This window comes from Dromaius novaehollandiae, chromosome 1 (genome assembly GCF_036370855.1).
Source record: "Dromaius novaehollandiae isolate bDroNov1 chromosome 1, bDroNov1.hap1, whole genome shotgun sequence".
Taxonomy (NCBI): Eukaryota; Metazoa; Chordata; class Aves; order Casuariiformes; family Dromaiidae; genus Dromaius; species Dromaius novaehollandiae.
In genome coordinates this window covers 144,535,716-144,607,804 of record NC_088098.1, presented here as the reverse complement: position 1 = coordinate 144,607,804, position 72,089 = coordinate 144,535,716, and the positions used below count along the sequence as shown (strand labels likewise).

General features: G+C 38.6%; 2 protein-coding genes across 2 annotated transcripts in view; one reads left to right on the top strand and one right to left on the bottom strand.

Annotated features, from left to right (window-relative positions):
* Positions 1 to 13,443: 13,443 nt before the first annotated feature.
* On the bottom strand, positions 13,444 to 41,952 carry LOC112992415 (interleukin-5 receptor subunit alpha-like). Its single transcript, XM_064501324.1, has 11 exons — positions 41,813 to 41,952; positions 38,344 to 38,540; positions 37,829 to 37,983; positions 37,547 to 37,694; positions 36,838 to 36,946; positions 36,563 to 36,750; positions 30,833 to 30,969; positions 25,560 to 25,704; positions 21,542 to 21,629; positions 19,626 to 19,716; positions 13,444 to 17,240 (listed from the first exon to the last, which is right to left on the bottom strand). The coding sequence occupies exons 2-11, from the start codon at positions 38,441 to 38,443 to the stop codon at positions 17,118 to 17,120; spliced, it is 1,284 nt and encodes a 427-aa protein (XP_064357394.1). The 5' UTR covers positions 38,444 to 38,540; positions 41,813 to 41,952; the 3' UTR covers positions 13,444 to 17,117.
* A 23,014-nt stretch (positions 41,953 to 64,966) lies between these two features.
* LOC112992413 (granulocyte-macrophage colony-stimulating factor receptor subunit alpha-like) overlaps positions 64,967 to 72,089 on the top strand; it is a 17,888-nt gene continuing 10,765 nt past the window's right edge. The window contains exons 1-3 of the mRNA XM_026115459.2: positions 64,967 to 65,094; positions 65,178 to 65,353; positions 66,089 to 66,228. Of these exons, the coding sequence (XP_025971244.1) occupies positions 64,967 to 65,094; positions 65,178 to 65,353; positions 66,089 to 66,228 (444 nt within the window). The remainder of the gene's footprint in view (positions 65,095 to 65,177; positions 65,354 to 66,088; positions 66,229 to 72,089) is intronic.

Sequence of the window (72,089 nt, the reverse complement as noted above, 5' to 3'; positions counted from 1 at the left end):
TGCAGCCACATCCCTTCTACTTCCACACTGTTTTCCTTGTAGCATGTCAGAGGTTGGAGTGATATGACCACTGGCTCATTTGGGTGGTCTTATCAGTGATTTCTAAGTCTCAAAATGGTGTGGGTATGTAAAACCTCAACACTGTTTATAGCCCTTGCTGTAAAAGAAGCCGTAGTACATTACAAGTGTTTGCTTGAAGAGCAAAAAGCATGTATATCATTCTTACTGATAGTAGCTTTATCTGTAGTCCGCACTGCTAGCTACATACCTGCAAGTCTTAAACAGAGATGTCAATATCAAGAGAAGATCCAGCTAGATTTATTTTATAAGTATTTCAGCTGATAAAATTGAGAATTTAGCATTGTTTATATATTACTCAAATGAAGGCCACAGAACTGGCATGATATCTCTTCCAGACTTCATCCCACAAATTTGTTTTTTCCCACTGAGGAAGCATCACTCATTTTAATGGAACTATGTGCATGTGTAAGGTTATTTGTGCAAGTCAAGAGGATAAGTGATGTATTTAGGAAACTGCCTGGAGGTACTGATTGCAACTGAAGTATTTGGGCTATTAAAAGTTTATATTTTTCAGGTTTGTAAAACCAAGAAAATATGTTGGTAAGACCTAACTCCCTGGAATATCTTGCAATAAAGGATTAGACTTGAGACTGACAAGATAGAAGGAGTTTGGTTCTCAATTCTTCAGCTCCCACGCAGAGCTCAGCAGAGAAGTATTAAAGTATATTGCTTAAGCTGTCTTCCATTCTGCCCCAGATGTTGATAGCATATGCTCAAACATTTCACCACTTGGGAGATGAAAGCTGAAACATTGTTTTCATATTTTGTAATTGTATTTGGAACATTGGTGGGCTCCCAAAGATGTGGAAACAATCTAGTTCTCTCTTGAAAAGTACAAAACAAAACAAATCCAAAAAACCTCTCAACCTTCCCCTGCTCTTTGCTCCCCACTCTCCTTCCCGCTCCCCTAAGAAAAACACATTGGGTCTGATTATCTCAAATCCTAACTTCATCTGTATGTAAATTAATGGAAACAATGAGTCACCCTTGCTTACCATGGTTTCAGAGAAAAGAGTATTCACCTTATTTTGAATTTCTTCAGTGGTCAATCTGTTTTATTCATTGAACTTCATATTTTACACCAATTGTCTTTCCCTCTGTTTATGACAAAGCTAAACACCTTATCACTTCTTTCTGTGATACATGTCCCTCCAATTTCCATATACCAAACAATCTTTCACTACAACTTTCTGGCGAATGTACTTACGTTAAACCTGTATCAATTGTGTATAACCTCTGTGTAGCCTTAGGATTGCTGCATCCACCTCAGACCTGCAAAGATTTTGCATACTTTAAAGATTGTCTGTGTTTCTCCAGATCTATGAGTTTGTTTCATAAAAGACAATGTCCTTCCTGACAAACCTTGTGTCACTATATATTACTACATAGACCTAACCAAGCCTTTGTAATATTAAAGTGTTACTGTTAAAAATGGGAGTATGACAGAAATGATTTTTTCCATGAGTAACTGCCATTTTTTTGCCTTTGTTCTAGAAAAATGACAAATTAAATCTAAAAGTGGTTGTTTAAAATAACACACTGAAGCCAAAAAAAGAATTGTTTTAAATGCTGAGGATCTGATTTCAGATAAACGTTCTGAACACTTCTAAAGTTCCATTGTAGTAAGTCATTATAAACTTTTTATTTGGGGCATTTGTCAGCTTTTTTTAGACTGGGCTTTGGTTGGAGAAGTCCAGGCATCTATGTTCACCCAGCAGTGCTACCTATCTGAAAACATGCAAGGATTATGTGTAAACAGCTGTCTGCTACTTCATGAAGAGTTCTGGTTAGTGCATTGCTTTTATTTATAGTCATATATTTTAATTAGTTCTAAATTGTTAAAAATTAATATTTCAAGTAATAGAGAAAGTAAGAAAAACTGAAATGCTTAGTGAAACTTTTTTCAATGCTTTGAGGTTTTGCAAACCCCAGGCTTCTCTTTTACATGCTATCAATTCACGCAGAATTATGTTGATTCATGTCTGACTTGTGGTGTTTTACCACTTCTTTCATTTGTTCAGAAGTGAACCGATATATCTAAAAGTTTATAAAAATAACATTGCAAGGAAAAATTTAACTACACTGATTCATTTTTTGAATTGAATCAGGTTTTTTCTGGTTTGAGTTTTGCATGAAGAACCCAACTGGCTGTAACTTGAACCTGTCTGACTATTTGTTTCGATCCATAACAGCAAAAATTGGCTTCTTCAGATGAAGAAAAATATGATGAAAATTAAACATCAGAATATAGCCTGTTTTTCTTATACATGTTTTTTTCTTTCTATTTCAATAAAAATTATAGTAATACTACATAGTTTTTTCAAATCTATAGAATTTATAAAATTATAGAATTCATTATTTTTATTTTATGCTTAGCATTTTAATTATTCCAAAATAGGTTTTTTTATAATGTTTTGTTTAATAAGATATTATAAATCCTTTGATTTATTTTCTGTGTGGAATAGAGTGGAATTTCTAGTATAGCAGAAATTCTTGATATCTACCAGCCATGCTTGACTAAGAAATCATGAATGTGACTTAAGACTGTAATGACAGCATAGTGAATTCTCATTCTTTTTTATCTAACCCTTTAAACTTACAAAAGGTAGCTTTAAAATGTCAGCTTTAAAGCACAGCTTTAAGCTCTGGGTGGGAATCCTTTCAACATATCATATTTATCCATCTGAAAGCTTTGGGTCTCTCTGAGAGCAATGATCTCTCAGTATACAACAGATATTTTGAGAGAGCTGGTGATCCTGCCTACTTCAGGCAAGTGTCCCATGGGTTTTTTGAGAGCTTAGGCTCTTTGTACCTGTGGAGGACTCCATAATTGCAAAGAAAGAAGGGTTAGATGGGCATTTAATGTCAGTCTCTCACATTGACCGAATGGCTGCCCACCATACAACTGGCTAAAGATGCTTCTACTCCCTCGGGCCCAATTTACCAACACTTCTGGAAGATTGTATAAGAAAGAATATCAAAATTTGTAAAGCAGTGGCATTGCTTCTGTTCTGTTCTTTGTGCCCCAAGTTATACTGAAGCTGTAAAACAGTTCTTGAGGATTGGAAAGTTGTTTATGTATGGAGAGAAGAGTTAAGAGACTTTGTTTACTCCATGTACAACATACCTATACTAAAGAGGTTAGAGATGCAGTTCTGGACTCCAGTGTTGTGGTAATTCTCTCCCCTTAGGAACAAGGATTCTGCATCAGAGAATGTTGTTCTTGTAGTTCATCTTTTGTTATCTGAGATTTTAATAACAAAATGTTCCTGCACCTTTCAATGACTTTAACTACACTGAAGATTCCCTGTATCTAAAATGGTAATTATGTGAACATATGCTGAGAGGACTGTACTGTCAAAGCAGCATTATATCTTAGTCTTGTCAAGACTTAGTTTTATCTAAGTATAGTTTGAATTTTTGTCTTTTTTTTTTCACACATCTCAGTTCATTATGGGTGGGGGTGGAAGGGAATGACATTGAATCTAAGGGAACTTCTTGAGTATTTGGCTACCTTGGCTGCTCCATTTCTTATCCTTGGCTCTTCAACCAGGGGATCTTCTTCCCTTGTTACTATACAATTCAACAGCAGGCATTACCTAGTGCTGAGATGACCCATCAGTAACGAAATAAAGCTTGTGCATCCAGGTAACAAGAGGATGACAAAAAGGTAGCCCAGATAGACTTGCTGGAATGGATAAAGAAGCTGGAAGTATTCAGGTGTCTAGGCTTTTCTCTTACCTTCACTGTCAGCCTTTCCTGAACTAGGCCTGGGACCCTCCAACTTGGGACTTCTGTGAGCCTGCCCCAGCAGGCTCCCTTGCAGGGGGAATATTGCCAGACAGAGAAAACAAGGCACGGAAGGGGAATCTGGCCTAACATTTACACTGGGCTGGTTGTTATAAAGATCTTTTTTTTTCCTGAAAGGTGCAGCATGGTTTTGCACTCGTACAAGACTAATTCAAAGTGAGGTATGCACGAGATAATTCTATACTTAAATAGGAAAATCTGCTTAAAGGAAGGAGGGGGAAAAATCCAGCCTCTAGAGAAAGTCTCTTGCACCAGCAAGTCCCCATTTTGTTTTTTTTTTGTGAATTGTTTTAAAAAGGAAGTGGGGGCCCTTCTCAGAATTGCAATAAATGTAATTGAATTTCAAATGTTGTTTCCAAACAAACAAACCATAGAAAAGTTGAGATTGGGGAAATATAAGCAATGTTTTCTAAAATGCCATTGTACAGGCAAACACATGTTTTGAGTTGAGTTTAGCTCATTTCTGGTAACTATATTAACTTTGTGATGGCCATGACCAGCAGGCATATGAGGAATGGAGGGTGGCAGCTTTTATCAAATTAGATCTAAATGGGAAAGAACATTTATTTAAGGCCTTTTTTTCCTTACTGATTTTTAGAAAGCAATCTGGAAAGGGCAAGTAAAGGCTGGGAGGTCTCATGGAAAGATCATATTGCTTTTGGGCTGGAAAAGAGGTCTCTGCTTTTGTTAGAGGAACATCTTTTCAAGATGGCCTTTTATTTCAGTTCAAAATCAGTGGTACTGATATGGAAAACCATGCTGAAAAATTGTATCTTCTCTACCTGAAAATTTTTTCCTCTGTCTTGGTGTTTGGGTATGACAGAGCCCTGGTACATATAAAGGTAAGCAAAGTAGGCTATCTTGACATCTCAAACAAAGTTAGATAGCTAAATTTCATGCCTTTTTCTGAAATCCTTTCAGCTACAGAGGAGTATTCCAGCATCCTATGGATAACTACAGCAAAATAATATTTGGCCCATCCCTTGCCTGGTCCCAATTATGTACCTACACTAGAAGGCTCTTCAGGTGATACACAGTAATCAGAAAAACTAGTCTTTTAGAGGCAGAGTGAAAAAGGCTTGCTGGGATCACACACACACACAAAAGGTTGCCATATCATGTCTCAATCAATTTATATTGCAGGTAAATAGAAAAATCACTGTTTCGCTTTTAAAGTTAGCAACTTCTATCCTTAAGCAATTTAGAAGAAATAAATACAAGCTTCATGACTTTGCTGTTTTCCCTTTGTGCTCCCCTCTCACCCAAATAAACACATTTATGTCATTTTTACTAAGTAGCTTTCATAATAGAAGCTTGCTTGGTTCACCTGTTTGATAACAGAATCAAACTTGGGCAGCATCACTCACAGCTAAGGAAGGGGCAGCCTGAGTGCTCCATGCCTTGCTATGTTTGCGTTGATATACAGCTGTTCTGCAAGAATGCAAAACAAGGCTACATTAGAATGCCTTAATTTTATCCCATTTTCCCCAAGATGTAAATGGCTACCTTGAGTGTAAGTCTGTGAAGTGGAAGTTTTCAGTTTTTCTTCCCCATTAGCAGTTATCAGCTGTGAAACCGTGAAAGGCAAGTTTTTCCTCACTCCATCGCTGCAAGGAGAGGCACGCATTACATTGTAAGAAAAGCTGCAGTCTGGCAGCTGCTGCAGTCGAGACCATTCAGACTGTGGCCCTTCTCCATTGCTCTGTGCAGTCCCTCTCTCCATGAGAAGGAAAATTCAGTGCCAATCAGGCTCGCACTCTGTCTCTGCTCTGTGTTGACATACAAACTTCAACTAGGAATGAATATATGCAGTCTAGTAGATTCACTCCACACATAGGGAAACATGCACAGTAACAAACGACAAAAGGGATCAGCAATTTCTAATGAATTTCTAATCCTAATGAATTTCTAATGAATTTCTAATGTCACATTAAGCAAGAGAAACAAAGTTTGGTGACACCTAACACACAGTACTTACAGGGAGAAACAAACACATCAAGATAGGCCTTTTTTTCCTTTTTCTCTTATCTCCAATTTCATTATCTCCTTCATCAAGTAACAAAGTAGAGATAGCAGAACACATTGAGCAAGTTTAAAGTTTTGTTTTCAACAAAACAGATTCTCTCAGCCCCACATCAATGTTCAAACTGCATCTCTGGGCAAGCATTTTGCTTTGCAGTGGTGGAGAAGGGAGATAGGGATTCAAAACATTAAATGTGCCCGCCAGTTGTAGATGAGGCACTTCTGAATGTCATATGCCCTTATGCAGAGATGGCAGCAGACATAGGCAGTGCCATGGCCTGCACCCCCCCACCAGCAGTAACAGCCCAGCCAGCACAGCCATTACAAAGGGCCCCCAGAAGGTCATGGAGTCCTGCTCGAAAGCATGCATGGCTATTCAAAATGACATCATTACTGTGCCAGGTTACATTCTGACCTTATTCACCATTTTTAGGAACTTTCTATAGCCTTTCACTAAACAGATTCCAGGAAAAAGATACAGGCCACACCTGCTTGTGCCACTCTCTATGAAAGGTGATGAACTATACCTAGATTTCAAAGACATCATATTTTGTTCCCATTGCTGAGAGTTAGGTAAGAAAGGAAAGACAGGAGCTCAATTATAGAGTTTCTTCCCTATTCCCTCCTGGCAATGGCATGACTTGGCCTCCCCAAGCTCTCTCCTCCCCATGTAGGCCCCCAGGGCATCCAGCCTCCAGGATTCTCTACCAAGGAGAAGGTCTCAGGGAAGGTGAGGAGGAGACATGGCCCCACTAGTCCAAACAGAGCTCTAGCTGGAGCCCCCCAAGACATGAAGGGAAGCATATAAGAACAGTACAAGAATTGCATGCAACCTCCTGTTATCTGGTTATCTGTAGCTCAGGGGCTTCCTTAGTCATGGATGTATGTTTACTAGTTCTTGACGAATCAATGTTTATTGTTCGAGTTTTTTAATCACCTTTTGAACCCATGTTGACATGCGGCAACATTCTTTGCAAAAGATTTCCACAATTTAGCTATGCTTGTTGTGGGAAGAGGTTTAACTGATTTTTTTAGATTATAGCCTACTATCATCATTTCCCTTTAGCTGTCCCTGTTCCAGGTTGAAGAATCCTAGTCTACTTAGTCATTTCTCACATGTCAGTCATTTCATACCTTTGACCACTGGTATCTTTCTTTGTTTAGATTTATTATATCCTTTTGAGGTGGGAAGACCAGAACCATATGCAACTTTTGAGCCACAGATACGCCCTGAATTTTTGTAATGTCATTAAGATATTTTCTGGTGCAGTCTTTATTACTTTCCTATCAATTCCAACCAATCTTGAAACAAATAAGTGAATAAAAAGCACACCCACACACTACACAGGAAAAAAATAGACCATCAGTCTGTTTGACAGGATGTTTGTGATATGATCCAACAGATCAAGTTGCTGTTTTGTATCAAGTATCATCTAGCTTTGGCAGAAAAAAAAGAAATAAAACAGAAACAAAAAAAAAGCCCAGCAAACCAAATCCAACCAGCCAACCAAAACTAATATCTTTTAATCTTGTCTCCTATGTGATGTTTATAATATTGAAATAACATTTGTTTCAGGAGCTTCAGGTTTCTTATAAGACAGTTTATGCTTGCACAATTATACTGGCTCTTTTAGCCTAGGAAAATATATCTTCATCCTGAGCTGAAACATAGGTGGTGTCTACATCCCCTTTCCATGGATCAAGTTGGACTCTGTAATCAAACTCTGCTTTTCTGTGCTGAGCAGCCAGGCTTCATGCAATGATGTCACATGTTCTTCAGGGTTTCAATGGAATTTAAAAATTCCATATATTCAGTGAAAGCTTTTCTATTTAATCTCAACGGGAGCAAGAGCGGTGTGCCTTTATAAAATTTACACGATAGTTTCACTTGCGTACACCACAAGTGCAAACGCTACATTTTAGTGACAGAGAGAGCTGAACACATCTTTAGCATGTGTGTAACCACAATAATGTTATATGCTTTGAAATCAGACATTTAAGAAACCCACATTATTTCCAAACAGCTTGGTATTTTTCTCACTTTGTTTCTTTGACAAATAATTTTATGCTTTTACATGCATTGTAAAACAATTTTTTTTCATGGCACCCTTTATCTCAACTTTGCTTAAGAAAAATATTCTTTTATAGTCACCAGAAAAGCTTCAGTATTTTGAGTCTCTGAATTCTTTTAGTCCTTATTGATTAAAAAATTAGAATTCACTCTTCAAAATTATTATTAAGCATGAACCATACCAATCAGCTCATTTGCTGAAGTTTTCTAACTGTGTGTGACACTGTTGTAAGGAAGTAACGACTTAGATTTATCTAACCTCAGTAGAGTCATATCTTATGTATAATATATTAGTAATCTGATAATTTCAAAATAATTGTTCAGTGTCATAGTGTGTCTTCAACAAATTTTTAGTCTAATTTATTAGGGAAAAGAGGTCTGGCTGATTACATGGTATGTTTTCATGGAGGTACATCTGCCATTGGCCTTTTCTTTCTTAATTTAATCCTGCTAGCCTATTTCAGCCAGACTTTGATAGAAGGTAAATACTGAGAAATATTCAGGGCTGACAAATGTTAAAGAAGTGGTCATCAAGGAGAAGGGCAGTCTGCATCAGTCCAATGCGTTCAACCTTCATAGCTGTCAAAAAATCCCTATAGGCAAAAAACATAGAAAATCAGAATTCTTTTGTTATAGTTCTCGTTTGTTTTACTTCAGCAGTAAAATACTAAATTCAGCCTCTCAGTTTTGAACAAAAGACCAATATGATAATGTTGAAGGATATAATTTTTTGCTTCTCGCTGTATCTCATAGATTATATCAGCTTGGTATCACATGCTTCATTTTCTGAGTTCCAGTTCTGAATGAAGCAAAAACAGTATCTATGACACCATGTCAATTTTAGACTCCAAGCAGATGATGAATGTAAAATTCATCTCACTTTTCTGAATCAGATGAAGTCACAAATGGGTATTTTAAGCCAGTAGGAGGACATTTTCAGTAAAGGTTATCGATGTGTTGCATCTGCTGAAAAGAAGTAAAGAATTATGAAAATGACATAGACATTTCAAAATAGCAAGTATGACCAGAACGGAGTACCTTCTGGTGACAGGTGTGAGGAGACCAGAGACCTGAGAGCCATTTTCTGATTCACCACTGCACTATTTTCCCTAACTTTCTGTTTTCCACCTTCTAACTATGGTTTCTATTTGCCCTGTTACATCTTTAATATAGCTAATGTCTTTCCCCTGTTTGTTCTCAGCAAACTTGATGTGCTGTGCTGAACTGGGGCTCTTGTGTTAACATCATTTTCCTTCTATAATCAAGGGAAAAGTAGAGGGAAACAAGCATCCTCAGGTGGAATGAACCAGACTTTGGAGGTGTCTGTCTTTCTCCACTGACTGCAGAGGGGTCCTGGATTTCTAACAGAGGCACCTCGCTTAAGTGGGATGAATTTGGATACAGGTGTTTGCATCTTGCCCCACACAAGGCAGCCTTTGTCTTGGTAGAAGGCTTGCCATACAAATGTGGCTAAGTTTTATTGCAATGAAGGGACTGTCATTACCATCATGATGATGTGCAGGTGCAAAACTACCCTGAAATAAGGGGAACAAGAAAGGATGGTCAAATGATCACAGCAGGAAGAGAGGTACAAAGATGAGGAACTAATTTGCTGCTGTTTTTTCCCATCACCAGCCCTGATGTGAGATCAAATGAACTAAATAACATAAAAAAGACCCAAATGCAGTGATATTCTGGAGATCAAATGAAATGGTTCTCCAGTCCCCTTGCCTTGTGCAGTGATGTGTGCTCAGGCAAGATGAGTGCAGAGTGGGTGGAAATGCAGCTACTCTCATGGGGCAGCACAGCACATAGCTGTGTTCTGCCTCACAAAGTACAGAGTAATGAAAAATCCAGCTCTGTTTTCTAGCCTGAAAGCTGTTATCTGCCTCCTCTGAGGACCTGTCCTAGATGGACCTTCATCTTATGGACTGACACGTGGAGAGAGCTGAAGCAGTCATTAGTCCCCAGGATCAGATAGTCACAAGCAGCATAAGCCCAGCATTCCAGGATCTCACAGATGGGCTGAAAAAATTGTATATTGTGGGATCAACATGTCATAAAAGACATTTCTGCCAGAGTCTCACAGCAGAGATGCATTAATTTTAAATATATGTGTAAAAAAAGAGACCAGAATTGTAATATACATTATTTCGTATACTCTGGAGTAAATTAGCACTGGAAATACACAGTGACATTGTCTTAAAATTAGCTGAGTAGTTGAAATGATACATATGTACATGTATTCTTCCAGGAAAGAAAGGCAATCCAAACATATTTCAAGAATATGCTACAGATTCTTGAAGGCTTATTGGGATTTCTGAATCAAAATGTAGCTGAAGAAAATAATAAAAACTCCATAGCAACAAAGCCAAGTTTTAGACAATGGCTACATGCCCAGGCAGGATGTATATGCCCTGGCATTTAGTGGAGCTGTGAGCATTTAAGTCAGGTCTGTGACACAACAACATGTAGAGAAAGCTGGGTGCCCAAAACTGGTGCATGTCACGTAGTAGAGAGGCAGCATGATCCCACCCTATATATCCACACTGGGAGCTCAATGAAGACATATTAGTGTGGTCCTGAGGCAGTATACCCATAGTCATGCAGTGGGGCTTGAGAAAACAGCTCCTCTTGTATATCATTATTCTGTGGAGCCAGCTTGCCTATCTCTGCATCTACTGTGGTGGAAGAGTACTAAAAGTCAGATCCATAAAAATGAAGACCCTGAGTGCAGAGCTGCCTGAAGGGCCTCAGTCATGAAGTCCAGCAACTCTCGATGCAATAGTTCACCACCAGGCAACTGCGCTGCCTCACCACTCGAGCTATTAGGAAATGCAGAAGAGTAGAGAACTGCTTGAGCTCCAGTTTTTCCACTTAGCTATGAGGTGTCTTTCTTTTGAAAACTAAGTTTCTACAAACACTCCAGAAACTTGAATACCATGGGTGGTTTATCAGGAGAACTTACCAGTCATCTGTAGCATTAGGAAGCAGCTTAAGACGGATTTTACAGAGATAGTGTGAATACTCACCACAGTGTGTGCAAGCATCTTTGCAGGAAAGTGGGTTCTCCACATTCCCCAGCTCTTGGGATGTCTGTGGCTGTTAAACAGCTCTGTGGAGTTGGTGCTGGAATAATTGCTGGAACTTTGGCATTACTTCAGTTATCATTTGATGTGTACATTATTGTACACATTCCCTTTAAAATTTTTTGCTACCAAAGACAAATATGCTATTGCTTGAGAATCTGCTCTTGTGAGGTGACTGACTGACACCTAGTGTTTAAAATCTACTCATAGGAATGGAAAAAAAAAAAGTGTTTATACAAAACAACCAAAAGGATTTTTTTAAAGGAGAAGAAAGAGCTCCCAGTTGTCAGAAAATAGCACCATGTTGGCAGTGCTCCAAGTGGAGTGCTGAGGTGCCCTAGAAAACAGATCATGGAATATCCTCAGTTACTAAATCAAGACCAGATGACCACTGTGTTTTGGCTAACTGAATCTTCTGAGGTGTGCTGCCTGTACCCCAAACCTTCCTATGCCCTAAGACTAACTCATGGCTCTAGAGCGGGGAAAAAAGTTACCTGTCACTCACCCGTGGGGTGGCCCTGGCACCTGTCTGCCCTGATAAGCCCCGAAGCACTCACTGCTCCCGTGAAGCCCAGCAGTTCCTCACTTCCCACTGCTGAAGGAACGGTTCCTCATCACATGTAATATGAGTCTGTGTGCTAGGAATTATGGCAGGTGATACACGGCATAAATTCCCCAAACAGGTATCTGGAAGTTTGAACATGATGAGGACTAACAACTGTTAAACAGGCATGCAGAAGTCATTCTCTGAGCATATACTGTCTTCAGTCTAAAGAAATCCAAAATATATGCTACATATGGGATAGGTATTCTGTTATTTTATTTTTATTGGTTTTGATGAAGAAATAAATTGAGAAATGTAGGGATGCAAATAATTTACAGTCTTTATATATCCCTGAATACCTCATACTTCAGACTCTCCAGTGTGCAATGTTACAGTGCATTAAAGCTGACTACATTCACAATACAGGGAATATAAGTTATTGCAAATTTTGTTCAATCATCTCTTGAAAGTGAGCACAGTTTTGCTTGTGTCCATTTCTTTCCATTGCTGCCAGATGTTGGAACTTCAGTCCATGGTTTATGCATGGCAGTTCCTCTTTATTTAACCTCCAAAAGGGATCAAGGATAAAGCTTATGCATTCTGTATATTTTAAATAAAATACATTGTTATATAAATAACACCAAGTGATCCAAGAAAGCTACTGAAATTCTGTAAATAGATAAATCCCTTCTCCATATTGTCACAGGAATTCCCTATGTTAACATAGTGACTGTGAACTCTGTGACTTTATGAAGCATTTTCAAAGTTCCCTGTGGTAATCTGAGGGTATCTGGGTTTAGATGTCAGCTTAGTAGCATGCTTTGTCATTCTTCTGAATACAGAGGTCATAGATTTGGTTTCAACATTAGTAATAAAAGCATTAGTCACTGAATAATTGGTAAACACACATGAAGCCTCAGCAGCTCCTCCAACTGCTCTAAGTATATAAACATTTTTATAGTGGATCAGTCCAAAGGCTGATCTAGATCAGTGGGCCGCTAAGGCTCTAACAGTGCCAGTAGTGGACGGCTAGGGAAGAAAATGAGAGGAAGGCACATTTATTCTGCCAGTGTCCTGTGGTTTATGACTGAAGGACTACATAAGACAAAGGAATTGTCTTTGTATCTAGCAGGTCTTTGATAGATTTTTTTTCCATGGATTTGTCCAGTTTTCTTTGAACCTGTGTGCATTTTCAACATCCTGTGGCAAGCAGTCCTATAGCTTAAAATGCAGAAAGAGATTTCCTCACATAGTATGCTTTTGCATGAAGCCAACGATGAAATTAATATCTCTCAGCTAGGATGCTCTAGAACTTTCACTTAATCACCACAAAAGGCATCTTACTTTCCTCCATTGGACAAAAGCACAAATGACAGCTGAAAGCCATAACAAGCTGTAAAATACAGTAATTTTTCATCTATATGGATGTAAAGTGTCAGCTTGCCAGATCCAAACTAATCTTTGTGAGATAATGAAAGCATAATGGCATTGTTGTATGATCTGGAATACAAACTCTGTCTTCTCTCCACTCCCCCCTCTTCTTCCCTCCTTTGTTAATGTTTTGCTTTTCCTATGAATTTTACAAGCTTTTTGATGTTTACATGTTTTGGATTTACTGGAGCTACATAAATCTGATTGTGTTTTTCAGAAGCTGTTATGAGATTGGAGGGTGATAGTAGGAGAGCTCAGTAAAGCTAGGGTATATTTTACTCCTAGGTGTTCACTGCTTCTCGGGGTCTATGTCACTCCAAATGATCTCCTGAACTAAAGACCAAATGTAGTCAAAATCATATTCTCTAATTATTTATCCAATAGTTGGAGTGTATCACTGATCATCTGCCAGGTTTTATGAGAACTAGAGGTGTGGCCATAGGCTTTATAAGCAAATTGTATTGAAAGATGTGGCCTATATTTTTCTGAGGCAATTATTATGAGTGCTGACATGACTGTATTCTATCGAGATGCAGTGATGCATCTTATAGCTCAGTCCAATGCTGCATCAGTTTTCCACAAGAAGGACTTTAATCTTCTTAATGTCATCTTTATCCATAAGGTTACTTATTTTGTAGGAGCCATCTAGTTCCTTTTGATATAAGTAGATCAAGCTGTACCAGTCATCTAGCATTGGCTAGTCAAATGCCAACAGACATTATATACAACCATAATGGAGAAACAGAGGTGGTCTGCTAATGGAGAAATAGAGGTGGTTTGCTAAGAACGCAGTGTGTACACTTAGTCCTGATGAATATTGTCACCTTTTTCAATACAACGAGCATTTCTTTCATCATGTTACTTCCATATTCATACACACCTCACACTCACAGACCTTTATCTACTTGATACGTTTCACTTCAGTGAAACTGAAAATGGAGTGGGATGGAGCCTTAATACTTGACGGTGAGAAGAATAAAAATGCGGAGTCAGACTTTGACCAAAATACTGTGGCTGAATATTCTCGGCCCTTGGTCTCAATCAGACCTGTTTCTGATCAAACTTACTGTTGCTGGCATAATAATGTTGGTCTAAAATATGATGAGTTGTGAACTTTGAGTGCTATAACTTTGTTGGAAAAACTCCCAAAGGTAAAGCAACACCTGCCAACCTATAATAAATTAGGTCAAGAAAGGATATTTTGCCAATATAGACATGTACTCTGAGTCTGATCATTTAGGATTTAAAGTGAAGGAGAACTCATCCTGTCTTAGACACGTATTTCAGGATGGAACAAAGTGCTCTCTGAAAGTGACAGTCTTTCTTCTTACAGTATCCCAGGCCCTGGACCCTAATGTTTGATTAAATAGCTAACTCTGAGGAAGCTAAATTTTTGAGATAGATCCTGTCCCTAATATAGGCCAGGACTTGAAGAAAGAGTTGAGGGAGTGGAGTATTTTAATTATATCAGGGCAGTTAAAGCAGCATATCAGCAGAACTATCTTGAGCAAAGCCGGATTGAAAGCTTCAAGAATATTTCTCATTAAAAGCAGGTTGTGTGTACGGTAGGTGGCAGCAATGGACAACCTGACCAGGCTTCATGCACAGGCAATCCCACTCTTCTGTCCTAAATGAGATGGTTGCTTTACTGATTCCCTTCTCCTCTTGCAATTACTTTCCTTCCAAAGCAAAAGAAAGGGACCATTGTGCCCTCAGAAGCAACAAGATAAGCCCAATATCTACATAGTCACTGATGATCAGGAGGAAATGAAAGTATAGGATAATACTCCCAGCCCTAAGTCTCCCTATGCTATACATACCTGGCTGAAGTGGGGACTGAGACCTGCAAGCATAAAAATAGCTAGTCACAATATATCACAGGGCTTTATAGTCCAGTCAGAAGGATTTTGACTCCAGTGTCCACTGAAACAAATGAGACTTCTATGTATGCATAAGTGGAGGGGAACAGCAATCTGTATGTGTGCTGCACTATAAAGAGTCTCATCAAGTTGTGCCACTTGAATACTAGAAGATGAAGTCTTCTGAAGGTAAGCACTTCATTCACAGGAACAATTCAGCTGAGCTAAGTGAGATTTTATATATACTTAAGTGCTCACTACCACACACAGGACAGTACAATTTTGCTTTCAGATAATAATCTTTCATCATGTACCTATCGCACATTAATCCATTACTGGAGTATAGGTTTAGAATAGCTAAAATAATATTCTTATTTTAAGAAAAAATATACCATTTTCTAAAAAAATTGTTCAAGTGTTTTTCAAAAAGGTCTAGTTATTGATTTTTTATTACAAAGTTTGTACTTTAGAATTAACTTTTTGTACAACTGGTATTACAATTTTTCTTTTTTTATGGTATGCCTTTGCAGGCTACAATGTGTGCGTGGGTGAACTGTGTGTATGGATGTAAACCAAGGCCTCTTGTAGGCAGAACAATTTTGATTTAAAAGAATTATTCTATTTTCAGGTAAAATGGTAAAATTACTTTAATCTACAGGCTCTATGTCTTATTTTGAATCCTGGCACTGGTTGTGGGCCTCAAGTGCTTCAAGCCAAAACTATATAAAATGTATGTATATAAAATATATTTTAAGGAACAATATAATATTCACTGTGGCCTGTATTTAAAATCTGGATTCCAGATGTGCTTGGCTAATGCATGGTATTTATCCACCTCACTTAGCTCACATGTGTTCAAATTCTTTCATTATATCAGTTTTATATCCTTACCTGCAAAGGAATCTCTAAGTTCATGGCATTTTTTTCCTAAATGCCTCCTGTGACAATTTTTGGCTGAAGTAGCAATTCTTCCTGTCCTGCTGAAAACTGGCAGGTACCATGGGTAGGGGGTGAACTACCTAGCCTACCCACAGAGACACTGTCTGCCTATACAGGCGAGAAATGAATATGCTGGTAACTGTGTTTTTCATCTACACTCAAGATAGAAAAGGAGTTGTCATTACAGACTGAAACCTGACTCAATACATGATATCTACCATTTATATTCTCCCTGCTGACTTGTGTAGGCATCCGGCTGATTGATACAAGGGGAATAACACTGATGTTCTTAAGCAAGGCCACCCTCACCTTCTATAAAAAATAAAATTGAGAGGAAATATAACACTACTTAGTAAAGCTGATTTCTTTTGCTGAGGTCATGAACCTGACCATATGGCAAATGAAGTCAATGACAGTCCTTCCGTTGTCCAAGCAGTTCCAGACTGGGATCTAAGAACTTATCAGCCATTCTTGGTATGGAAGAAGGAACAGTGCAGTCTTCTTCACTGAGATGAAGGAGATATTTTGCCAAAAAGCCCCCATATTCAGGTGGATCAAACCTGTGCACAGATGCATATCTTATTTACTGACTGTTTCAAAAAGTATTAGGGTACAACAGAAAATGTTCTCTGTTTTCTTCACCCTGTCTAAAGCTGTCTCCTTTTGCTAACTGCACAGGAATATGGTGATCACATTAAAGGACCCTGTGTCTTTACACAAGACTTTTCTTTCTGGTTGTTGTCTTCAGACACATTGCAGTATCTCGGAAGATGATTTTTGCAGAGCTCTAGAAAATCCTTGTGAGCTTATTCTGCTGTTTCCATAAACACCAGTTGCTCCCATCATTTCTCCTGACCACTTAAATCAGATATTGAGTAGTTATTATGAGATTTGTAAGACCAGCCAGTTTTCAAAGGCATTGATCTAGAGGACATTATTTGGAAGCAACTGCAGTATTATGAAACAGTATTATGAACACTAATTCTATATTGACCCAAGTAGGACCCAATAACCTATCATATGCTTTGAGTTGCTGCAATTTTACTAGACTGAAGAGCAGTAGTAGTTAAAGACAACCTGTAAAGTGCTGCTTTTTCCTTTGTGTTCCAAAGCACATTCTAAGAGTTGCAAAATGTCAGAGCTCAAAAATTTTCCATAATATCAGATTGTTGGGCTCAGGCAAACTCCAGTATCAGTCTTGCTTAGAATATTACAATTCCCATGCAATATTACAATTACAATTTCCATGCAGAAAAGAAATCATATTGGTGTTACAGGTCTTCTGATCCAGATCTCATCAAGTGTCTTTGTTGTTGAACGTTCATGTCACAGTTTTCCTCTGTAATTTCCAGCCCAGTCTCTGAGTGCATTTCCACTTGCATTGAAATATGTTTCTGTTGGATAAAAATCACATTATGCACAAACACCTGAATTCAATGATACTACAAATTCTGAATTTTGTTACAAGCATGCTGTTTATTTTGCATATCTGAGATTAGCATGGATTACTTCCTCTGTCATTCTAAATGGCATGCAGATATTAGATTAGTTAGACTCTCAATCTACAAGCTGCTCGTAAGCTTACTTGCTTAGTTGATTTGAGCCCTAAATTTGGTCACTAGTCAAGCTCTGGGATGACATGACTGTGTGTCTAGCATTTATGTGAAAATCATACTTTAACTCCAAACGGCTAAAGTTTTAGGGGTTGTATTCATTTGTTGGATAAACAGGTAATATCGGCAGCATTCTCCACAGTTATCTTAACTCTTACAGTATGTCCAAAGTCAATGTCTCTGCTATTTCAGTTTTCAGCAGTATTTGAGATATGATATGTTCCATATGTTTTATTCAATTTATCTTTCCAAAACTGCCATCAACAGTCATTTCAGCCACTTCTTGTAATCATCTGGACAGTAATTACATAGCTATGCTGAGGTCTTTCTATCAAAGATGTGTTCAGTGTTTGCAATAGTTTGAAGTCAGACCTGTCTTCCTTATCTGTTAGTGATATCAAATATCTTTATTGCTATGATTTTTGATTTATATAATGAACAAACAAGACCCCTGTATAATAGTGTATACAGTTCTAGGGTGGGGGCAGATACAGAATAAATGTTTGGCAGTCATGATTCTATCTTTACATTCTGATAGTCCAAATGTGAAGTCTCCAGTGGGTATTATTAGTTAATTTGCACACCATTACTGATGACAAGGGTAACAAAGGATTTAGCACAGAGAAGGTGGCAAATATGGCACCTTTTGATCAAATTTGGTCAAATAATTTTGGCCAGAGGTGTCACAGAAGTGACATTGAATCTTGGGAATAAGAGGCTTGGCTTCAATCCAGTTCTGAAGACCTGTTGGACTTTTCTTTTCTGAAAAAATGACTAAAGATGACGAGGAGCACAGATCTTTCTCGGGAGACATCCCAGAGCTTGTGGAATGAACTCCAAGTACAAGTTCAAAACACATGCCATCAATCTTGCCTTTGTAATATAATCATGTGGCATATGAACATCAGTTTTTCCATAAATTTATCTTTGAGATGATAAAGTAAAACAAACAAAACAACCTACCCCTCCCTTGTCTCACAATTATAATTGTGATTCATGAATTGAGATGGTCCATGGTTTCTGTCAGAGTTTGTGATTATGAGTGTATATTTTCATGAAAAAGAAAACACAACATTACAAAGAACACATTTTTTCTCCTGGGAAAGAAGATGGCATAACTGCTAACATTAGCATATGTTAGTTAGTTATATTGCTGAATGCATGACTAGAAGATATTTAGATACTATAAAGTAGAGAAATAGAGTTGAGTAGGACAGAGCAGAATTCATGAAAATCTTGAAGAAGTTCTTAAACAAATGTTTTGAATAGATAGGATGGAGAAAATCCTCATAACAGTTTGTTATTTCAGTAATGTCTCCAAAACAAAACCAACAGTTTGGACACACCTGCACCTTTTCATCACATGCTACAGGAGAATATGGTAAGAAACAATCTTTCTATGCCTTCTGGAGCACGGTTCACTGCATAGCTTCACTAGAGCAAGGAATTTGGATAACTGCCTGACTGGTGAATTTTTTTCTTTTAACGCATGCGATCACAGACAATGGCACTGAAAGCACAAGCCTGTTCATCCACACAGATAATGCAAGTATTTATTTTCTCTTTTGTCCAGCTGACTAAAGGACCAATAAGTTACAATAGCATCTGTACTTACAACACATCAGCTCTTCCAAAGTAAAAACCCCTCTGCATGGTTTTATACTGCAGCAGGTGCAATGCTGGGGTAACTTATACTTTGTGCATTGTGGAGCTTCCTCTTATTTGCCATAAAAATGTGCACACAGACTTTTATTCCAAAATAGCTAATGCCTTGCATGGCTCTGCACAGACTTTACCTTTCATAACTTGCTCACATGCCTATACCTGTAGTGCCCCAGAACTGACTTTTCTGCAGGGAGTCATGGTGATTGCTCCTTGAAATGTGGGCCCACTGAGTATGAATATGCTGAAAAACTTTCTCTTTGAGACACTCTTGAAATAAAACTCTCCTGAGGATTTTCTCCCTCCTGTCTGCCAAGATCATTGTCCTGTAATCTCCACAAGCCTTCTGTTCTCTTTTGGCTTCAGTAGAAATACTTTGCCTGCTATTTTTCCATTTTTTTCTTGAAACTGGCTTGCTGCTCCAATCTAAAGTTGTACCATTCTGATCCCAAATAATATCACATATGCTAATGCTGTGAGAGAAAAAAACCAGACATACTCTACCTGGTGGTGAGTCTCTTCTGTAGCTAACCAAGTTTTGATACTGTCTGAAGCCTGTGGGATAGGCATGGTCATAGCTTCAAGGAATCTGTGCCTGCAAGAGAGAAATACAGAAACACAACTCTTAAATGTCTGCAGGAACAGATCATTCAATAATGCGTTGTAATAGATACTGGGCAGCATTTTAACTAAGTCAGAAACCTACATAAGAAGAGGACATACCAGAGCAGGCTCAGCATGCTCTGTGACCTGAGGGAAGAACAGCATCCATACAAATCCAAAGAAAGTGACTAAATAGAAATGGACGGGAGCCACCTAACAGGCTTTGGAGACGCTGACCTCTTTCTGCTGACTAGAAAGGGAACTTGGACACTTTGGGGAAATATCTCGATAGGTACCAAAAAATAATGCATGAGTTAGATGTCTAAATTAGTCAGACATCTATAATTTCTAAAAGTATTCTACCCTTTCTGGTTTCATTGCAGACTTTTTGATCAGAGTTTTCTCCAAATCTTCGTCAGCCTGACTGTTTCTTAGCCTGCTAGAGATTTAAAGGAATGGTATGCATATGCACACACCCTTAACTTCTTAGGAAAGTGTGAGTTTGCAGCATGCTATCACGCCTATTGCTGTAAAATTACTCCTATATGTGCTTTTCATAATTAAAAATATCATCCATAAAGCATGATAATCAAAGAAAGAAAGAAATGTCCGAGGACAGGGGCAGATATAGTATCAGAAACATCATTTAACTCATTTGCTGAAATCTAGTAGAACTCAAGTTGAGAGCAAGTGAGTGGTGTCTGCACAGACCTATGAAAACATTTTGTACCATCACAAAGGATTATATGTTGATTTTGAATACTATGGTTTTCCCACAGAAGAGCTCTACCAGCTGAATTGTTCTGCTGAGACCAGAGGCACTCCTCGTTATTTGATGAGAGCATTATTTTACGTTTGGATGCAGATGGCTTTCCATCACATGTTTTGTTTACCCCAGGGAAAACTTTTTATTCTATATTTTTTATATTAACTCTTTCATCTTTACAGTTACTTAGTTCTTTGTTTACTGAAGGAAGATAGACTTTATGGCAACTGCTTTTATCCTAACCAGGAATAATATTTAGTAGTTAATTAATTAATTAATTGACTTTTGAGAGCAAAAGCTTTTGAATTTACATGCTGCACCTTCCAAATATTAAGGCATCTTGAGTGACCATCCTATCCTGAACATAATGTTGTTCAGTACAAAAAAGGCTTTTCCACCAGCTGAATGGGAAAATTATGCAGCCAAGCAGAAGAACGCTGGCATGGACCAGTCACTCAGTAGGTTGCATTAAATGGTAGCAGTTGTAGGGCCACTGATGATATAGCAGAACAAATTCCTTCTGCCAGCCTGTCTTTTCTTTTTTAACTTACTTTGTGTAAGCTGTGCAACTTACGGGAAAAGAATGTTGTAGATATCCATGAATTATGAAAAGGAATTGGGCAAAATGGCCAACAAAATTCATCTTTAGTGTTATTGACACTGGTGTCACTGAACAGAACCTACAAAAGCATGGGGCAAAGTCACACTGAGAGTGAAAAGGAGATAGCCACACTGGGGTACAAAATGCCATTTCTGGTGGGAGAGAGAGAGCAGAGAGTCAAGTGCAAGACCAGAGCTCCTGGAACTGGGATGGAAGCTGTGAGATGACAGTGACAGTGCTCAGCAGTAGCTTTGTCTTGACTATCCATCACACCTTTGTTGGAACAATAGCCAGTAATGCACAATTAGGTGCTTCTTGCAAACAGGATTTATCTGAGAAGATCTATGTTTGACTTATTCCATGGTTTGCTTGCCCTCACAGAGGCCATTCTTTCCTCCCCCACCTCTCTTCCACCAGAAATTTACGTTACCTTCTGGAAATGTATATTACCTTCGACATGCATATGTCAGCAAACATACAAGGAAAATCAGGAGGCAAAACAAGGTGAGGATAAGCAATGTGATGTCCACTGTCTTTTCTTAAAAAGAAGAAGCAAGGACAATGTTAATAATGTGGGAAAGGGTTGTGGGAAAGGGTAGTTCATAAATGGATGAGGTGTATATTAATGACTTGTATAAATATTGTACCATTCCTGACCTACTTCAGATTTAAAGAAACATTTCCCTGGGCTTTTTAGGAGAAATAGGGATTTCTGACTTCAGTACTGTTCTTTTCTCCTCTGCCCCAGTGGATTTCTGCTCTTGCATGCTGGGCATTTCCTGTCCTTTTACTGGATACTTCCATCCACCCTTGATTCCTCTAGATATATGACTTCTCCGTCTGCCTGCTGTTGACACTCCTTTTCCTGCCCAAGCTGCTTCTGGATTCCTGCTGTTACCACTTCCCATCTCCACACACCGTGAGCCCCCTGCAGCTGCCTCCTCACCACTTCACAGCTGGAACTAGTTTAAGGCAAAATGAAAATAAAAGGTTTCTGTCAAACAAAATATTCTCTTTGACCAAAGAAGCAATGTTTGGTTTTCATTATATTTCATTTATCTTTTTAACTCTGTTAGGCAAAGTCCTAAAAAAGTGCAAACAAAACATTCTAAAAATACATATTTTTTGCTGTTCAACAAATATTACCACTCTATGCCTTCCATTCCTTCCCCCAAACCAAAAATAACAAAGTCTTTGGTTGATTCAAAATGGTATTAATTTTTTGTTTAATATCTAGCTTTAGAATCAAGAGTAGGGTTTGGATTCCTTTGAACTAAGCACTTTTTGAAGAAAAACAGGCAGGAACAGCTCTTAAAATGTTGACAGTCCTAGGTCAGTTAAACTATGGTTTTAGGATCAATCTAGATCAAATTCAAAGAACAAAAGGGTTGAATAACAGTTTCTAGTCTTAACCCATCTGTAGTTGGAACCAAGGATATTATGAATTTGCACAAAGCTGATATGAAACCAGGAGAAACTTACAAACTTCTGGACAAAACTATATATAAGAATAACTTTAATGTTTTACTAAAATACAAAACTATTCTTTATTTGCTTAGAGATGAGGAAAGACTTTTTTCCTTGTTGTCTTTTGAGATGAGTGCTCAGAATATACATGCTGAACGACCTCTGGACTGTGTTTGAGGTAATTGTTCTGCATTGTTCTGCTAGCCTTGTGTCACGTACACAGCCAAGAAAAGAGGAAACAGCAGCCCTTAAGCCAGCCAAACCACGGAGGCATTTGGTTCTCTCTCTTTCTTACCTCATGCATTTTGGAAAGGAGGAGGAAAAAGAATGACCTGTATTCCTTTAGGCAGACCATTTATGATCTTTTTTTTTTTCTTTCAGATGCAAATGTTTAAATTTAGTCACAAAAAAACAATGTATTTGGAAACCAAAATAAGTGGCTTGGTTTCAAAAATGCAGAGCACCTCTAAATTTCTATTAACTTCAAAGTGGTCTATGAATGCTCAGCACCTCTAAGAATTAGACCAATTATTTTAAGTTTCTATATATAAATAAAGCTTATTAAACATTTCTTTTTTAATAGAAAGTTTCCATACTGAAAAACTGAATTCAGTTTAATTTGAGTGTTTTGAAGGGCATATGTTAATTCCAATGGAAAATGAATCTGTTTCCCATAAGAAAATTAACAAATTCTTTTCATGTCAAAGAAACATTTCAGAACAAATATTTTAGTTATTTCATTTTGATGTTTCAGCTTTCTTAAATGGAAGCTGAAACGCCTCTTAAAAATGCATTCTTAAAGAAATGTAACATCTTTTCCAGATGAAACATTGGAATGTCCTATAGGAGCAAACAAACAACAGGTCATTTCATGCTGTTTTAGAACTTCCAGCAGAAAAATTGACACATTCCAAAATAAAAATACTGAATGGATATTTTCTATTTCAGGTTACTCCAGGAAAAGATTAAATTTTTTCAATCCACTGTGTCTATAAAATTAGGTATGTGATTAGCATTAGTTACCATGAATGATACTACTGATAACAGCTTCTTAAAAATCTAGGCAGTATTAAAATGCACTTTATCATGTCCAATTATTATACAGGTTCCCAATTAGAAGCAGCCAAAATCATTTCAACAGAATTCAAAATCAAATGGGCACAGAACTTTCTCTTGGCATCAAAGGAGATGTTTAAAGAGGATTGTCTTAGCATGTGAGCCTTCAGTGTAATATACTCCATAGATTCATATTACAAAAGCCACTGATCCTCTCTGAGTACAGGAAGGAAGAAGGGAAATTGCTTGTATTACATGAACTTGTGTATATGTGCAGTATGCTCCAGAAGTAAATCAACATACTACACTGAACATATGGAGCTATTATAGTTTATATGCAATGGCAGTCTAGTCTGTTATAAACTTTTGTGAAGCGGAGGAAACAAGCTGTGATTGTTAAGCCTCAACAGCAGCTGTAGAGGAAGTTGGGAAAGCAGCAGTGCTGAAAACAGTTGGAGGACAGCTGCAGCTGCTGAAAGCAGGTTTGGTAGGCTAAATCAGGATGGGTGACCACTCAGCTCCATTTCCTTCTTCTTTTTCTTGTGAGATGTTGGCAGGCAGTGAGTAAATCTACATTTTCCTGCTATAAAAAGTACTAATTCTCTGTCCTTCTCTTCCTACACAGTGGTCAGATGCATCTAACCTACCACTAGGCACCAGGAAGACCTCTCTGCTGGCCATGCCACCCTACTAGGCTCCCTCTGTCTCCAGGGGGAAGAAAGAGGCATCTCCAAAGGGAAATTTAAAGCTCTGAAGGACTAAAATGTGCTTTCTACTTCACCACAGAGAGCACATGGAACAACTAGGCTCCTCTGTCCTGAGCCTAATGAAATGCTTCCAGTTAGGTTGAATGAATCTGGACCAAGAGAGGTAGTAGGTGGGAAGTGCCAACAGAATAGTGAGAGGTGGTGAGTCATCTGAGAGGGTGAGTGACTCCTATAAACCCTGTAACTGAACTTAAAATCAATCCATTGTAAAAATAGCAATGTCTGGCCTTGTATTTCTCATCTCTTCAGATAAACATGTTTGAAGCTGAATGGGTCCGAAAGATATATTCAAAATACCTAGTCTGTTGCATTAGATGAAAATTTACCTTGTTTTGTTGTATTAACAACAGTATTGTACAGTTTTGTGTGTTGACATGCAGAGACAAGTCTATGCACCAGTTTTTCTACGTAAGTATGTGGTGTTACTCATTCTAATACTCTGCTTCCCCTTTACCCAACCTGATATCATGAGTTTGCATGTGGAGGTGTTTTTCTCATCAGGGAAAACACAAAAGCTCTCCTTGTTAGCATACAAATATTAAAATTTAGTTATAAGATGTGAAGAAAAAGTATTACAGTGCTTCTGTTTAGTTTGTGCTAAAATAGACCATGGGGGCCAGAGCAGGTATGTATAAATGACAGCTAAAGCACTTCCTACTTCTATGAGATAAGAGATTGTTTTGCTGATACAGTAACAGGGCTAAATATGTCAGACTTAGTCCTTAAAGACTATGTGATGCATATTGTGTCATTCATGGTTTTTGAGGGTTAGTAACTCCAATTCAAAGGAATCGTAAACTGACTCTTGGGCTGCCATTGCAGAGCAGGCAGGAGGGAATTGTGTCTCATGCATGCTATTAAGCTGCTGACAATTTTTGTTTTCTGAAGGCTATCAAGAGTCAGGTGTAATTGTGTATCTCAGGGGCACAGCCCTGTGCAAAACTGCCCCTTTGCAAAATTGCCTGAGGACCAAGGAAACATAACTCATTAAATCAAGGACAGCCTTTCCCTACAGCACCTAGAACTGTTAGGGCATGGTACATCACATGGACAGAGGTACTGCCATGGTAAAATATACAGCAAGGAGAAGAACAGACATAGTAATAAAGTAAATATGCTAAATGATAATAAAATATATAGTGCTAAGAGTTACAAATAGTAAATACATGATAACTTACCAGCATCAATAAACACTGGTTCACTCCATTCACTCCAAATCTTGTTTCTTATGCATTTCTCTTTCTTTGCCCTCACTTGTGCCGCACATTTGTATGGTGGCTTATGGAATGGGTACTCATATTTCTCTTCAGATACAACTACAGGCTAACAAGATATGTTTAGGTGATTTCACATTGCAATTCAGACAGATATAAATCTACTGATTTCACATACCATTATTTGTATCTGAAATCCACTAAAAAGATTTTCAGAATGAGCGTTTATGCCCAGATACAATTTGATTTTTACCTGGCATGTATTAAAAGTCTGATTTGAAAATGAAGAATAGTCCAGAATTGATAAGATGGAGGAAGGTATCAGCTGTAATAGAACACCAAGAACCTGAAAGCACTGATTCCCCTTTCATTTTGTATCACATTGAGTGTATAGGGAATACAGTAATTATGAAATCAAGTTTCAAGGGTTTTGGTTTAGGTGGTGTGTTGTACCTGGCTTTCTGGCAGAATAAAAGTTTACTTTTTTCAGCTGCTAATGGTGAGGAATGTCTATTATTTTAGTCACTATCTTGCAATATCTTAAATTGTGCTTATAAATTAAAGCATAGCACTTCAAAAAAAAACAAGCCCAGACAAGGAGTGTCACAGTTAATAACAGGGATCTTTAAATCATTGGTCACTTTGGAAAACTGAAGCCAACTGTTGTAAAGAAACCGTGCTGAGAGTTTAAGAAGGACCAAAAAAAAAAAAAAAAAAAAAAAAAAAAAAAAAAGGAAAGTAGGAGAGGAGACTGCTGCTCATAAAAATTAGCAATAATGTTAAGAAGTTGCAAGGAAGTAGATTTATGCATCTCAGACACAGAGGGGCCCAAAATTTTTGCATCTTGCATCTGTGCATCTTTGATGATAGGGAAGCATGATGAAATACTACTACACAGGCACCTTTAGGAAGAGGTCACCTCCTGTTCCCCTAGCACTGACTGGTGCACAGTGTAGATTTGACTCCGCTTACTGTGCTATTTGTCTCTCCTCCTTTAAAACCTTCGAGAACTTTCTTCCATACTTGGTGCCAGAAACAGGTCCAAAAGTTCGTATGCCAAGTTTTTCAAAAGTAAGTAAAAATGTGGGAGGTGAGGACTTTGAAAAGCAAATTGCAAGTGACTAAGAGGGTTAAGTGCTAACTAAACTCTGTGCCTGAAAATTTCTCCCTAAGGAACAAACAATCAGCTTAAATCATCATAAGAAATAACCAAAATGCAGGACAGAGAGAGGTCTTAACAAATTATGTAGGCCATCTTCTGGCAATGAGGATGTGCAGCAACCTTCAATGATATCTCCCTAGACCATTCTTGCAGGATGTTTGTTTATTTTGTCCTCAGATACTTTATACACAGCCATCCCAAGTATCCTAAGGAGCCCGTTCCTGTGTTAGACTTTCCCTGGAATTAGAACACTTTTCACAATTTGTAGACTACATTTTCCTTGCTTCAAACTCAGCCAGTCACTTTTTATCCTACTCAGAAGTTGACATGGACAAATATGATGCCCATGCTCTTCTTAATAACCTTTCATATATCAGAAGATGGTTATTACAAGTTACTTACACTCCCTTTCTGTAGACCATTTCCTTCAGTCTTCCTTTCTTAGACCAGGTTTTCATGTTTCTGGTCATTTTGATAACTCTTACTGATGTTCTCTGAACTTTTTTGCAATATGTTTATATTTTCTAAAGGGTGGTGCACAAAGCAGAATTTGGAACTTCGGGTGAAGCTCAGTACCAAGAAGGGTAAATTAGTCACAACCTACATCTTAAATGTGACATGCGTGTTGTATGCCCTTGAATCACATTTGACCTTTGTGTGATAGCATGGAATTACTGACTTAGTTTGTGGTTCAGTATAATCCACAGATCTTTTTTCCTTCTGCATTGCTGACTACATGTTAATTCCTTATTTTGTGTTTGCACATATGACCTCTACTTCCTAATTGTAGGATTTTGCTTATTATTGAATTTTGTCTTGTTGATTTCAGGCTTGTCCAACATTCTGAATTTTAATCTTGTTTCCCACTTTACTTGCCAACCCCTCCTAGCCTCCTATCACCTATAGACTTTTCTGTCTATCTCTTATACCTGATCAATTTGTATCACAGTATTATTATTTGTACACACAAATATTCAGCAGGTCATCTCTTCTGGCTTTCAGAATAAATAAATATAGACTTGTATATTTTAATCATTCTTTTTTTACCTGTTCTTCAACGAATATCTACAAGCCTGCATATGGATACTCTAATCATCAGTTTGACTCATGAAGTCTCTGTGACAACAAAGCCAGTAAAACCTGGCTTTGATTATGAACCAGAATCTCACATTTGCGCCGTTCTTCTCCTTCCTGTGTCTCCTATAGCACTGCTGCAGTTTTCTTCCTTACCTTTGTAGCCTCATTTTATGCTATTTGAGTAGATAACTACCCTTTTAATTATTAACAGCTTTGGCATTGATCCATCTTAAAGCCCTCCTCCCTCAGCTGGTGCCCTCATATGCATTTTTTGTTGTTGTTGCCATTAGGCTCTTTCCTATCTTCCCAGCCATCCCGTCTGTGAACAAACATGATTTTCCGCTGCTGTAGGTATTACTTCACTTCCATGCCCTGGTTATTTTCCTTTGCTATGCTATGTTTATGTCCTGCAAATGTGTACAAAACAGAGGAGCAGCTATCTAAGACAAGAAAAAAGAAACAGGCTTATTCCATATAGGTAAGGGTGTATATGTAATATACTTGACATTTCCTTCCAGGAGGAAGGGAAGGCAATAGGAAGCTGGAAACATGGGCTGTGATGGCTGCATAAACACTGTAGGCTGAAGTGTGACCCGCTTGCTCATTTGCTCATGGATGCTGGTGATTAGAAACTTTGTGGAACGGACTGGGACAAGCCCCAAAATGCCTCAGGCAAAGGGTTTGAATTATTAGACTTTGGAATAGTTAAGGGCATTATAACTGGTTGAAGAGATGATCTAGAAGAAGGCTACCTGTCTTCCTTCTGGGAAAGCCCAAAGAGGGCTGGGAAGCTTTAGCACATCCACGCACAGACCCAAGCTCCTTTTCCACATGCAGAAATGCAGGGGAAGTGTGAGCCAACGCTCTTCTGGAAGCTGCCTGTCAGTATTAGTGCAGCACTGTGTCTGAATTAATAAACCCTGCTGTAGTTTATGAAGATAAAACTATGTGACCAGTAATGTGTCTACCTCATTGCATTTCTGCTTTCTACTGTGTCTGAGAAAGAGTGGATACATATCAATTTAGTCATACATTCTCTCAGACTTTAATTGCCTCTTAAATGTTTGCAGTCAGCTTAGCTAAGCCTCTTATTGTTAGAGTGTTATACACTGAAAACAGTGTTAGCTAAGATTTAGTTTCTCAAAAAAAAAAAAAAAAAAAAAAAGGAGAGAAAACAGTTAAAAGAGACTTGAATGGAAACACCAGCAGTCCAGAAAATTCCTATTCATATAAACATCTTAGCTATCATATTCTGAACTAAGTGTCTTCCTATTCTGAATGTCGGGGAGTTCAAATAACAATCTGCATGAAAACTTTTCAACTGTTACTGCCAGGAAACTTAAAAGGAAAGGAAGTGAATGCCACTTTTCTGTATAACACAAAGTACAACACTCTTCTATTTTTACTGTTAAAACTGAAAGAAACTTCTGTTACCACATGAAAAAATTTCAAATATATACAAGATATGCAAACAACATGATGGATTTTTTCAGTGAAAATATTTAGAAAAAAACACATTGATATGTAAATTGTGAGCACAATCCTGCAAGGATTCATACGTACATTTCACATGAATTATTCACTGAATACAACATGAATTAAATACGAGAGGAAAACTTGACAAGGCTGAAGCCTAATTAAAAATTTCAGGAACGAATTAAAACTGCAACTTAATTTGTCAAGTATGTTTTAGTTTTGAGGAGTACATTGAAAGCCAGCATAATTCTACTCTGATGGAATGAAATTTTTTTTAATTGATAGCGAATATTTAAGATTAATTAATTTCCTGTGAAATGCAGCATTATGCAACAAGACTTCAGATCAAGGGATCACCTAAGCACATGTTTAAGTTTCTCTCTAGAAGGTGGAGTGCTTTAAAATATCTATGAGCATTTTTCTAGCAAGGATAATTTTACACGTTATCTGAAGATTCAAGGGCAACATCAAGAAGGCAGAGATGTTATCCAGACAGAAACAGAATTCAAAATTCTCAGTGTGTGATAGAATCTTATTTACCCTCCCCTTAAAAAAATGTATTTTGTAAAAGCATTCTCTGCTTTTACCTGTAGTGTCTTTTCTTTTGAAGCAGCCCATGCCTTTGATTCAAAATTTTCAATTGACTCTCTAAGAACATCTTAGCAAAAACTCTTAACAAGAGAAATAAATAAAGTCATGTATTTAGGGTAACACTTCATAATATCAGATGAACACTACAGCTATGATAATGCTCAAAAGCATTTAACATCCTTCAGATAAACTCTGAAAGTATGTCTACATATTGTTACAAGGAAGAGAGCTAGTGATGGAGAGTAAAACTATGAACTATTTTTTTAGAAAACAAGACTGTAGATTAAACTGTATTACAATAGCTAAGCTGGTGTCTGACCAATCCATATTAGCCATCACCCATCTTCCAGCAAAGCCTGTGGTCTTTAAAATGTAACTGTAGCTGTGCTGCTTTTCCTTGTATGAAAGACTATCAGACTTGGCAGTCCTATTCTTGAATAGAAATGAATTAGTAGTAGTGGTGGTTAACATTTTTCAATAATATATTTTTCTGGCTGAAAATAACCATTCTGAATAAAAGCTTCTCACTATTTCTTCTCTTTCTCAGTTTTCACAAATTGATGCCCTTTTTATTTTTTTCTTAAAAATAATATTATTACAGTGGCTGCTGAGCTTTTCTTTCTATCGATACTCATTTTTCAATAAACAAAAATATCAATAACCTATATGAAATTAAAGTACAACTCAAATACAACAAGAAAAGAGAAAACAACCAGTCCACTTGAATGCAAACATGAATCTGAAAAACTTCATAAAATGACTTGGCTTTCATTTTTTGACCAGAAAGACAAAACATCCTGCATTCTTCATGAAAGACTTTTAGATTTCTTAGAAGTTTAATTCAATTTTAATTCTGTTGAATTCAAGGGGTGGCTGGTTGTTATGGAAGTTATGTTACGCAAATTAATTGTATTACTGCAGAATGGTTTACCTTATGATCTGTAATTTTCACTTGATACACAAAGCACTTGCTACTTGCAGAACCAATAGTAGGTGGGGGTTTCCAGTGAATTTTAATACTTCTGTTTTCAAGGGAAATTGAGACGTTGACTGGAGGATTTAGTTTCTCTGAAAATGAGCACAGAGAGGTCTTATGTACCTCGTGTTGTTTCGCGGGTTTGTGCTCACACAGGCCAAACAGTGTTTCAATCCTTAAAATACACAGCTGACTATTCTGGAGTTTATCATACCACAAAAAGACATACTGTGAACTCAGATGTTCTCTTTAAAAGTGCTGCTTACAAAGCGGCATTTCTGTCTCAAAACAAAGAGATTTTTTTTTTCTTTTTTCATGGGCCTTTCCAGGGAAGGTGGTGAGGGTGGGCAGGACAAATGAGCCCTCCAAGTTCACTCTCCGCAGCCTAGGTGGGTATTGAGGAGACCTCCAAGCTGCCGCAGGCCCTACGCAATGTAAGATTATTTCCACGGTGTCTTGTGGGGTACCTGGAGGAAACCAGTCATAAATTGCTGCCCTTGTGAATGTGGGTCAAACTCTAAAACCCCACGTATCTTATTTTACCTCCTGTTAACCTCTGTTTTGGGGCAGCCTGCTCTATTTTGAAGCTGATTACATATCAGTATAGATAAAATTACAATCCATGCAGACATGAGTGCAATCTGTGTAGAGCTACTTTGCCATGCTACTGACAATACATATACCGTATTGTCAATGCTATTGTTAGATGGTGGCAGTTTTGCAGTCTGACAGATGCACACCTCCAGGAGCCTCAGCCTCTGTTGAATTCAGAGCAGTTATGGCTCTCCCTGTCTTTTGCCACCATGCTGAGAAGACTATGTTGAGGAAGAGTATAATGCCAGGGAAATTAAACGCACACCCTGTGTAGCATCATTCCCAGGCTTATCTCCCACTTGCCACTGAAAGGAGACAGGGCTGCGCAGTGGCTGCTGAACTGCAAGGCAAAGTCTTTGCTGGGGAGCCCTGCAGAAGGCTGCCCGAGGCTCACTCCTCACCAAAGACAGCAGCTTCCCATCAAAAATGCTCCCTTGTCCCTTATCCTACACAGTTTACAGCCAGTAGCTCCTCAGCTAGTTATGAGGTTACTGAATACCGAGGGGCTGCAGTGACAAAATAGGGCACTATTGTAAAAGAGGAACTGTCACAGCATGTTGCAAATGCTAGTCTGACCCTGAGGGTTTATGGGTGGATTTGCAGGTTTATGCCTCTGATTGCACTGGGATAATCAAGCAAATTCTTGTTCTTAATATTTTCCCCATACCTGGCTTTGGAATTTGTCAGGAAGAAAAGGACTTCTCTGCTGTGCTGCACAAACTAGCTGATTGCACTAGCCCTAACAGCATTAACATGAATAGGCCTGAAAAGTTTGTTCAGAATTTCCAGGAACTCTTTTCTCTTTCCTTAGGGAAAAAAAAATGGGCAGCAGCACCATCCCATGGTGCTGGTGATGGTATTCCCATCGTTCAACTAATTCTGGAAAACTTTGTCTATCCTGAACAACCAAACTGATAAAGTCTTTTATTGGATATTTGGATCATACCAAAGTTTGACTAGAGCCTTCTAGGTAGCTGTCAGATTTCTGGGACACACCCCTGCATTTTTAGCAGACTGTGTGGAAAAGTCAGGCATTAACCTCTTTCGTGTTGCTTATCACTCAGCAGGATTTGACTGAAATCTTTGGGTACCTTTGTAGATCTGTAACCCATTGCTGTGACTATAGCTTGGGTAGATAAACTACTGAGCTCTGTTATGATGAGAGAATACATAGTAGTTTAATATAGAGAGTTTTAACATAACAGTAAAAGATAGAGATAGCCTTATGGACTTCAATTCAGGTTGAAAAATCCATTCAGTATCTAAGTAAATACTTGGATTCTTGGTTTCCTGTTAGTTTTCCTGTTGCCACATGTACCCTGCTGTCAGTACGCAAGTTAGCTAGTATAAACCTAACTCCGAGTCTGTGTACATTCCTGGTAGTATGACCTTGAAAAAAGTAGAATTTCAGCTCTCACTGAGGAGCTACTGAAGGGATATCAGCTTCTGGCAGGTCTTTCCCAATCTATAAGATTTGCTACACATGCTTAAGAAATATCTCTGTTTCTTTTGTAAATGAGCAAATAAGCACTTGCTATAGAGGAATGTTTTGTTTTTGGAACAAGATGTGCTTAGGTGATGTGGAGAACAACAAAAAATCCTGTCCCCATCACTATCTTCCAGACAGGAAGTGTAAGTAGCACAGGGATAAAAAGGATACAGGGCTGGGAAAAAGGGACATTTCAGTTCCAGAGGATTTTCGTTTCTGGTTCAGATCAAGCAAGTTTCCAGTTGCTCTTTAGCATGGTTAGTGTTAGGGCACTGATGCTAGGTGAGTGCAGGCAACCTGAACCTCTCAAGCTGTTAGTGTGTTGCTGTGAAGCAAAGAACTGCAGCTGGAGTTCTCCAAGAGTCCTCCCAGCAGAGGCAGAAGTCTGTGGGGCAAAACTGCTGAAGTCTGAAACCTATATGACTGCAATGTGGTGCCAGAGAGATGAGAAAGAGAGAGAGAGAAGGAGGGAGGACAGCTGGCAGCATTGCTAGTCCACGTGGCAGTTGTGTTTGCTCTTTGTTTCTAGCAGCTGCTGCTGCAGGACCCTGTCTCTTTCTACAGGCATGTGTGACACACTGAGGTTTCCTTTTTGGCTTTTCCTTCTCTTCTTTGAAAAGTCTCCTCCCTTTTGAGTATGGATCCCCTGCTGTTTTCCACAAAGTTAGCAAAAGCATTTATCTCCGGGCTTCCTTAGGCTTGCAAAATTGTGCTCCTCCTCTGCCTCTCCCTGAAGCTCACCAAGCTTGGCAGTGATCTAGACCTGCCTTTTAGGGCGGTAGTCATGAGGAAAACAAGCAGCAGCTGTTCATTGCCCAGTTCCTGTAGCAGCAGAGACTTTTTTTTCACCCCAAACCTCTGAGATACTATTCCCAGAGCATCTCGCATTTTTGTGAGTATACCAAGGGCAGGAAGCTATTTTTTTCTCCCTTTTGTAACCTGTTGTCTGAAGCTATAAACTGGGAGACTTCTTTAGCCCACAAGGGAAGTTAGATTTGAGTTACTTTGGGGCTGTGTGTAGCACAGGACATATGAGAATCCTGTTTTGTCTGACAGTGTACCTTGTTACTGGATGAAACTCTGCATTTCAGTGGATGGTAATTCATGGCATGTCAAGGACAGTGCAAGGGGCAGGCTGGATAAAATCCAGCTAGAGACATTCCTATTTAAGGAGAGCCCAGATAAGAATGAGTCTTTCTGATGTGTATGAGGCAAAGGGAATAGCTACCTTTCCAGGAGGGAGAGGACAGCCCTGGCTTGCAATGTTAGAGGCTTCCAAGAGTACTCCGCTATTTATAACATGAAAAATGTCCCCTGTAGGCATGCCCAGATTTTTATGTACACTAACAAAGTTTGGCAATGGATTTTAGGAGTAAAACAAACTGACAGGGTTTGTGCCTGCTTAATTGAGCCATAGCATGTGTTCAGGTTTCAATTTACTAATCATTATAATGTCTGTGGGAGTTTTAAAATATCTTTTTGCTTAGTATAAGAATTATAGTGAAAATAGAGTTCTTTAACCAAAGAGCTAAAGCAGTTCACTGTTTGATCAATGCCTTGTAACAGAACTGTACAGTTTTCATCTCTCCAAGATAATATTTTATGATAATGTACAAATTTAGGATGCTGAGCACATGAATGTGTGAACCAGCACTCAAAAAGAAGGGGAAGCTGGTGGCTGAATCAACTGTGACTGGAGTGCACTGGTGCTGACAGTGAAAGAGAAAAGACAGTAAGAGAACAAGGGCTGAGAAATGCTGGCAGGCCAGCTCCTGCAGGAGATAGTAGTGGCCACTTTGAGCAGGAGGAAGGAGATCATAATTCAGTGGAGAGAGACAAGCAGAAGAAAGAGCATCTGCTCGCTCCTACCTATCCCCACTTGCTCCTACCTACACCAGCTCTGTGCTCCTGGGTGAGGAACTGCATGAGGTAAGTGCCCATGCTGAGACGATCGCCTGAGAAATAGCAGAAGGACAGGAGAAGGCATGAGACTGCAAAGGTAGGGTTGGGCAGGCCCTTAGGAGGTTGGCAGGATAATTAGAATAATTTGGCCTTCACCACGAAGTCTTACTTGAAATTCTGTGTTGCTATATGCCTCTGATCCTTCGGCTGGAGGTACTATGGCAGGTGTCTGCTGTGGGGTTTGGAGGTGGGATCAGATGTCAGGCAGCCAGTTTGGAAATGAATGTCTTCCCAGATCAGCTATGAAAACATGTTAATACAGTGTTTCTGCAGGTCAGTTTTCCTTTTTTTTTTTTCTTTTCAGAAAAAAACTGATTTTCTTGAAAATGTTTTATTTTCCTAAAACAGAAATCTTGCTTTAGCTAGCCCTATTTTTAGGGAAAATCTCTAGGTAAAGCCAAAGTATTAAAGCAGCATAAACAAGGTCTAACCTTAACTTGGGCTACTAAGATGATTAAGGGACTGAAGCATCTTTCATATGAGGAAAGGCTGAGAGAGCTGGGCCTGTTCAGCCTGGAGAAGACCGAGGGGGTTCTTGTCAATGTGTTAAGTATCCGAAGGGAGGCTGTCAAGAGGATGGGGCCAGACTCTTTTCAGTGGTGCCCAGCGATAGAACAAGAGGCAATGGGCACAAACTGAAACACAGGAAGTTCCATCTGAATATGAGGAAAAACTTCTTTACTGTGAGGGTGACTGAGCACTGGCGCAGGCTGCCCTGAGAGCTTGTAGAGTCTCCATCCTTGGAGATATTCAAAACCCACCTGGACATGATCCTGTGCAATGTGCCCTGGGTGACCCTACTTAAGCAGGGGTTTTGGACTAGATGATCTCCAGAGGTCCCTTCCAACCTCAACCATTCTGTGATTCTGTGATGCTGTGAGAATAGATCTTGCCAATTTTGGATGTGTTCTTTTATTTTCTTATATATGTTTTGCTTTCACTTGAGTTATTCCTGAGTCCTGTGTTACAAGTCCTGGAACATGATCAATATGTTTGTAATTTTGAGAGTATTTAAATCTGCAATCTGAATGAAAATTCAAGATAATTTTATACCCCTGAGGTTATTTCACAGACCACACAGAGGAGTAAGGAAAAATAAACTTATCTGCTCCTTCAAAAGAGCAATAATTAAAGTCAAAGTATTTTTTTTTATTTAAGAATGGCTTCATAAATAAATAGAAATGTTACTAATGTTTGAAAACATTTACATTTTTAAATTCAATTATGAATGCAAGCTATGTGGCTTTATATTCCTATTTCTTTATCACCTCTTTTTCAGGAAAATAGAAGGAGAAAAAAAGAAAGAAAAGAGAAACACTGGAGAAAAGAGGATTATAACACCTTTCAAATTGCATTAGAAGAATCTTTAAAATATTTTCTCAAAATCATCTATTTTTTTTAAAATGCCAGTTATACATAAATAATGATATGACATCGGGGAAAAAAATAAAAACCCTTATTTGATGAATAATCCATTTTGTTTAATCTTTGTGTAAAACTCCCAGCAACATGAATGCATAAAAGCTAGAGTTAATATTCTGACTTTGCCACACTTCCTTCTTTCCTTCCTTTGCTCCCCAGACCAATGAAAGAACCAATAAAAGGAAGTTTTGTAATAAGCAGTAATAGGCAATACTTACCTATTGTCTGAGGTATACAAGTTTTGTAATAAGACTGTCTTCTTGAATCATTTCTCAGATCTCTTACAGATATGTTTAAATTGATTTTTCTTGATGGTTGGAAATATATTTCTTTCATGTGGCATCCAATATTTTTCTTCCTAGCATTTTTTATATATTGTTGGCATTCAAAATCTTTTCTTGCGTGTCTGTGGAAAGGAAATAAGAGTCTTGTAAATCTAGGACTTAGGTACAAAATAATATGATTTCATACTTATTTTGTACAAGATCCTTACCTATACGAAAAGAAAACCTGAAGATCTTCAGGAGCTTCTGCTTTAATATGCCAGGTGCAATTGAAAAAAGAAATGTTATATATGATGCATGAAAGATTCTGAACATATACTGCAACAAAGAAAGGGGAAAAAAAGGAAAGTATGGTGTTTATTCTACATTCATTTTTATAATAACAAAGTGATAAATGCCAGCACAAATCCATCAGATATCACCATTTCTAGAAGGGCACATAAGTGATAGGTGTGAGCCTATGGGCCTTTTGGCTTTTTGGACAGTGACAACTGAGAAGCTCTTCTGCTACTATTGCCAAAAGTCTTACTGACCCACCTGAAGAAAAAACAAAGTCTAGAGTAGTAGCTGAAGAGCTCCACCGTTTTAAGATATCCTTCAGCCACATGATAGAAAAGGCAATCTTCATGAGACATGAGTTGCCAGGGAAAACAGGAAGAGCGGTTGGATAGCTCTATTATCTCAGTAGAGCCAGCGATTTCTGAATCTGAGTAAGTCTAATATGGAAAATAATTCTGTAACATGTTTCCACATCCTTCCATATTTATATTTTAAGATGCCATGTGTCATCTTTTTAGCAAATGCATACCAAAAATGGCATAAGAGAAAAATCAGCGTTTAGAAATGGTATGTCTCCAAGTAAGACAGAATATTAACATGAATGCTTGATGTCTTAACAATATGCAGAAAATAGCTGACCTGGAGGTGCCTTGTAAGTAAATTCAGTCCAGCTACTCTCCTTAATTAGGTCTTCTGTTCCCTTTTCAAAAAGTCTTGTTTTAACTTTAGCACTAAAACCGGAACGTAACTCAAGACGTATTATCTTTTTCTTCTCCTGCAGTTCTTCCTAAAAGGAGGAAGAAAGAATTGCATGAAGATAGATAGCACTAAGCATTAAAAGAGAAATGATGCAAATTTATCTGTCAAATGAAGTAATATATGATTTCATTTTAAACTATGTGTAACCACTGAACAACTTACTTTCCTTTCATGAGCAGAATTGAAGAATTTGTAACTCAAAATATACTTCACATCGTACATGTCTGTTTCTTCTTCTGTCAGGTTATTTTTCCAGAACAGAATAACGCTAGACTCATGCTTAGCAATGCGCAGATCATTGTGTAGCCCAAGAGCATCTGGAAATATAATGACATTACACAGAGGAAGACAGGACCCACACTGCATACCGAGTTGTGGAGTTGCTTGTCAGCAACGTCTGCACACCCAGGAGCTGCCTCAGGAGCTCTGTTCTTGCATGGAGCAGGTGATTGCTGAGCTCTGTTGAATATCTGCCTTTAGCAGTGAGATTCATGTTACCTATCTGTAGCTCCGCACATGTTAGGTGATTCATTTCTACTTGTCCTGGACACCTCTCCTAGCAAAAGTCTCTATGTCTCTCTATTGACTGTAAAAACAAGCTTAAAGACTTAAAAACAAGCTTTGATTACATGTGACATGGCTAGTGAGGACAAATTCTGACTTAATATTTTACTTACCCACTACACTTGGTTGTCTGCTTGCCAGGCTAGTGGAAAACAGTATCTTACACGGGAAAAGACTTAGTATCAGCATGACAGGAACTGTAACATGTGTCATAGCAAAAGCTTTAGGCTTCAGGTCTGCAGAAACTGAGACTCTTTAGTTCCAAGTTTATCTGAAAAAGCATTTAGGACATGATGTTTTCATTTTGCATCTGTGAAATAATATGAAACAGTCACTTAGCCGCTTAAGTGATGTCAAATATAAGAAGTAAATATGAAATAACATATGTTTAATAGGCCTTGCTGATCAGTGCCTTCTATCCTGGAGATGTTTGTATTTAAACCAAGTCTATGACTATGTGCTAGGGCCAAAGAGAATGTGTCTCCTGCTGAGCTGGCCTCAAATGATAGTACTCCTCAGATCACTAGGTAAGACCACAAAAATTACACTATTGGTACTGAAAGCAATTTGGATGGGAATATGTGACCTGGCTTTGGACAAGTATACAAATAGCATCTGTGTCTGTAAGAGTGGTCTGACCTGTACTGATAGACAGAGCAGCAGGTGTGAGCAGTTGTGAGCAGTTCAGATAGTTTAGATATCTGCTTTAGGAGGATATGAACTGCAAATATCTGAAGAGAGTAGAGATGAATCCTGCCACTTGCAGAAGTTGATATCAGCATCAGTGTATCAGATGTTTGCCAATCTGGGGATACACTGAGCAAACAGATTACACAGTGGCCAAAGCTGGTTTTAGAAAGACATATATGTTTGTGATCCCTTGATGGCTGAGTATTTATTCAGAGACAGATACCTTGATGTGAGACAATCTCTGACACTGTTCTCCACAGAACAAATACGCCTCTGTGGTCTGGGTCTCTTACTCACAAACTAACTAACTGATTTATCTTGGCTCTGAATTTTTTCAGTACCAGATCCCTACATGCATTCCAAGTATGTTGTTCAGGGCTCAGCAAAAGGACTGCTAGAACCATAGTCTGTCAAAATGTTCATAGTACATTAACTAACCAGAGGCATAGATCATGAAGTGGGAAAAGTGTTCAGCATATCTGGGATTTACAATGAGGTTACCTGGAAAAAAAAAATATATATATATATACATACACATATATAATTCTATTTTGGTACAATGCAGTGAACAGTAGGTCATATAACGAATTGCAGAGTTCTCGTGTTGTTCTTTAAAGTGCTATGAAAAGACATAACAAAATGCTCTCAGGCAGAGATTCACCTCTTTGGTTCACTTTTGTACTAGGCTCAGCTGCAGCAGCAGCAGTGCCTGCGGTATGTGTGGCACATCAGGTACCAGGAAGAGGCATTCAGCCCTGCAGACAGCAAAGAAAGAAGTAACTAAATTCACCTGCTTGATGTGCCAGGGAAAGAAGTAAATTCTGATTGCCAGGGAGGAAGTAGGTGAACTGCGCTTACCCTCACTTCTCACTAATGATGCTCCCAGAATGGTTCTTTTTGGCTGGAGTAAAAACCAGGGAAAACATAAAACGAAGACAAGGATCTTTTAAGGGTTTATAATTCAACATGTATTGGCTGTAGAGGTCTCATTCATTCCCATGAAATGAGGCAATCAAAAATAGCCCGAGGAACATGTAGGTACTTTATTTAAATTATGAAAAAGGGAAAAATGATGAGGGAAAAGAGTAAAACTAAGCAAGCTAAGTATAACATACTCGTGGCTGTTAGTAACATAACTACATTTATGGAAAACCCAAGTCAAAAAGGGACTTGAAACAGGAAAAGGAACAAAATAAATTTTAAAGTTGCAAACTGAGCATTTTGGTACAGGAAACAAAAATAGAAATCATCTGTGAGGCGATATAACTGACTGCATTCACATGGAGAGGAAACTCAGCTTTAAGAGATTTCATAAGGGCCACCGCCTGCAGTGGACTCAGTTACAAAGTCCAAGTCAGCCCTCTCCAAAGCTGTGCCGGTAGTGTCCTAATGATCTGTTAGGTAGTGACTGGAGACTTGTGGTCTTTGTCATTGCCTCCATTATCCTTTGTCTGTCAGGTTTGAGTCTCTGTGTGTCTTGTCTATCACCTTCCCTGTTACTTCTGACTTCCTTTGAACTGAAAAGGTCCTGATCTGCTAACCTTAATGCATCAGATGCTCTCACATTCCACTTACCCACCCTTACACTCACAATGGTAGAGAGGGAAGATTTGAAAAGTAAGTCTGTATAAACTTATGAAAGAAAAAAACAACCAACTTGAGTCAAAGAAAGGCAGTTCAGGAGGTCATTGCTGTTTCCCAGGAAAACCTTTTGTACACCAGAGAAACATGCTTTTCTGCTCCGTGAGTGATGAACTCCTGTATCTTGCTCCCACAAGCATGAAGACAGGTAATATCAGCAGGCTAAGAATGGGATTAGGCTATTGGGATTGTCCAATTCATGGACAGCAGGTCTATAAACAGGTACTAAAAGGTGTTAGAGGTGGATCTAACATCTGTAATTCAGCAACTGTGGATGCTGGGGAACATGAGGAGAATGAATTGCAGGAGGCAACCAGATTTGTGAATTTTATCTAAGTAGCACCTCCTATTGTCATTGCTGCAGATAGAATACCAGATGCACAGCTGGTCTACCCCCGGGGAATTTCTTATGTTTATACGCAATGAATTGGTCCACGGAATATAGCAAAGCAAAACCAGTGCAACATAAGAATACTCAAGGCAATCAGAAGGGAATGAAGACATATGCATAAATAAAAGGCGTTTGATCCATAACTTATCAAAGAATGTATATTTCCTTTTATGCCAATATGAACGAGCAGAAATGACAGAACATTTTTTCTCAAAGGTATGCAGACAGGACAGTATGTATCCAAATGCAGTTTTAGTTACAAAAGGTTTTGTGTTAGCATATAGTGCAGGAAGTCTATAAATGACAAAATAAAATTCATTGCCTAACAATTTTTGTGGAAAAAAAGGTCCTCTAGTCCTTCAGTCTCTGAAGAAATGCCCTCTAGACAAATGTACTTACAGACATTACAGTTTGTTTAATAGGATAGAAATGAAGTAATCTAAAAAAATAACTCAACTAGAAAAAGAAACATTTGGTTGATTTCCAAATAGTGAAATGTCAAAAAAATACTTTTATTTTCAGTATAAAAGTATTGCTAATAATAAAAATTGTGCTTTGCTTATACTTTACAATTTTCTATCTTTCATTAATCCCCTTGCTTTCATTAATGAACTTCAGCTACAGCCAATGCCTATTTGTTGCAGCCCAACAATGTCTTTGTTCTACAATAGTGGGTTGCTGGAATTACATAAGGAGAGGTAGAAATGAAGACAGTGTAGAACATAAAGGTGTTATACATTACCAGTCCTTGCTGTGGAGCTGCCAGGGCATACAGCAGAACAGCTGTAGAGATTATAAGGCTTTGTGCAAAATCCACCTTTAAATAGCAGTACTATTTACATTCATTTTTCAAAGCTTACCTTTCTTTTTAATGCATGTCAAATCCTGGATACCATGGATATCATTTGGCTTGAGAAGCAAGACGGGTCAAAACTTAAGAGTGTCTTGATTGAAGACTATTGTGAAAAATTGATTCAGGAGACTTCCCTTTTCTCAAGGCACCAACTCAGGAAAGCCTGTTGTCACTGCCACCTTCTGATATGGGACCAAAACACACCTCTTAATACATGAGCACTAACTGGAACCTCAGCTAAATTCTTTTAAATACTTTGACAGAGGCTCAGCTTTTGATGACTAACCCAGTGGTCAGAAGTGTTACCATTTTTTTTCTTTTCATACTGAGAAGAAAGATTTCAAAATCCTTTGCACATTGAGATTAGCTTTTCTAAGAAAATGTTAGATTCTGGATGAAAGCAAGTCATATAGTGAAAGCAGTGACTATGAAATTGAAGTGTGAGTCCCCCAAATCATGCCAAACTTTCTGTTGTTCTACTGGTTTTCTGGTGGCTAACATACCTCTTTTTTACTATGCACCAAACAAAAATCTAAACCAAAAATCAAAAATCACAGAACTAATAGAGGAAAAAGAACTAACAGATCTTAGGTTTTGAGCAGGTATTGCTTTCTGTTTTATTCGTCACATCAGAAGCTTTGCCAAGCTCAGCTTCTGGAATTCTCCTACTTTCATCTTTATTTTTAAACAGGGTTGTATTTATTGAATATGGAATTACAAGCCATATTGAAGTGTTATGAGTGGAAGTCTGGACTTTTCGCTACCAGGATAATAGGTGTGTTTGGTATCAACTTATCATTTTATTGATAAAAGCTGATATTTTGCATTTGAGTTTTCCACCTTAAGCTGAATTTTGAGGCAAAATTTATGGATAAAAATTGTTCTGTTGTTTCTGGGAATGTGGTTAAGAAAAGACAGATTTCTTTGTTCATGCTAAAAAGTTTATTCATTGAGAATCTGAAGCCATCCAGGTTTTGGTGCAAAGATTTGAAATGAGCCTATGGTGTGATGAGAGTGTTTTTTACTGCCTTTTAAAAATTTCCTGAATTTGGACAAGGTATCAGCCTCTAAAAGTCTCATTTCACATACGCTGGTACAAAGGGCTGAAGAGACCAAGCAATACTTTTTGTCATATGCTAGCTATACATGACTGTAACTGACTGCTGTGCTCCCCTCTGGAGTGCAGAAAATGGCCCTTCTGCTTTGCTTTTCCCCATCTTTGGGTACCGGGCACACAGCAGGGAAACTCGGACAAAGGAGAGATCCCATGTCCCTCCTCTCTCTTTTATGGCAGATTTAGAAGAATGAAAATGACTATCTCCTACTTATGGCTTATTAGCTGAAATGGTAGAAGCCTAAAAATCTTTGTCTCAGTGCCACTCAGGGGTTGCTATGGTTAAACATGGGAAGTTTTTTCTTCTTTCAGTGTGTATGTTAAAAATTACATAAGTGAAAAAAAACCACAGATGTCATACAAAACCCCAGTGGAATATTTCAGCTTCTTCCTATTACAGCCTTAATAACAAGGTTTTTCACTTCGAGTATACAGCTGGTGACACTTTTTTTCAATAATATGTTGGGTTTTGCTGTGAATACTGCAACTGTTTTATCCCCAGCTTTGCCTTACACAGATTCAATAAGTTAATCATGGTCTTATATTAGAAAAATATGTTTAGATCCATGTATTATTTTATTGTTAATGTTAAATAATGCAATTCTACAACATAAAGCTGAAATTACAGGCTTTACCTATAATGCCTTGAATCCAGTTAGTGCTCTGTTTTGAGGTTCACCAGACATGGGTGCAAAGTGGGTGTGTATAAAAAAACCCATATCTTTCTAACAGACTGGATAAATAAAGATAACTGATTCTTGAGAACTTCCACTAAATTTAGAAGTATGCTGCTGCATACATTTAACAGAGTCGGATATGGCTTAGAATCTCAAATCCAATGGTAAGAGAAGCAAACCTAACCACAGACTCAGTACTTTATTTTTTAGATGTATAAAAACATTCTGCTGTTGTGTCTTCTGCTTTTTAGCAACACATTTAAATTTTGTTGGGTTTAAATCTTGTTTATATGTTTAATTGGTGACTGCACATCAGTAATTGCAGCACTTTTCCTCCTGTTTACTTACATTAATAAAATACTACAATTGCTGACCTCAGGGAAAACCCATTCATTACCTAGTAGTATGTTTACCAGAGTTTTCATATAATTTAAAGTAGTTACAGATAAAGATGAAAAGAAAGAATTTCAGAATCAGATACTTCTAGGGAAAATTTTTTTTTAACTATTCACACAGTGATAACTTATTCAGAAAAGCAAGAATGATAGGAATTCAGCATTTTTTCCTATCTTTAATAGACTCTCACACTGAACTTAGTAATAGTTCCAGTTCATCAAAGTACTGCACTGGGACCGCATATGGATTGGGGTGATCTGTAGCCTTTCACAGAATGACATTTCATATAATTAAAAATATCCATAAAGAAATACACTAAGCAGGACACCACCCTTGTTTCAGTTGCTAATAAAAAGGAATGGCTGCTAATTATCCATAAAGCCAGCACACTGAGCAAAATTCAGTACTTAGCAATCATTTCTTTTGTAGGCATCTAAATCGTGGGTTGAGGTAGTTCCAGCAAACTCTCATGCATCTGACATTTGGCTAAAGGACACGGTTCTTCCCTTACCACAATTCCCTAGAATTTTTTGTTTACTGTCTCAGCACAATTACTGTCTGTAATCCAGTGCTGGGGCATTTTGAGTGCTCTTTAGTTCCACCTCTGTTCATGTCAGTAGAGAAAGAGGACAAAATCACATCTTTCACTTTGCACTGAAGTGAAAATGAAATTTCAAAGATTCAGATCATTGAAAATGAAATGTTTCACTGCACTGGGATAGTGAGCCAGGCTCAAAGGATATCAGTAAGGTAAAGGAAGTATCCCAAAAGTGATATGTGCTTGTTAATAGAAGTCTTCCTACTCTGAATCTCATGTCTCAAAATGTAATGCTTCTTTTGTTGTGGATTACTTTGGGAATATTTTTCAAAAGACATAGATGAACATGTACATATACTGATACAAGACTTGTCTGAGAAAGCCATTTCTTGGAGAAGATATCTCTTTGTTTTCCCAAAACTATCAGCTACAGCAAATAGCCCTTTGTTGACTTCTGTGAGAGTAGACTTCAGACTCTGAAGGCAACATCTCTGTGGCAATGCCTCTGTTCAGTTTCTCTGCTTTTCTTCATCTGTAAAGGTCAATATCAAATACAGCCAAATGCTACATGTAGAGATTTCTCAGAAAGAATGTGCTGGTTTGGGGCATACTAGGGTACGCAGATTTTGCATTGGGGTTGGGAATGTATCCTATAAAGGAGTCCAATATTATATAGATATGCTTGTGCTCAGCTCAGGATGAATCAGTGAAAGGTTTGAAATAAAAGATAGTGCCAATGGTATTGTCATTACAAATGCATTGGACTAAGTTAGAACCATTTAACATGTACTGTGGAATATGCACTGTTTTTAATGGAGAAAAGAAAGGAGAGGGAAAGATAGGAAAAAACAGACCTTAACTTTTCCTGAATGAAGAACTGAGGCACAGAGAGATTATACAAGTTTTCCAAGAAACCAGAAATAGCTGCAATAGCTAGGAATTGTAACTATTCTTAGAGTATTTCCATTTCAAACTTTGTGAACTACATATGAAAATTCAGAACAATAATCATGAGCTGATAACTCACTACACAGTTCCCTCTGGGGTGGTGATGGTCAGGTTGGTGATAAAACATAATAAATGTGATGTCAAGCAACCTAAGAAACTAAGGCTTGAAATAGATGACTGACCTGTTAGTGTAGGAAAGATAAAGTCATACATCCTGGATATTTCTAGGAAGAATAGAAAAGATATGAAGTATTAGATAAAAGGTATTAGAAAAGATAAGTTATTTTCCATAACCATTGTCTTTCTTTCAGAGAAACTGGTGAAACACAGCTTAGCACAGAGAAAATTCCTAGATGTTTAAGAGCTGATTACATATTCCATATATACTGGCATCTGACTATTAATTTATGCAAATATTCCTGATCAGAAATTCAGTCACTGACAACAGAAAATGCAATATATATACTTGTCAGCTATAAACCTGTGGAATCAAATGAGAGACTAACAAACCATATTATGTAACCCTCGATTTATGCTTAGATCTTAAAGTCAGTTTATACCATTTATGGCTGTCATGCAGCAAACACCATGCATGGTCACAGGTATTTAACATGTCTGTTACTGTGGAACTACTACAGATACATGCATATCACTTTATATCTCAACGAGGAAGAGACTTTGATGATTCCTCCTTTAATTCTGTATATTGCCTGACTTTCCCAGTTTACAAGACAAAACTGAGCTACTAAATGCACCACATAAGTCCTTCCTCCATACAATGTGTAGTGTATCTTCTTGTTAGAACGATATTCCATTCCCAAAGGACTCTGGCTATCTCAAGTGTGTAACACATGAACACATAGAACAAATGAACAGACTGTGCTGAGAGGAAGCAAGTGAAGAAGACTTTATGATACATGTTCATTTTTGCCCTATATCACAAGTCCTGGGATAGGATCAATGCTCAGTTTGGGGGTCGGACAGTCTAGGATTAAAATTCAGCTACAGATTCAGACACCTAAAAATTGACATCTACAATAAGCTACCTGTTCAGGCTGCCATTAATTATTTTGTAAAAATATATATTTATATATATATATATATATATATATAAAAATTAATTATGTAATTATTAATGGAGATGGAGCTAAAGTTGGGGGAGAGAGAGAGAGCGCGAGCGAGTGAGCCTCATCTTGTCTTAAAGTAGACACAAACAACCAGAAGAATCACACTTTCAGCTACATCAGCTAGATCTCTCTTAACTACAATTGAATCAAGAGACCCAGAGAGGCTGTAAAGTCTCCACCTATGGAGATATTCAAAACCTGGCTGGACATGGTCCTGGGCAACCTGCTCTAGCTGACCCTACTTGAGCAGGGACATTGGACCAGATGATCTCCAGAGGCCTTTCCCAACCCCAGCTATTCTGTGATTCTGTGACTAAATGTAGATGTCAACATCCATGTTTCAACCCCCTAAATTTAAGTGCTATAGATGTCATTTCTGTGCCCCCTATTTGGATAAAAGCTTTAAAAATGTGCAAATTGAAACATCAGCTAGATCTCTCTTAACTACAATTGAATCAAGAGACCCAGAGAGGCTGTAAAGTCTCCACCTATGGAGATATTCAAAACCTGGCTGGACATGGTCCTGGGCAACCTGCTCTAGCTGACCCTACTTGAGCAGGGACATTGGACCAGGTGATCTCCAGAGGCCTTTCCCAACCCCAGCTATTCTGTGATTCTGTGACTAAATGTAGATGTCAACATCCATGTTTCAACCCCCTAAATTTAAGTGCTATAGATGTCATTTCTGTGCCCCCTATTTGGATAAAAGCTTTAAAAATGTGCAAATTGAAAAAAAGCAATGGACTCTGAAAAAAAGACTATTCTTTTCATTCTGTTCCTTTAACAGAACACCATTTTTCTCCATACCTCATTTATATAGTCCATTTAAGAATGTCCTTCAGTACAGCTTCATTTTATTTTCTTTCACCACTAGTACACACAAGATGTTTTAAGTGCTCATAAAAAATCCTTCTCTTTGTAACATTATTAATTTCAAGTTTTAATTTTCATTCTTCCACCATTAAGACCTAGGACTGGCTCTGGCAATGCTTCTATTGTTTTGCAAATGGTGATTAAAAGACTGATTCCTATCTAGATTACTGCAGTTTTTGTAAACTGCCTTCTGAATCCTCCATGTGAGTCTCTCATCTTATAAATCTGTATTCGATAAGTAGTTTTCTAATATTACCATAGGGTGCTCTTTACCTAGTCAAGAAGGACAATGTGTGCAGATGACATTGCCAGTGAAGACTGGCATCCTGTTGTCCTGGTGTAAGGGACCTTACGTAGCCAGTTCTGGAAGGGAAAAATTCTATCCACTAGCTCTACCCATCATTTCTGGAAGAAGTTTCTCATCCTTCTGACATTCCCTCTCTACCAAACTCTAGTTGCCTAAGATCACAAAAATGAAGAGCAACACTTACCACTCAGTAGAAAGAAAATTGACTTGTCACCAAGCAAACTGATGACATAAAATTCACCACAGAGACAGGCAGAGGGAAAACCTCTATCTGTTCATCTGCCCAGCACAAGCAAATAAAGGATTTGTCTTTGAAACAGATAATACAATTTCCAAAACATGTCAACCTCTTTACAGTTAATCAGACAAAAATACTGGCATCGGCCTCTTCACCTAGGCAGATTTGCAAAAATTCATTCTGTATCACAGAAAGATAGCTTTCTAGACACTCTGCTCAGCACTCTAACTTGCTTGTTGATACTCTTAGCTACCTATTACTACTCTAGAGAACATCAAAAAAGAAGTCTTCCTCTAAGTTCTTATTGCCTTTCAGTCTCGTATTAGTCTATATACACTGAGCAAGAAATTGCACTGACTCACAGCGAGCTACATCTTTGAGTCATGACACTTTTGAAGCATTGCAATAGCTATGCTTGGAGGAGCTGTTCCAAGGACTCTCAGTAGCAAGTCTTCTCTTACCCAAAATACTGAGCTATCTACAGGCACTGTCATTTTTGATATGTAAAACATCAGGAAATAGTTGTGATAAAATCTTAAAATGCGAGGCAATGAACAAATTTGGATTATGAACTTTGGAATGTTTTGTAAGAAGACCCTTCTGAAATCTACACATTTGCCTTGAATGAAATTTCAAAGAAAAATTCAATATTTTTTGCAATGGCCATGTGGAAGACACTTGATTTCTCAGGCTAAACATTAAGCTTTTGGGAGGGGATTACAGGATAAAAAACAAAAGTGTGCAAGGGGGGAAGCTCAGTAAAAATCTCTCAGGTGGAGACGGACTGCTTTGGCACAGTTCTGATTTCCTTGACAGAGAAGGAGGTGAGGGTTTCTGCCTCTGGCAGGAATTTGAAATGAGTGAATGATGCCTGCCTGAACTTTAAAAAAGGAATGATGTTAGAGACCTACCTTTGGAAGATGTTCATGGCTGTTGCAATCCATGCAGAATTCACTCCATCAGTCCCACAAAAAGGTCACACATTTTTTCCTCGTGGAGAGGATGAAAGGCTGCAGCCCTTTCCTGTGCTATTTCCTACTGCTAAGCTTAAATAATTCTCCATTTGGCATGCTTGGGAGTCCCAACATGACATGCCAAATACTTCTTATTCTGCGGTGATTTCTCAGGGCTACAGCTTCCACTGCATGCCTAATGTTTCCAAATCCTCTCCTGCATTCAGTCAAATATTTTTTTTTTCCTTTTTCCCATAGATCAGCTTACTCAACTCTCTGTGTGCAATCATATCAGCTAGCTAGTAAGTCAGCTGGATCCTTTATCAGTCACAGGCACTATTTCCTTTTCCTCCTCTGCCTTGTGCCCTTGACCATATGAGTAACACCAGCTCTCTTGACACAGGAGGATTAAAACATTGCCCGGCTGAGTCAAGTTTGTAGTCATTTTGTGAAATTGTTCCCTGGGTTAGGCTGAGTCACGTTAGTTCAGCCACTTCCATTTTACTTTATCTGAACAGTGTGGCTAAATGTTTTTCTTCCTTTTACATAGTCATTCCTTAACTTAACAAAGATTTATTTATGAAGAATCACCACAAGTGTTCCAATAGCCAGAAAGACGTAAGAGGGAGGTGGAATAAACTCTGTGCAAACATGGTAGAGCTAGGTCCTATCTATAGCAGGTAACCTTACCAGAAAGAGAACACTTCCAGTCTCACGTAACTACAGAGCGAAACATGCCATCTGAAACTACGAGTACCTCCATCAGCTGAACAGATATTTGTGGCACTGTGCACTCTCTGCATCAGGAGGATGAGATTCATCTGCCCTTACTTAGATATCTGTCTAAGACTGCTAAGTCTGAGCTCATCTCCCTGGCTTCCTCTCATAGGGAATGAAGAGACATTAATATGTCATGAACTAGATGCTTATTCTAGGGCTTATAAGGCAGACCAAATTAATTATCCTCTGGAGATGCTTCTTTGGCCTAAAAGGCCACTTGGCTGAGACTCTGTTTCACACTTGGATATAATTTTTAGATGGGTAACATTAGAACAATTGCACCTATTCCTATGGGATTTGGAATGACTTTTCCAGAAATAAGTGGCCTCTTGATAAGCTTTGGGAAGGTAGCCCCATACATAAACCAAAGCCGCTTTTGGGTGCATTACGTAAAGGCTATGCAACACTCCAGCTTCTCCTGAACTTGCTAGTAACCTGTCTCAACTGAGTTATTATTTATGATAAACTTAGTACTTAAATTAAGGAGCAAGAAAGATCCCTGAATACACTGACATGTAACTTTTACGCTGGTGAGGAAGGACATCCACACATGAAGCCTCTGAGAAGAACTTGTTTCAGAAGAATTTTTCTCAGAACACTTGCTGTATAGATGAGCTCTAAATTAATTTTAATTCACTCTTATGCTAATTTCAATATGAAAAAGCAAAGCACTGGAAACTTATTTTAATATGTGTTGCACCAAAATGTGAATTTTAACGCATTTAGGCCATTTAGTGCTACAGAAGCAGGTGGCATTCAAGGCTGGCATCCATATCTTACCTTGTTACACCTAGAGTTACCAACAGCTGCAGGCAACCCTGGCAGGAGAAATTGCTGTATAGTTCTTTGCTTTCCAGATAAAGGTCAGCCACTTTACTGGGTGGAAAATTAATGTTTATCGTATCCTGTTAGATCAGCCCTATGATGATCTGGCTGGGTTTTTTATATTTCCAATACGAACAGAAAAGAAGATAAATCAGGAGAAAAAAATGACTGACACATCAGTAGCAGAGACTGGTGAATGTGAGAAAGATGTGCCAGTGTGACAAGGATGGACTACAAACAGGCCTTTAATCTGGTCTTTTCAAAAGCAGTCTGAGAATATATAACAATATAAATAATATTGCAGGATTTATGGCAAGATAATGCAGAAAACATTACTGTTGTAAGGTTGTAACCTAACCTGCAGAGATTTGTTGTCATCGTTTGTCATTTGACTTTTATCCACTTTTTCAGTTTTGTTATACAAAAGTGTTACATTCACACACGTCTATAGTGACGAAGTCCAGCAGAATTCAGGGTGGCTGGGTTTGACAAAGACCATCACGACATTCTCAGGTAATTTTTGCATGTGATTTGGACTAAATAAGCATTGTCACTACAACAAAAGCTATATTGTAGGGAGTAATTGTCAAAATTGAAAATACAGGAGAGAGTCACTGCCCAATTATATCCTGCAGAAAACTACAAGTCTCCAGGCACTGCAGAGTGCAGCACCATCACCATGTGTCATATTAGAGATATTGGAAGAGTTTCCATCAGCTCCCCAAACTGAAGTTCCATAGAAACAAACAAAATCTCCTTCCAGAACTTATCACCTACACTGTAGCCGTTTGTGTCTTGTTGAAATAGTATCCCATTGCTGACACAGAAAAATCCATATTAGAGGAACTGAGGCAGTCTAACAGGATGAACGTCTTACAGTGTGTGGTGCCTTATGGCTAAAAGCAGTTGCTGAGAGACCACCTCCATACAGGTGGAAAGGAGGTTGTTTGGGAAAGTGTGGAAGAATGTCGAGGAGATAGGCAATGGAAGCTAGCCAGACCATTCCATGGGAAAAGGAGCATCAACAGGGCGTGTTGACCCACAGTCACGGAGTTGAGCCTGTGCCAGGGTGGCGCTACACCTGGGCTTTGAATCGAGAATAACAATGAGCTCAACATGCTTACTGTGCATGTATATAGTACATAAAAACTTCAGCTAGTGCCCCCCCCCCCCCCGCCCCGGTGTTCCTCACCCTGGACCGATGCTCAGTGGTGCCAGGGATCCCCCATTCCATTATTGTCTCGATCGGGAAAATGCCGGGGAACCTCCGCTCAGACGCAGAGGTAATAAATGCTCCATATTGACCATCATATGCCTTGTGTTTGTGCATCCATCCCTGCTGGGAGTCTAGGCAGTGCCCCCACCTCACCCTTACAGAGATGTTCAGTGTTCAGAGTTTAAACGTACTTATGTTTTCAGAAAGGAAAAAGTACACCAGCTTGAAAACTAGAGGGTAAATAATGGTGAAAAAGAACTGGAAAAAAAAAAATACAGAACTGGCATGGATAACATATCAGATCAATCAATGAAGTACTTCTGAGAATATCTCTGCTCTAATGAAAAGGCTTACTAGACAATAAGCATTAAAACATGATAAGCCTGAATTAACTAAGAAATCCAGAAAAATGGAGGAAGAACGTCATCAATTAACTTCCTTGATATTTTTTCACATGGTAATACTCCTCAGCATAGCCAAAACCAGAAATGACTGTAGAGCATGACTAAAGTGCAGAATTCTCTGTGAGTCAGAGTAAAGTATTGAGTACAAGGGAAAGTCCTTACGTTATCTCTGTATCACTGCCGTTTCAGACTGATGCATATTGACTTTCTAATGATCATAGGATTGTCATTGTGATGTAAGATGCAAAGAAATTTTGAAATTTTTTAAAATGTCTTTTTGATATAGATATTTGTGTCTGTACTAGTCACATTCAGCTACCCTTATCATCAGTGTAAAGACATACACTCTGGCAAGACAATGTTCCCCTCACCCCATTCATTTTTACCCAGAAAGCATCCATTCACTTCACTGAGTCTGAAGTGGGCCTAGAGTGACTAACTGAAGTTTAGATGTCTACAATGTGCAGTTATAATTTACACTTCAGAGATGAATTCAGTCCATCATGTCTTCTTTAACCTTCACTGTTTGCAACCTATGATGTATAAAACAGACTGTAAACAAAGGAATGGTTTAGTCTGGTGAATAAGCTTGCAGCATTGATCTGCTTCTTTGATGGTATATAAGCTATGCTAACAAAATGGAGTTTTATTTTAAAAAAATCAGAAATAAGAGTTAACAATGTTTGTAGCTAAAAATATTCAAAATATATTCAGTTTTCTGCATTTTAAATAAATTGGTATATACAGGGTGGGTGGAAGGTGAAGTGACTTGTTGACATCACATTTAACAGGCAATTTGGCTGCATGAAGACTGGATTTAGATTTCAGGTTTTGACAGACTCCAACATAGGATATTGCTTGAAGAAGTGGAGCAAAATCAGTCCTGTAATTAATATATTAAGGATGTAGTTTCTTTTTTTTATATTATTTGTATTGCTACATAAATAAAAATTAGCCCAGCACAAGACTAGTTAATACAAAGTTTTGCTCCACTATTGACTTGTGTTTCACCTGGAGATCTCTGTACCCAGTACAAATAAACTTGTGTGTTGCAGTTAAATGACTGGAGTGGCCCAAAGCCACTAGTTTCAGAAAATTTTTCACCTTTTCCTCCTGAAAGGAAGGCATGTTTTGTCAGTATCTGGGAGAAGAATTAAAGCAGAACAGACACAAACCAAAGGGCAGAGTGTCTGACTAAGGAACAATTTATTGCAATTAAGAAGCAAAATTAGCACTCTGAAAGCCACATATGGACCTTATCCTGTAAGCATGCAGTACATTGCTGCATTCCTGGCTCAGAATAATCTGCCTTAAAGTTTCTATTACTTGGGAAGATCCTCAAAGTGGCCACATGATGGTAGCCTAGGATCAAAGACAAGAAAGCATCAACTTCTAAATCACAAAAGTAAAAGAAATAAGATGAAAAAAATGTTTTTTTTTCTGGTAAACGGAAGTCCAAACAGATCCCATAACCAGTCATGATAACCATACGATTTCAGCTTCCAAGTAGTCTGATACCCAAGACAGGACTATTCAACATACCTATTAGACCCCACACCTAGATACATAAGTTGTCTGGAGCTCAGTGCTGTTATGGTTAAATTTATACCTGACCAAGTTATCCTTACACTCCCTTAGCCATGTGAGGTGGGCATATCATCAGCTGCAGTCCCCTGCAATTTCCCCCCCTTTTTTTTAAAAGGACAAAACATAAGGAGTAAGAATGTAAACATATCTTGCTACACTTTTAGAGTATCTTTATTCATTATAGAAACAAATAGCTCTAACTGCATGCCACAAATTGAAGCAAAAAGAGGTTTTTGGACAAAATCAGCCAACTTCATAGTTTGGGGAGACCTGGCAGTATTTCCTGAATTAAACTAATAGTTTTTTAGTCCTCCCTTTTTTTTGGAAGGATGTGAATTTTGCATTTGAGCTTAGCTGGTTCTTGTAAATAGGTGAAGACAGCAATTGTTCTGAACAGAAAACTTCACAGGATCTGAAGATGGCCTGTGGCTTGGGCAATTCTACTGCACAGACATGTATATTCATGTGAGAAATTAAAAATAAATAAATAAATAAGCAGTTAAGTTCTGACTCATACCCAAGTTTCCAAAATCACTTGATGTCTACTTCTGGTATCTCAGGTTACAAGGTGTTAAATTTAAAATACATTAACCCAAAGAAACAAAAATAAAATTGACTGAAAGTTTTTGTTTTGTTCATCAACTTCTTGAACGTAGGAGCAATATTCTTTCTTAGCAGCAGCTAGCAAGAAGACTAAGTGCAACTCTTCAGAGCATTATCTTTTAAATTAAAGGTTTCAGTGTTATTCATATACAGCCTGCACAGAAAACGAGTCTGGTTTTGAAAAGAATATACATGTATTCAAAAAGTCTGTGATAGGCAATGCTGGTCTAGTAAAGGGTGCTTTTAGAATACCCTGGCATGCAACTACCCTCCCTTTCATAAGCAAACCAAGTCATCCTTCAGACCAAGAGAGCAACTAAGGAGGAACTTCATCTTCAAGTTGCCTGGTTGGTAGTTAGATCAAACACTGATTATGAGACTGTAAATGACAAGTGACTGGGATGCAGCTGTAGTACTCCAAATCCTTTGTAAAAGTAATCTTGCGCATTTTGTGACTTTCCATCCAGTTATACATTCCTAATTGCTGGTCAAAATGCTGACATTAAAATTGATAGCACATTGTTTACTTCATACGTCTATTTATTGAAGGCTTTAAACTTTTCAATTTAAAATCTTTTTTGATAATTAAAGGAAACTCACATGGCAATAAATTAAAGCTCTTACACTGGCTCAGTTCCTTCATCCTAAATAACTGTGACGCAGCTATGTTATAGCCCAGCTTCCCCTGAGCCGGAACTTGCAGTTCCAAGAACTGTTTTGAGCATCTGCAGGCTCTGCTTCCAAGAATTGCAGAAACTGAGCAGGCACAAGAGTGACAGGACTACCTTTATCCTGTAGTAGGACTCTGTCAATTCCCTATGGATGGGAAATCAGAACAATTCAGTTCTGAGCAGCTCAGTTCTATTCATATTTTTCTTCTCTTGCATTTCCTGTTTTATGAAGACAATAGCTGTACTGAGTAAATCCATAGGCCTGAGCTTCACAAGGGCTCCTGGCCTCCCAGACTTTTCTATAATGAAATTTGTCAAAATAAGCTCTTGGCTTGCTATTTAGCAGTTATTTGTGGGCATGCTTGATGCAAGTATTCTTGTGAGAGCTGTAAGTAGCTTCGTAATTCAACTCATCTCAGACCCGTGCCACTAGCATGTGTGTGCTCAAGCCCATCACTACTTCGGGAAGGTAGTCCTCTTGCTGAAGGGACTATGGCAAGAAGCAGCATCACCTTTAGATGAATAAGCAAAACCTGTGTCTTTTTACTGACACCCCTTGGCTTCCTCAGCATGATCAGTTCAATTTGTTCATTCTACGAGCCTCAGAGACAAGTTTTTTCTTTGGAATCACATTACTTTTCTTGGAACACTTATCTTGTGAAATGTGTTACATAATCATCTTCAGTTCTAACATGAAGCCACTAATGAGGGAGTAACTAAAACTAAACCATAAACCTCCTTCCTCCCCCTATCACCATGATCACTGACAATATAGCATTTGTTTTTCAGAGGAAGCCTTCTACTTGAACGCAAATGCACACTCAAATGAAGTATCAGTTTTCTTTGGAGGTTCACACCAAGTCTCACAGAAATTAGCCTGATGAATGCTCTGTAATTCTTCACGCTTCTGAAAGCAAAAGGGAGCACTTATCTTTCATCTTTGGATTCTTTGTATTTCTACATTTTCACAGTAATTCTGCATATGTTTTTTCATCTTTTCCCAGAAGTCTTCAGTAAAAAGTCCCTCGCACAATCTTTTTGCAAACTGGTACACTTTAGAAGGGAGGTGATAAACATAGCAAAATAGTTTATTTTAGATGAGAGGGAACTAGTCACTGCCCTCCCACACAGTTTTACTTCATCTGCTGTTAACCAATACAAACACCATCCCTCTGTCTGTATTTTCTGTTTGATCTACAGACAGCTAATCAGAAAAAAAGGAGAACTATGACAGTTTAGGTCAATTATCTCATTCCTTTGTGACTGCATTATAGTAGCTAGTTATTCTACAGTTTTCTCTGTTTCCTTTATTTCCCTTAGTTCATATTTTAAAACTTTTGGTTTCTGTTCCGACATCCAAGCTGCCATTTTAAAGAGCAGCTTTACAGCAAACTTTCACCTTTTCTGCCATGCATTACAACAGGGGTAGTAATCAAGCAAGGGCAACTTTATAAGTATCACGAAATGGAAGGGTGTATTTAAAAAAAAAATACCCTTGAGAGGCTGTCAAGGAGACAATTCTACCATTGCATTTGGAAACACAAGGCAATGAAAATTGAAAAAACTAAATGGAGATTGAAAAACATACTTCTATGACATAAGCAAATAGCCCGGCCTTTACGGTGGCCCTGTAACAAACAAACAGGCACAACCAGCTCAAGGTTGCAGTCACAGGTAAGCGTACTCCAAGCCTTTTCTAGACTTGTGGGACAAGCGTAACATGAAATATAGGTGTAGTAGCTGCATTATCAACAGAAAGAGTGATGTTCTGCAGACCTGTGCAGAGGTTTTGAGGGAAGTCATTTCAGGTACTTACCAGTGAATACATTCCCTTCTCACACCATGTTCAGACTGCAGGAAAGCTGATAGAAAGGAGAAACTGGTGCTTTGCCTTGCAGCAGGAGTGGATTGCCTCTCAATGCCTGGGTTTTTCCTTATCTTTCAAATTAAAAGAGTATGAACAGCTTGCATACTGGATTGCCATGAAACTGCTTGTCTTACACAGTGTTACAGCTCATCTGCTGCTGACTTAGCATCTTGCCACAGATGCTACATAGGCAGGGGTGGTTTGACTAGACTTTCTCTAGTCACTGTAAGATATCATAAGTAATGAGACCATAGGTAATGAGTGGCCTTACTGAGAAGGCGTGCTAGTCACAAGATTCCCAACTAGCTTTTGTTCTACCTGTGCCTAACAGTGTAAAAGCACACTTCATAACTTGATGGTTACCTTTCTCTAGATATTTCTTTCCCAAATGTGATCATAAAAATAAAGATATATCAATAGTTTTCTATCCTTTATGTTTGTTTCATTAACATACTATAAAACAAACAGAGAAATGGTGAAAATCTAATTTGATGTAATCTTAGTCAGAAGAAATAATTAAATAAATAAATAAATAAAAAGTCTTTGGGTTGTATTCCCATAGCCATACATCCTTTGAAATAGAGCTCCCTGAAAATGTTCATCCAGTATCAAATTCAGCATCAAATGCAATTTTGGACCTAAACTGTGCAGACCATCACACTAAACACATACATTAATTTTAGTCAAATCTGACAAATCTTTTTCAGTAAAAAATAAGAAATAAATAATTACGGAATTTAAAAATCAAAATATTTTGACATTTGTATGCATCGGACATTTTGTACATGTCACACAAATTTTAATTCTCAATGACATTTTCCTTTCAGAGCCTACCCAAAAAATATTATAAAGCCTAAACCAAACACCGCGTTCGATTTTGGTCAAATGGTGTATTCTATATTACTTCTCTGAATCCTTCTTTCCACATAATGAAAAAAATCTGTTCTCAGCTATGTCAAAAAACTAAAACAAAATTGATCATCCTATGCTAAAAAATTATTATTTGCCCAGCTTTAAAGTCTTATAAAGAATTTAAGTGTCCGGAGCCTAGCCCGCCCTGCTGCAGCCCCATCCCACCAGCGGCCATGGACAGTGAGAGGCTCCATCACGGGGCTGGGTCTGACACACACCGACGGGGCTGGGGCTGCCCCAGCTGCCCCTGGGGCCCTGCTCCCTTGGGGCGGGGGACAGGCCCTGGTGGCCAGGCCTAGCTTGGCCCCACCGGCAGCCCCCAGCCGACACCGGCCCCGGGGAGACCCCAGCCTTGCAGTGTCCTGGCAATAAGCTCTATTCCTGACTTCCCCGGTTTTCCTATTTGTTCTCTTGCAGATGCACATCATAAAGAAACTCAGGTTTGAGTTTAAGGTTTAACTCAAAATTCCCCCTGAACAAGAAGGAATAGAGATGTGAAGCAAATGCAGAACAGGTATGAAAACACTATTGACCTTTGCTGACTCATTATGAGATGGAATCTTGCGAGTTTATGAGACTTCTGCTGTAGTTTCACTTCACACTTGTGAAGAGAAGCCTACCACTTGTATTTTGCATTACAATGGAGGCAACATAGAGTTTCACAAGAGGCTTATTTTCTTCATACCTGACATGCTTTAACTGGTAAGTAGTTGAGGTGGACTAAGGCAGTCCTCATGTTCCCTGTTCTTTTCTTTTTCTTTCATGTGAGGTCAGCAGATGCTGGAAGAGCGGCTCCTACATTCACAAAGAGTTGAAATCATAGTATGAGCAGCTTTAGGTAGATGAAGTAGTGCAGTTTCACTAGATCCACTACTCAGATAAGTTGCAAATGACTAATATTTTTACAGGATCCCAATGCTAGAAACCATTAGATCACCTATCCATCTCACATTCTGCCTCACTTCTACCTAAACCCACACCTGACTTACTGCAAGGAGGTTAAAAGTGAATAAACCCCTTATTACTCTGAAAATGAAGGAAAAATACTGCTTGCAGTTTACTCAGTACATACTTTTTTGATGAAGAAAACTTAAATGTTCTTGTGTCATCCCAAACGATTTTATGAAGTAGAAGCAGCATTAAATGCACAAGCAGACATGTCCATATCACAAAGATTTTACAGATCTTCCTTTAAAAAAGCTACATGTACAGCTGTAATTGAGTTACAGTAGTTTGCCATATCCCAAAAGAAACTATCCATGTACCATGCGATTGCATGTTAGAATTGTCAATATTTTACAAATACCAATTTGAATAAAAAATAAAATTGTGGAAGTGCAAGACAATCATTCAGCCTCATTTGTATTTGCTTATACAGCCCTATTTCTTTTAGGGCTGCATACATATTCATTGTGATACAGTCTCTAATTGCATAATCACATCCTTTCCACAGAAGACCTATTTCATTCTGTGAACCTCACTGATGCATCTAAAGGTCGATTGTTTAGCTTCCAGCCTTTCACAGCATTATTGTCGTCTGGCTAGGCAGGTTTTATATACAATATTGAAAAATACGTTTCGGGTTCACTGATGTAAATCTGTCCCAAAAACATAACTCACTCTGGTTTTATGAAAGTCTCTATAATAGAAAATGAGAAAGAGAACAAAAGGTCTTGCTTCTGCAGCTCCTGAAATTATATATATCAACAAGGAGCTAGTACCCTGTTGTCTACACAATGAATAAAATTGAGGAATTGAGACCTGAAGAAGAGGAAACACCTTTTTGAGAAACCTTCAATTCCTCCTCTGCTCAGAAAAGCAACAAAAAAGAACACTCATCAGAATCAAGCTATACAAGATAAAGGCAAACAGAAGGACAGGTCTGAACGGATTTGCCGCTCTTCCACAGAGATATAACAGGTATTCATAGTTGGATAGTTGGTACACTGAGTGAACATAAGAGCTCATCAGATTTAAAGGCTGTGATTTACATTAATGACTTGATTTCCCTTTTCAAATATTTTAAAGGTGAGAAAGGCAGAGGAGCTGTAATCGGACAGTGAGCATATGCGGTATGTGAAAAAGCAGCTGCTATGTTTCATCAGTCCATGAAAGCTGCTTTGCTGAGCAAAGGACCCAGCCCCATTCTTCAGTGTATAAAGCAATTGGGATGGCACATAAGCCTTGGGCTACTCACCTCAGAGCACACTAACTTGGGCAGGAGCGGACCTCCATGCCTGGGAGTGGACAACCTGTTGTGTTAGTTCAGGATTGAGATCACATTAATGAACACATTTGGACAGAGGATGTTCAGAGTCTGCAGCCATGGGGAAAGGGGGACTGCACATCTTCCTGGGACAATGGAGGGGCTTGAAACAATGGTATCCAACATACATCTGAACCATAAATTAGGCTCATATATTCACCTACCTCTGAGATTTTGCCCTATACAGCAGCCTTTATAAAGGTGACATGTAACATGAATGAGTGAAAGTTGTGTGAATGAAGTGGTAAAGAGGATGTCACTCTATCTTTACTTATGAAAACAATGTCTGTAACTATGTTTTTCTCCATTACGTCACAGAAGTACAGGATGAGGAAATGAGTAAGACGTAGGTGGGATTTTATATCCCATTGCATGAGTGATTTAAAAGAATAATGAAAGCACATTGTCAAAGCACATAAAAATATGCCAAGGCAAATTCAAGGCTCCTGTCCTTTCTGTGCCCCATTACTGTGACCACCACAGGAAAACAGGCTTTCAGGGAGGAGGTATGTTTATTTTTGTCTTTGTTTATCGCTGTTTTACTCCAAATAAGCTATGCAAAGAAATACTGCATTTTGTTATTTCTGCTAGTTTTCATTATTAAAATAACTCTGAGATGATCAGACACTACCTACAAGTGCCTGGTTTTGTCTCTGTTTGATGAATTCTAGGCAAAATTTTGATGGCATATTAACATATTTTTTCTACAGTCTGAAAATAAGTATATAAAAATATTGAAATATGAAAAGAGCAGCTGCTTTTTCGGGTATTACTGGCCTCATCCAAGTAGTACCATTTTTCCTCTGTGTATTCATCTGCTTAAGTCAAAGCCTGCATTACAGTATTGAAGCAAAGCTTCCTTTCCATTGATTAAAAAAACATAACCAGTATCAAGAGTACTCAAAAGCTGCATGGTCATGTGCTATTTATAGTCATCAGGTTAGCAATCAGATTTTATTCTCATCTAATCAACACTGTAATCGATCTGGATGAAAATGCTCATTGCAGCATGACATTTCTAAATACCTAAGATGACCATCTCTTGTGTCACATGTGGATGTATTTCAGGATTCAGCACATTCTGAGAGGTAATTGAAGGTGGCGTGTGCTATAACATGAAGTCTAGCAGTAGCAAATTTTCATGATATGATTATAAACTATGATGCAGAATGGAAACATCTTCACATGGAAATACTTTATGTTTCCTTAAGAGTTTGATCAACAGGCTGCACAAGAAATTACTTGAGATGTGAAAGATTTTCCCACCACTGAGGTGGGAGGGAATACAGTTCTTCGATTGCATTTATTTTTCTAAAGAGGAGAAGCATATGATAGTAACACGGGTTAAAAAGAAACAGAAGGAAGAAAGGGAAGAAGAAAAAAAAGTATTTTCAAAAATAAATTTGCAATTTTCAATGAGCAAAGAATACTGGTGGCATTTCTGTTTAATATTTCATAACTCTACAAGAGATCGAACCAAGATGTCAGTGACTTACAAGTGAATTACAGATGATGTGAGAGGGGGAAGGAATGAATTCTCCTGGATTCATCTGACCAAAGTAGATAACTTTGTTGTAGATAGATGCCTCTGGGTTAGTTACCTTGAACTATCTTTCAGTGGTGCAGGAAATAAGTGTTACTATGACTTCATCCATCTCATTCTAGTGCCTGTTTCTTTCCAGTCACTATAAAAGCAGTGTTGAGTTAGTGGCTTAGTTATAGACACATTTACATAGCAGTTGTGTAAGGTTAGGTAAGAAAAACTCCACCCCACAATCTGATGGTTTCTTCAGAGTTAGGTTAAAGTAATTTGAATTTCTTCTTATTCACTTCCAATAGCAAGGATGTTATTTATAATCCTTTTCAAATTATCTGGTCCATTGTGTCCAAGAGACTAGACCTGTTTATGCATATTTTATTTAAGAGTTACTGAATAAAGAGTAAAGATTCTCTTGTGCTCAAAGCCCAGATCCAGTTCTTCCTCATTAATAATCCTGACTACCAGAAGGTTGCAGAGCCAAACTTTATTTTCTTTGATGTTTTTTCTGCAGCTATAGCTCCTACACAGTTTCTAACATTCACAAAGAGATGGAGGTAATCTAAGTTGGTTTAGGAAAAAAAAGAACCTACGTTTCCCTGTACCTGGGAAATTGCATAAAATACTGGGTTGTTATGTGGTGGTGTACAATTATAACCAAGCATCAATCTCATTCAGTTAAGTACTTCTCTCATGAAAAGATATAAAGAATGTCAAAGAAAATTTCAAATACAGCTAAAGATTAAAATATGGAAAAATAAGTTATTCATATATGAGGCAAAGGATGCTTGTGAGTATATTAGTATACTTGTATATATATTTCATTATGAAAAAATGTAGTAGGCACTTCAGAAGGAAAAGCGCACTACAGTGAAACTAAACTGTTCTTTGCACCACAGCTAAGAAAAAAAGGAACATGGCAGTATGGTCCTACCTCTTTTTTAAGGAAATAATGATAGAAAAGTGATGAAGATTGGGTTATTCAAGAGGAGTTGCTAAAACAAACTGAAAAATTAGGAGTAGGAAATCACTAGAACAATACAGCTAGTCCTCAAGCACAAACTAGAAGGAGAAAAATTTCAGTCTTTCATTGAAATAATGGGAGATTATGGGAGAATCTTCTCATGAAAATTTTATTCAGTTCCAGCTGATATTAAAAATAAAAGTAAAATTGTAGCACTAATAATGTAGGTGAATACAGTAGGCTTAGCAATAGATAGCACCTTAAAGACACAGAAGCCCTACTTACCTACTCTGCTAGATTTTCTTTGGTATATCCACAAAAAAAAGTGAATAAAGAAGAAATGAAAAATAAGTCCCCTCAAAACCTGGAATGAAAGTCCTGTCTACAAAGGGGATGCTGTGACTCACACGTACGTGGACAAGCTTCCCAGCAAGCATTTGATGTTGATATGAATGTGTCACTGAAGCCAGTAACTGGCTGTTTTGTAAGCAGAGCAAAGCTCTGGTTGCAGTACTCATGCTAGCATTTTTCAAGGTTATTTGGGTATATGTCTATATGCTTCCTTCAGACATTGATATAAAAAACAGGCCATCACTAAAGCCACCAAGGATGTAGTTTCATCTGCCTTTTCCTTGACCTGAGTGCCATTTTCAGAGTTCCTTTCATCCTGTTTCATATGTCCCCGACAACTTGACTTGTTGGGTCACACATAAACCAGGTTGTGACCTGATTAGAAATCAGAATAGCCCTTTTTTCTTTTGATTTGCATGATCTCCAAAGGCTTTAGAAAACCCATCCCTGTAAAACCCTTGTACAGCTCCTGTGATCCTAATTCAGACTTTTTGATGCATTTACCTAACAAATTCTTCATGGTGAAAGAACTTCACCATTTCCATTCTAGTTGTATTTCCCTTTTGTAAACGGGAAAGTGTAGAGATCTGGTTGACCCTGAATCATAAACTGAATCTGTGGCAGAACAGAGAACTGAGCAGAGCTCTCCAGCACCTTAGTACAGTACCATACTTTCTGGACTCTTGACAGTGGGTACCAGCTGAGTGCTTAGATGCCTCTAATGACCACACAGAGGTGAATATTTTTCGCAGCAGCAGAACTAGCCTTGACAGCTCTCCTCTGGATCTTTGTTGCTAACCCACACTATCATCTCAGATGAGCTTGCATGGTTGTTTGTGGTAAGGGGTGGTAAGCCCTCACAGCACAAAACAGAAACTGCTGAACAGCTGGTGCTGATCACTTCTTCAGTCCAGCTCACTGTGAGGACTTGCAAGGAATGGTACTAGCACAGCCAGGGAAGCAGGATGCAGTCAGGAAGGAGATGTGGAGGATGCAGGGCTAGCACTGCTGTCCAAATAAATGCTACTGAACCAAGCTCTTGAAGTAGTTTTGACCTTGCTGTTGGAAGAGAGGAAGTTTTCAGAAATCCAAGAGTACCCTGTCATCTTTGTTGTCTCTTGAATAATTCCTTTTTATTTTCAAAGGCATAAAAAAGAGATGGTTGCTACTCTTGGACTCATTTGGAAGATCTTGCCCCCAGTAACATTGCCCCAATACACGCTTACTCCATAAAATACATGTGTAAGGTTTGTTAGGTGAATCACCTCCAGTATTAGCTTGTAGAGATCCTAGGGTCATGGATTCAGGTTTAGAAGATCAATGTACACATATCCAAAATACATCTCTTTGCCAATGATTCTGCCTTTGTGCAAATCCAAAGTGTCTTGGTATTGAACAGATTAGCAACTGTCTCACCTTCAAGATCAGTCAGATCCAAAAGTCTGCCATTCTCCTGTCAAAAACATGACACTTCTGTAGGAGCTAGCTCCAGGAAGCAGTCTGAAGATTAGGCTGTAATCACCTGCATGTTACACAAAAGGAAGTGGTGGACAGCTTATTTTAAATGCCTAGTCCTTTATAAATCAACCAAAGGTCAGAGCACTTAACACAAACACAGGAGGTATAGCTTGCCTTGCTCATGATTGTAGAATTTATAATTCACTGTAGACAGGGTCTTAAGTAAAGTGGGGACCTGGACAAAGGACAAAAGACCACATCTTTGTTATTAGTCTCCACTATATCATTGTGCCTGAGCCTTAGTCTACCTGATTAAACACTAGACATATCTTCAGTGTCCGAAACAATAGCAGATATTCCTCACAGCTGAACACAGTTAAATTATTATAGTCTTAAAGTAAGTATCTAATTGCTAGACCCGAAAAATATGCAGCTGGATTAATAATCACATGCCTAAAACAACTAAATGTGCATGCGGTGATCTCCCAGCTTTGAGCAGTTGCACAGTTTTTCATAGAGTGGTCCTGTGATATTCTTTCATTTGCAGGCATGAATGGGACAGCTATTGAAAATTTCATCTGTGTTATTTATAATGTTTCCTTCATGAATTGCACTTGGCATGTAGGCAGGACTGTTCCAGCAGATACCCAATATTTTCTGTACTGGAAGAGCTCCAGGTAAGCAGCTCTGTTTGACTTCTGAATTCTGATCTGGCATGTCACGTTGTCCGTATTTAACTGAAGCACTTTGTTATATAAAGGACAGAAGATTTCAGGGGATGTCAGAATTACATCAGAGATAATTGTGGAAGGCATACAGGATGTAGATTCCAAAATGTGACAATTGAAAATAAGATAGCTCATTTCCTGGTAAATGCATCTAGAAGTGGACAAACCATTGAGTCCTATAAGAAGAAGATTGCTTTGTACAAAATTGGTAAGGATATATTTTTTTCAAATTTTATTTCCAGTTTTATACTAAGGGAATGAAGAATTCATCCCTAGAAAAAGAGCACACATTTGTAACATACTGATCCTCAGGAATTTTTTTTTTCTTTTTCCTCAGCCTTGATGTCTGAAAAGTCAAAATTATAAGAGCGAATGAAAACAACGAATGCAGGGACAATGTGAAATCATAGATTGTGAACATTTCAGTGAAATACTTGTTCTCTGAAAGAAAGATGTCAACTCTGGGGATTAATTCACTAAGGATGCCTCAGAGGGACTATCTTGATGTTGGGCTTATACCTTTATCTCATAATTCTGTTCCTGCACAGAATACAAAAGTACCAAGTGCCTTAAAACTGTAAGGAAAACTCCCCAATACTTGTCAATTAAAGCACATTGCTAGTAAGAAATATAGAAATAAATTGATTCTGTTTAATATGAACATAGTGTCAAAAACCTCTGTACATATTACATTCCCAAATTCAATAAAAGTTAAAAAAATAAAAAAAAAAATTACCTGCTGTTGCTTCAGATACTCCAGACTCCTCATTGGAGTGTTATATCAGGAAGTCCTATATCAAAATATGGGGTGAATCTGATAATTCTGGTAAAGCTGCAGCACACCCTTCTAGACCAGTTGCTTGAACATCCACCTGTATTTTACCAAGCCAAAGTGAAGAGAATTGATTTTTATCCAATTGTATGCCTGATTATATTATTGCAGAAAAGCTCACCCCTCCTTTAAATGTCACTGTGAACTGTACTGGAGTTTCTAATGGTTGTGAAATTCAGTGGCAACCACCTCGCACAAGCCATGTTAAAAGGGATGCTTGCTTCAAATATGAAATTGTCATAGAAAACACGGTAAGAAGAATTTCTTCTATGACTCTTAGTATTACTCAATATGCTTGCATTTCCACACACTTATTTACCATACAACCAATACGCTGTTCTCTCTTCCCCTTCTTAAGTGACCTCTTCTTTTTAATATGTAGTAGCCTTCTTCCATATGAGCTGAGAATTGCTGCTACCCGCAAATAGAGTCAGTCGACTGAGGGAACGCTTTCAGCCCACTCAGCAGCTGGTCTTTAAAGAAGCTTGGCAAGGGATTTCCCATGCTGAAGGTGAATAGCTAGCACAAATAAGTAGATTGATTATATCACCTGGTGACATTATGATGGACAATTATAAGATATGTCAGCAAACTCTGAAAAAAAAAAGTCTAAAAAAATCAAAGCTACAGTTAAACAAGATATGACCAGATTTTGAGTCCCTATAAGGTAGTTTGGGTTCTAGTTGTGACCAACCAATAACCCCTACGAGGGGAGAAGGCTCAGAGGGTGAGGTGTCCCATGAAGTTCAGGAACAATGTAGGATGCAGCTCCTTAATCCTTGCTGTTGCACAGAGAACTGACATTATCTCAACACAAAGGGGCCAGAGGGTGACCTTTGTTGTAGATAGGCAGTCATAGCCGTTAATTGGACCAGGCATAAATATTTCTTCCTGAGTTTATCAAAATAATGTGTATTTCTCCCTGAGTTAGCCAGGCCAGCGTAGGAGGGAAGTGTGTATGTGGCTGAGACAAACAAAGAGTATAAAACCTGAATAACTAACAAAAGAATTTTGAAGAGAGCAACGGGCTTGAGCTGGCCTCGACCCACGTATCCCCTCCTGGTGATTGGGGACACCCAGCATCATGACGGTGAGCATATTATAGAGACTATTTCTATAGTATTGCTAACATTTTAGCAATACTGGGATTTCTAATTTAAGGTTACAGTCATGAATAAGAGCCTGACAGAGGCAACTCACGCTGAGTGGCAAGGGTAGTGATAAGACTGGCTGCAGAGAGTGTTGTCCGAAAAGCGGATTCGTTGCCCGGTGTGCAATGAGCCAATAATTACACACTCAGGAGAGACATTTGTTTATTTATTTCAGAGTTGCGCAAGCCTGGGTGCTCGGTGGTTTTCCACAAATCGAGCACACCCCCCCAACTTTTCAGGTAGCACTTATACAATCAAATTTGCCATATTTGTGACTTCCTTCCTCTCTTACACTGATTGGTTAATGATTTCTTCACATTTCCCTGGGTCCCACCCCTGCTTCTCAAGGTCCTGGTCAATTAATTAACACTGCCCCAGTTGGGTCAGTAGGTGTTATCTTCCAAGGCCCTAAGGAAGAAGACATAATCCAGACCCCTTAATCATCACTGTTTTAACAGTGAGAGGAAGCTTTTTGCTTCCCAAGGTCTTGGCGCCCAAACAGACCTTATTTCTCAGCCTTGGCATCCTCCCTTTCGGAGAGTGGGGCACAGGAATGCAGACTGCTTGTAACTCCCTTATCTTTCCAGCCTGCACCAGCTCTGAGGCCTTTTCTTAACGAACTAGGAGCGCGGCCTAAGGCTTCAGCAAATTTAGCTACTTATGCTAAGCAAGTGTGCGGCTACTCATGCTAAGCAAATTCTATCTAAGATAGAAGTTATCCAAATCTACCTACTTCAAACATTCTTTCTGAGCTTCTCAGGGTTGTCTTGTAACAAGAGGACCGCTGCCATTAAAGAGAGTAGAAACCATTATGAATAGTAACAAAGGCTGGAAAATACTAGCCGATAAATTTGAAAAAGAGAGATAGAAAAATCCTATCTGGGATTTTTCACAGGTAGAACTGATACTGATCCCAGTGATATTTGGGATGAATTTGAAAAAGTGAAGAAAGGAAAGGAAAAAGTGGGCCTTTGCTGGTTGTTAGGAAGTTGCTTGCGAGCAGTATTGGAAAAGTTAGAAAAGGAGATATGTAAGAATAACATGCTAGAAAGAGAGAAAGAAACAGTTATAAAAGATAACATGATGTGTAAAACAAAACGTGCACAGCTAGAAAATCAGAATAGGTTCTTAGAATCAAAACTGTAGCTCCAAACTAAGTTTTTGGCTAAAGCCAGAGATACGCCCCCTAAAATGGATGGCCAGTATATGGGGAAAAAGAGCAAATCAAGTTACCCTCACCATGGATGAGGCTCAAAGTTTAATATTAGGACCAGGGATTCTCCTACAAACCCCTACACCGCAGCAAGCTGACTCGCTGTGGGGCTGCGCTGTGCACTGGGCCAGGTGGCTCCCCACCAACGAGAGGGGTGGGAAGAATAAATGGTTGTGGGAGAGTGCTCGGGAGTTATGAGCTGCCATGCTAACATCTGCTATTTCGGACATGCTGGATAGACCAGAGCCTGTAGGTCAGAACGGGCAACCCCCAAATATTAACCCTTGGCAATCCCATGCCACTCAGGGGGGTATGCGTCCTGTAGTCAAAGGAGCAACAGCAGCGCTAGAAACACTTGCTCTTTCTACAATGACAGGAATAAGTGCAGATACTCAGTGGCAAACGGTTCTGTAGCAGATGTTGTCTGCTTTACCCTTATATGAAACATTAGGCTCTAGGGTAAAGATTAGGACCATACAAATGGTTAAACCCGTCCACAACACAACTCACCCTCAATCCCAATCAAGAAATCCTAAAGGCAAAGATTCCCCAGATGGTGTGTCTGAGGAAAGTAGTCCTGTCTGGCTAAAACCCTTAGATAAAGGGTTAATGAGGCGGCAACTGCATGGTCTTCCAACTGCAGTGCTAAAACAGTTAGCACAAACTCCAGCACAGCGATCAGACCCAGTTAATGAACAAAGCAATTCAGATGAATAGAGGAGCCGGTTCAGGCGCCCAGGCAGCTGCGCGGAACCAGAGTCTGGAAATGTTGGTAGCTGGAAATGATAAATATACCACAACATTTTTGATTGATACAGGAGCGCAGGTTTCAATGATAGATCAACGTACCTGTGAGGGTGAAGCTCCTTTAAAGAAACAAATAGTTTCAGTAGTTGGCATTAATGGTGCAATTGACACCTATCCAGGCATATGGGCTAAATTAATATTGTCCAGTGGACGTACGTACTGTAGGACCCTTGTTGTTATTGGGCAAAATGAATATTCTGGGAATGGATATTCTGAAAGGATAGTTGTGGATAGATAGCTGGAGTAAGCGGGAAATTGGCACTCCTTCAGTTACAGGAAAAAGCTAATCTTCAAATTATTAAGCCTATGAATCTCTTACAAATAGTTCCACTCATGCCTAACAGCAAAACAGTAAACATTCCTCAGTATAAGCTACCTGCTCCTGCCATAAAACCTGTGACAGAATTAGTCAAACAATTAGAGCAATGAGGTATTATAGAAAAAAAACATTCACCATATAACAGCCCAACTCGGCCTGTTACAAAACAGATGGGATATGGCGCCTATTGACTATAGGGCTTTAAATAAAGCAACTGGCCCTTTAACAGCCACTCTTTCTAGCATAGTAGATATAGTTAATACAATAAATGAATGTGCTTTTCCATGGATAGAAGTGTTAGATGTAAAAGATATGTTCTTTATGATCCCAGTACAAGAGCAAGAAAACCCAAAATTTGCTTTTACTTGGGGTTGCATACAATGCATCTTTAATCGCCTGCCCCAAGGTTTTAAACATAGCCCCACCATTGCCCATGCTATCTTAGCTAAAGAACTAGAATCAGTCATCCTCCCACCTAAAGTAACAATTTTATTATACATAGATGATATTCTAATCAGAGGACCAGATGAAGAAATGGTCCACCAAAGTATGGATGCTGTTGTCTAGCATTTCCAAGAATTAAATATTAGCATTGCCATCTCAAAACAGCAAGATCCAAGTCAAGCGGTTATATTTGTAGGTACTCGATGAGTAGTAGGACGGAAAACTGTGCCAGAATCCGTATTAACAGTGATACAAAATATTCCAGCACCTTCTGACAAAAAAAAAGAATTGTGGGCTTTATTAGAAACTTTTGGGTTTTGGAGATCACACTTTCCTGGATTCAATATTCTGGCGAGACCTCTGTATGATCAGCTGAAGAAAACCATGGTATGGAACTGGGAACAAAAACGTCATGAAGCACTAAATGCTTTAAAAGATGAAATTGTTACTTACCAGTCTATGGGACTGATCCACCCTACACACTCATTTACTATATATTTACCATAGGCATAGTGACAAGGGATATCAATGGGGGTTATGGCAACAAAGATGTGCAATATAAAGAAGGATTACCCTATGACCTTTGGCTCTAAATCGTGGCAAGGCTCTCAAGGGAACTACACTCCCTTTGAGAAAGTGCTATTAGTGGCATATGAAGGGCTGTTAACTAATGAGCCATTAACTCAAGAAAGGGAAATCAAATTGTGTGTGCCTGTTCTTATTTTAAAACAAATTTTATCTGGTAAACCTTTACCCCTAGGGGTAGCATAGAAGACCACAGTGCAGCGATGGGCTTTGTATATACATCACTGGGTGACAAGTGATGGGACGAATAAAGAAAACAGATTACCGGAGAGCCTAGAGCAAATTGGGATGCCTGTGGAGCACTCCCATCCATTCGCCTCCCCGATACCTACCGCCTCCCCCTGGGGCAAGGAGACCAAAGCCCTGGTGCTAGGAGCCACTTGTGTCTATATGGACTCATATGCTGTATGGGCCAGTACCACCCGATGGCTGGGGAACTGGATGAAAAACAATTGGCCAGTAAATGGTAGAGATGTATGAGGAAAAACACACTGGGAAAAGATTTATGATACAGCTCAATCTAAAAACATATCCATAGGACGTGTATCTGCCCAACAAAAACCTAAAAAAACCTCAGGCAAAGTAGAATCAGATGGCTGATCATTTGGCTAGAAAAAACGTATTACAAAATTCTGAGGCAGAATGGCAAGGTAAATGATTACATGAATAGCTAGGACACACTGGGAGTTATGATTTATTTCAACAGGCTGCAAGGAGAGGACGGCCTGTGACAAAAGCTCTGCTAAATCAAAAATCCTGTGTAACATCAAGTATTTTCAAAGTAAACTTTTATATTAAACATTGCACTCCTTGTGTGTGGAATATCTAAAAGAACCTGGTCAGAGAGCACTGGCCTCTGACACTAGTGTAGTGTCTTATTCATGGTACTGTTCGTGATGAAGTTAGGTCAGGATCTTCTTTCCTGTAGTTTTCCTCACTGCACTCTCATAGCCCATCTGTCACGTTTTATAAGCCCTTAGGTGTTATGCAGAACTAACTATTCAGTCAGGGGTTTTGTCATGTCTTTTGCAGACGGTCAACCTCACTTTGCATTTGTTCCTGCTTGTTGTAATTGTCAGTGCTGCTCAGTCATGTTTATGGTATTGCTACACGAGATCCAAAGCTTTTCCTCATTCCTTGCTGCCTGACTTATCCCAATATTTTAGAGGGCCTTCAGTAGTGTGCGAACAGCAGTGCTTCCACCGATTTTGTAATGAGCATCTGTAAATTAGGATTTGCTGCAAGAGCTTTTAGATATCTCCATCTGGCAGTTGTGTATCCAGCCTTGTCTTCATCTCCCATTGCCTTAATTTATAATCCTAGTGATACCAGTGAGATATTGCTGAAGCAGTACTTAGTTACTATGACTACCAAAGAGTAAGGGGAGAAGGGATAAATCAAGATCTGGACAAGATGTATCTAGGCACTACATTGGGTATGCCTCCCTTTCCTCCCCCCAATGCCTCCCTTTCCTCCCCCCAATGCCTCCCCTCCCACCCCCCATAAAAGAGATGACACTCTAATTTGGTCTTCTGGGGGGGGGGGGGGGGGTTGTGTGGCGGTTGATGGACAGACTGACAGTGGATGCATTTC

What these genes read in the sequence shown, in the direction of transcription:
- LOC112992415 (XM_064501324.1), bottom strand. Translation starts at nt 38,443, where the DNA reads ATGACACATGTTACAGTTCCTGTCATGCTGATACTAAGTCTTTTCCCG. An exon ending in ATTCTGCTCATGAAAGGAAA is followed by an intron (nt 37,695 to 37,828) that starts GTAAGTTGTTCA and finishes TCCTCCTTTTAG; the next exon opens with GAAGAACTGCAGGAGAAGAA. An exon ending in TACTTACAAGGCACCTCCAG is followed by an intron (nt 36,947 to 37,546) that starts GTCAGCTATTTT and finishes TCTTTGTTGCAG; the next exon opens with TATATGTTCAGAATCTTTCA.